The sequence below is a fragment of the Medicago truncatula genome, chromosome 7, assembly GCF_003473485.1.
Source record: "Medicago truncatula cultivar Jemalong A17 chromosome 7, MtrunA17r5.0-ANR, whole genome shotgun sequence".
Taxonomy (NCBI): Eukaryota; Viridiplantae; Streptophyta; class Magnoliopsida; order Fabales; family Fabaceae; genus Medicago; species Medicago truncatula.
Genome location: NC_053048.1, coordinates 26,964,248 through 27,026,254, shown reverse-complemented (window position 1 = coordinate 27,026,254; position 62,007 = coordinate 26,964,248). Strand labels below are relative to the sequence as shown.

General features: G+C 33.1%; 5 protein-coding genes across 14 annotated transcripts; 4 read left to right on the top strand and 1 right to left on the bottom strand.

Moving 5' to 3' along the window:
* The first annotated feature begins 3,433 nt into the window (after nucleotides 1-3,433).
* Nucleotides 3,434-4,915, top strand: LOC11434943 (scarecrow-like protein 8). Its single transcript, XM_003622865.3, has one exon. The coding sequence runs from the start codon at nucleotides 3,434-3,436 to the stop codon at nucleotides 4,913-4,915; it is 1,482 nt and encodes a 493-aa protein (XP_003622913.3).
* A 3,419-nt stretch (nucleotides 4,916-8,334) lies between these two features.
* Nucleotides 8,335-17,059, top strand: LOC25498396 (DEAD-box ATP-dependent RNA helicase 10). Its single transcript, XM_013593302.3, has 14 exons — nucleotides 8,335-8,507; nucleotides 10,139-10,288; nucleotides 10,664-10,793; nucleotides 10,906-10,975; nucleotides 11,138-11,200; nucleotides 12,296-12,370; nucleotides 13,133-13,252; nucleotides 13,702-13,743; nucleotides 14,781-14,855; nucleotides 15,635-15,781; nucleotides 15,919-16,056; nucleotides 16,264-16,375; nucleotides 16,479-16,567; nucleotides 16,735-17,059. The coding sequence occupies exons 2-14, from the start codon at nucleotides 10,153-10,155 to the stop codon at nucleotides 16,852-16,854; spliced, it is 1,317 nt and encodes a 438-aa protein (XP_013448756.1). The 5' UTR covers nucleotides 8,335-8,507; nucleotides 10,139-10,152; the 3' UTR covers nucleotides 16,855-17,059.
* Nucleotides 17,060-19,852: 2,793 nt separating this feature from the next.
* LOC11421104 (DEAD-box ATP-dependent RNA helicase 13) lies at nucleotides 19,853-29,760 on the top strand. The gene is made up of 15 exons (XM_003622867.4): nucleotides 19,853-20,133; nucleotides 21,386-21,631; nucleotides 22,524-22,702; nucleotides 22,800-22,997; nucleotides 23,571-23,747; nucleotides 24,354-24,742; nucleotides 25,116-25,296; nucleotides 26,357-26,479; nucleotides 26,566-26,682; nucleotides 26,925-27,029; nucleotides 27,524-27,664; nucleotides 27,787-27,852; nucleotides 28,440-28,598; nucleotides 29,174-29,255; nucleotides 29,354-29,760. Exons 1-15 carry the CDS (start codon nucleotides 19,956-19,958, stop codon nucleotides 29,407-29,409), a joined length of 2,397 nt encoding a protein of 798 aa, XP_003622915.1. The 5' UTR covers nucleotides 19,853-19,955; the 3' UTR covers nucleotides 29,410-29,760.
* Nucleotides 29,761-31,844: 2,084 nt separating this feature from the next.
* LOC11420562 (F-box/kelch-repeat protein At3g23880) lies at nucleotides 31,845-41,013 on the bottom strand. 10 transcript variants are annotated; one of them, XR_005643154.1, is made up of 6 exons: nucleotides 40,867-41,013; nucleotides 39,447-40,702; nucleotides 38,513-38,740; nucleotides 34,509-34,588; nucleotides 33,115-33,329; nucleotides 31,845-32,283 (listed from the first exon to the last, which is right to left on the bottom strand). XR_005643154.1 is itself a non-coding variant. In XM_039828130.1 (4 exons), exons 2-3 carry the CDS (start codon nucleotides 40,695-40,697, stop codon nucleotides 34,547-34,549), a joined length of 1,293 nt encoding a protein of 430 aa, XP_039684064.1. In that variant the 5' UTR covers nucleotides 40,698-40,702; nucleotides 40,867-41,013; the 3' UTR covers nucleotides 31,845-32,283; nucleotides 34,509-34,546. The 10 variants fall into 10 exon arrangements, 1 of the variants encoding a protein (XP_039684064.1); XR_005643155.1 differs by having other exon boundaries at nucleotides 38,647-38,740; XR_005643152.1 differs by lacking the exon at nucleotides 38,513-38,740 and having other exon boundaries at nucleotides 39,447-40,739.
* A 16,677-nt stretch (nucleotides 41,014-57,690) lies between these two features.
* Nucleotides 57,691-59,780, top strand: LOC25498393 (F-box/kelch-repeat protein At3g23880). Its single transcript, XM_013593299.1, has 2 exons — nucleotides 57,691-58,182; nucleotides 59,130-59,780. The coding sequence occupies exons 1-2, from the start codon at nucleotides 57,691-57,693 to the stop codon at nucleotides 59,778-59,780; spliced, it is 1,143 nt and encodes a 380-aa protein (XP_013448753.1).
* Nucleotides 59,781-62,007: the final 2,227 nt, after the last annotated feature.

Genomic DNA, 62,007 nt, shown 5'->3' with positions numbered 1-62,007 from the left:
AATGTCGATGTTGAGTCTAGGTCGGACACGATACATATTGACGTCGGGACACGTCTAATCTAAAATGTGTAAATGTTTCATAGGTCATGTCCAACTCGATAAACTAGTGAATATAGTTACATGAATTTGGAATCCAACAAGTATAAGAGATGATAAAGGCAATTGGATCCTATCATCCTCTCACCTTTTTCAATCTGTGTCAGTCTCTCTCTTGATGTTCTCTCTTTTGATCTTATTTTTTTATTCTCTCTCTCTTAATCTTCTCTCTAACATTTAAAAAGAAATAGATGCAACTTGGTGAAGGAGGAGAAGACAAGAATGAGAAGAAGGAGAGGATCCAAATACAAAGGTGGGACAAAGTTCCCTTGATCGGGGAATTTGATTGGTCCATGAAATGTACACGTAGTTTGCTTTCTCTTGTATCTTTTCCCTTCTAGAAGTTACTTCCTAGTTGTCCTTTACCTCAATTGATCACTCTATTTTTCAAATAATTTTTTTTTTGAATGCATGCAAAGCGCATCAAATCAATTAATTAAAAGATAAGAAGTACAAAATAGAAAAGGGAACCAAACCAAAACCTTTGGTAACTCTAAAGTTGGGCATTCCCAACCTGTTCCTAATGTACTCCTCCCTAACAAAGATAGGAATAGTATCAAACCAAAACAAATCTAAAGAAGATAGAGATAAACCAAAATTAGCCAAGCTATCTACACAAACATTACCCTCCCTGTAAATATGAGATGTACAAAACCTCATGCTATGTGTGATACTTAAACAGTTCTCCCACCGGTTTATAAGATGCCAAGAAACAACTGTGTTGGATTTGAAGGCAAGAATGACTAATTGAGAGTCGAATTCAAGCCAGACATTGTGGAAACCTTTTAATGCAACTAGTTTAATAGCATTCATAACCGCAATCAATTCAGTATATAAGGCATTAGCATTACCTAAAAATTGAGAGAAACCCCCTAAGCATGCTCCATTCGAATTCCTGAAAATACCACCAGCTGCTGCTCTAGTTGGATTTTTAACCGAGGTACCATCTGTGTTGACCTTAACCCAACAGTTCATAGGAGGAGCCCAAATGACTTCTTTGACTATAACAACCTTTGGAGGTTTTATGTTCACTTTACAAGCTTTCATGATAGTAAATTCGAAAATATTAGCAGCAGCAGTCTTTGAGGCAAGATTCCCTGATAGTGAGACTTGAGATATGATCATGTTGATCGCAGATCTCCAATTTACCACTTTATCCTGAAATCTGATAGTATTCCTTCTATACCAAATAACATTGATTAAATTGATGATGCAGGCTTTGATCACAACTTTGCATTGCGGCGTCCAGTTAGAATCTAATATTGACCATACCTCTCCCATAGAGTTGAACTAAAGCGGTTTGTTGAGCAAGGAAGCAATCCAAGACCACATCTTAATAGCAAATGGGCATTCCGAAAACAGATGAAAAGTAGTTTCAGCGCAAGCTTGACATGAGGAACACATTGACGACAAATTGCAACCTCTAATCATTAAGTTTTCATTCGTAGGCATTTTGTTATGCATTAACCTCCAAGATATTAACGACTTAGATGGCGGTATATCAGGACCCCAAATGACTTTGGCCCAAGATATGTTATGTCCTATACCGTATTTGTGAAGGAATGCATCTTTGAGAGATAATTCACCTGTTGAGCAACTCTTCCAAACCAGCTTGTCCTCCTTCGAATTCCTAGGGAGAGTAACTTTCATAGCAATCAGATTCAAATTGGGAAAAGAATGCAAAACTGATGATGGGAAGTGCCATTGAGAATTGACGATGAAATCAAAAACTCTAGCTGTTAAGTTGTTGTGCACATTATCAAGAGAGTTCAAGATAGAAACAATAGGTTTTTCATGCCAAGGATCGAGCCAAAAGTTGATATTTTCATTTTCATTCTCACCAAAGTACAACTTTTTCAACACACTCTATTTTTAGGGAACTTTTTCAATACATTTCTCACGTGCGCTTGTTCACCCAACATCACATTACTCATCGCCAGTTGTTTTTACTAACTATTCTTTATAATTAAAAAACCAGATTTGATTCAATGTTTCATTTTATGTTTTGAAATAATTTTTTATTATACATTTTAAAAGGAAAATCTTAATACATTTAATTTAGTTCCATTTTATAACTTTCTAGATAAAATGTATTTTTTTTACTAAAAATACATTATATTAATTTTAAATTAACGATCAAAAGATATCATATTGATATTCCCTATCTCTCAAAAAAAATATATTGATATTCCCTAAAAAAAAAAAAAATCATAAAATCATATTGATATAACCTTTTTCCTGAAATAGTGAAATAAATATAAATTTAATTCCACTTATATGACTTTTTTTTAAAAGTATAAATAGTATGAACAATTACATACTCAAAATGTTTTAATGAAAAATAGAAAATAAATATATTTCTATATAAAAATATTTATATAAGGTATTGATCGTCTCATTACCGTCCGATGAATGACAAAGATCCCCAAATCAAACACAATCTAACGGTGCCAAATTGAACAACATCAAAACTCATTCACGTTATCCATACCATTCAAAAAAATAAATAAGAAACACCTTTACTCACTTTCCTAATAAAAATTAAAACTTTGGCTTAAATTCACAACACTCGTTACTATCATACCAACCTCGTAACAATCTGCTCTCTCTCTCTCTCTCTCTTTCTCTCTCTCTCTCTCTCTCTCTCTCTCTCTCTCTCTCTCTCTCTCTCTCTCTCTCTCTCTCTCTCTCTCTCTCTCTCTCTCTCTCTCTCTCTCTCTCTCTCTCTCTCTCTCTCTCTCTCTCTCTCTCTCTCTCTCTCTCTCTCTCTCTCTCTCTCTCTCTCTCTCTCTCTCTCTCTCTCTCTCTCTCATTACCAAATCTTTTAGTTTTTTTTTTTTGAGTTATGTTTTCACCAGGATTCACTGCCGGTGGAGGATCCTCCGATTTCTATGACGGATCAACTAGTAATAGATCATCCATCACACTTCCATCCAGCATGAACAACAATAACATCTACAACTATAATTTCTCAACCGTAGCACAAAATCTTCACCACCCTTACTATCAAACCCAACAAGAACAACAAATTCCATCAATTTCCATCAACCCTTCTTCCCAAATCATACAAAGCCAAACATCAAACCTCATCGGAAAACGTACCTTTGATGAATTTCAATCCCAAAACCAAAACATCCTCTACAACAACAACAACCTTAACCTTCGCAATCACAATTACATCAACAACAACAACACAGTCCTTTCCAACCTATTAATTCGTTCCGTCAAACCTCGGAATTTCCAACATAGTTCTCCTATGTCACCACTTACTCCGAAGGATTTCACAAGTTCACCACTTGAATTCATAAGCCCTTCTTTTTCTTCACCCCACTTAGGTATGTCTCTTTGCTCAAACCCTAATATTCAAAACCCATTACCTATGAACAATTCAATCCTTCAAAATACGAATTTTTCCTATGAAAATTCTGATTTTGCTGAGATTCAAAGCACAGTAGTTCCAACAAGTCATGTCCCAGACAAGAAGATGATGTATGAGTTGGAGAAAAAGCTTCATGAAGACATTGATGATGAAGAAGAATGGTCACTAGTTGTTTCTGGGATTATGAACACCAACAACGAATGGTCAGAAACAATTCGTAATTTGAATAGTTTTGAGCACAATCCTATCCAAAAACCTATTTCATTCTCACCTCCTTTTTCCACCACGTCACTAAATTCATCTCCTTCATCTATTGTTTCACCAGCTTCTGAGTTTTCCAAACAATCATTAATGGAAGCTGCCACTGCAATTTCTGAAGGCAAAATGGATTATGCTAAGGAGATCCTCTCTAGTTTCTCACATACACAAAACCCAAAACTAAAATTTGACAGTTGGTTATTGGATTGCATTGCTTCAGCGCTGAAATCGCGTGTGAATAACATTGAAAATCCACCTCCAGTTGCAGAATTGTTCAGCAAAGAACACACTGATTCAACTCAGCTTCTGTTTGATAACTCTCTTTGTTTCAAGCTCTCTTTCATGGCTGCCAATATTGCAATCCTGGAAGCTGCATTCAAAGATACAACAAAGAGCGTGAAGAATCTTTGTGTTGTGGATTTTGATATCGGTAATGGAAAACAATATATCAATCTTCTCCAAGAGCTCCATGCACGTCTCAACGGATCACCAGCAATGTTGAAGATCACGACTGTGACAGTGAACATTGACAACGAGAACCTGAAAACCATCGGAGAACTTTTGGTTCGAGAAGCTAAGAGTTTAGGAATCGGGTTTGAATTCAAACCGGTGAACCTAAAACTCACAGAATTAACTCGGGAGTCATTGAACTGCAACTCAGAGGATATTCTTGCTGTGAATTTTGCGTTCAACCTATGCAAAATACCAGACGAGAGCGTGTCAACGGAGAATCCACGTGACACACTTCTTCGTCAAGTGAAATCACTCTCTCCAAGCATTGTAACTATTTTGGAGCAAGAACTGAATACAAACACAGCACTGTTTGTTTCACGTGTGGCTGAAACTCTTTCTTACTACAACACATTGCTAGAATCTATTGAATTCGCGATGGATCGTGGGAGTTATAAGCGATTAAAGCTTGAAAAAGGATTGAGCAGGAAGATGAGAAATGTAGTTGCTTGTGAAGGGAGGGATCGTGTTGAAAGGTGTGAAGTTTTTGGGAAGTGGCGTGCACGCATGAGCATGGCTGGGTTTAGGTTAAACCCGATGAGTCGGAAAGTTACTGAGTCAATAACTTCAAGACTCATTCAAGGTAGTAGAATTACTGTGCATGAAGAGAATGGTGGAGTTTGCTTTGGTTGGAAGGGAAAAGCTCTCACTGTTGCATCTTCTTGGTGTTAACTTCACTCACTCATTGAGTTTCTGTTTTTATTATAATATGTATCAAATTGTTACTGTAATATTTTAGAGCATTGTTGAAGCATTATTGATAAAATGATATTGTTGTAGCATTATTGATAAAATGATATCACCATTAATAAAATGTGTATGGTTTTCAAGAAAATTTATGTGACATTGTTGTAGCATTATTGATATCACCATTAATTTATGTGTTTTTCTCATATCATCATAACTTCGTCGTAGGGAAGAAATTGGTCTCTGTTTGGTAGAGATCATAGTAAAAATCCTTTCGGTTAAAATAGGATAGTACTTTAATCTTAATATATAACCTTTTTTTTACATACCACATTTTTTAAATTTCCCATTATATATATTTTTTAAACAAACAACGATGCAATGATTATCACATGACTGTTCCACCTATCATTTCCATATTATTTATACATATCACAATTTTAAAAAATATATTTTGATGGAATTATTTATTTTTTATAACATCATTATTTACTAAACGACAATTTTCAACAAAAGTAACAAGTAAATGTTAAAATATGGGGAATTTTATTTACATAAAAGTAATAGAGGGAGCCTTTTATTTTATTTTATTTTTGTCAAGTAGCCCAACGACTAGAGAAATTCACCTTAAAGGTGAATAAGTGGGGTGTCCGGGGCTTGAACCCCGATCCCTGCATACAAATGCATTATCCCTTACCAAATGAGTTAAAAGCTTATAGGAACGAGAGAGAGCATTTTATTCACATGAAGAAAATAAGTAAAAGTTTGTACCAAAAAAAAACAAAGAAAATAAGTAAAAGTGAATTGAGGGAGCATTTTATTCTCATCAAGAACACTTTTGAAAATTATATATTTTTAAGATAAAAAATATTAATCACACTTGATTAAATTACTTTCTTTGAAATGACACTTGATTGAACTTCTTAATAAAAACTTTTACTCAATTTCTTTTTTACATGAATTTTTTGACTCAATTATCAATAAATATAAAGTTATTACTTTTGGTTAAAATCATATCTAGAAGGTGTGTTTACAATTTTTAAGATAAAAAATATTGATTAGACTTGATTAAATTTCTTTCTTTGAAATGACACTTGATTGAACTTCTTAATAAATATTTTTACTCAATTTCTTTTTGACAGGAATTTTTTGACTCAATTTATTAATAAATATAAAGTTATTACTTTTGGTTAAAATCATATCTAGGATTGTTTATAATTTTTAAGATAAAAAATATTAGTCACACTTGATTAAATTTCTTTCTTTGAAATGACACTTGATTGAACTTCTTAATAAATTTTTTGACTCAATTTCTCTTTGACAGGAATTTTTTGACTCAATTTATGATTAAATGTAAAGTTATTACTTTTGGTTAAAATCATATCTTGAAGGAGTCTTTATAATTTTTAAGATCAAAAATATTAATCGCACTTGATTAAATTTCTTTCTTTAAAATGACACTTGATTGAACTTCTAAATATATTTTTTTACTCGATTTTCTTCTTGACATGAATTTTTTTACTCGTTAGTAGTCTTAGTTAGTTCAAACAGCCCTATCCAATCCAAGCCTCCATGTTATAGATGATGTACCTTCATGTATTTAGAATATTTTAACTAATGAAATACAACGACTTTCTTTCTTAAAAAGAAAAATATCTAGAAGGAATGTTAATATATATATAGTGCCATTTAAGTGTTTTGGCACTTTATTAAAACAAAGGTTTTTTTCCTTCATATTGATTGAAAAACAAAAGATTGAAAAATGTAATATCTTTACGAAAATAATTAACTATCTAGTATTAGGCATATCAACACTCAAGTAAAAAATTATTATCATAAACGATAATAGAAGGAAAAAAAGTAGTTACAAAATTGATGGATACTTTTTACTAACATTATTTGTTGGCTCCCCCTACTATAGTCCCCAAAAAAAGTTGCATCGGTCGGTGATCCTTGTGTTCCATTCAAGAAATATTGATTTGAATAGTGGGAAGATCGATTAACTCCATTATTGTTATATTGGTTTAGTTTGGTTGTAGTTAGTTAGAGAATGATTACTTGTGTAATAAGTAATCATTAGATAATTAAGAGTTAGTGATCTCATGTTGGTTACACGTGATAAGCTAACATAAAGATGCTTTTATGTATATTTATGTATATATACAACTTGTACTAGCTCAATTCATTAATGAGAAATCTATTTTCATTCACTTTTTTCTATTGATAACAATACATACTTTTGATTGAAATGCTTGGAAAGACATATTTGTTATCATGTTCACCAAATCTGATTCAATTAAACAAATATCTTTTTCTCTTGTATAAAAAAAAAAAACAAATATCCTTTTCAGTAATTTTCATTTGAACTTAATCTTGTTTTTTTTCTTTTTTGAGAAATTCATAATTATGAACAAAAATTCATAATTAATTCGTCATTGTTTATAAACTTGAAAATTTTATGGAGTTTTTAAGATGTTCTAAACATGCGTGCAAAGTTGAGGAAAATCAAAATTCACATGATTAAGTTGTCTTTAGAATGTTAAAAATTTGCAAATCGTCTAACAAATGCCACGTCATGGCAACAATCATATGACAATATTCCCTTTCACGTTAGTCTCTCATGTGTGACTAAACTACTAGAGGACCATAATAGATAGAATTTCTAATTACAGGGGTAAAATTTATGTTTTTTTTTTAGGTAGGCTATTTCTAAACTTCGGGTATATTATATGTCCTATTTAAATAGTTAACCCAAAATATAATTAAGAACGAAAATTCATCCTCTAAAAAAAAGATTTATTTTGATCATTCATACTATTTGTGCGGACCTATTTAATCTTTGACAAAAATAAAATTTAAAGTAGTTTATGACATTTTTATAAAATTAGTCCGTCTATTATACTGCGTGAGAGATTAATTTGTCACACAAGGAAAATGTTATTTGTCACACTAGGAAAATGTTAGTATTTTAGATTTTATTTTTTCATAGACTAAATTGGTCATGTAAAAAAAATGGTCATATAAAAATTATGAATGACCACAATACGTCCTCATTCAATAATAAATAAATGTATACTAAGTCCCTGTGAGTATAGCTCAGTTGGCAGGGACAATGCATTGTTATATGCAGGGGCCGGAGTTCGAACCCCGAACACCTCACTTATTCACTTTAATGAATTCTAGCCACTAAACTACCTGACAAAAAAAATAATAATAAACGTATACTAATTTGTAAAGCTCCGTGAAGCATCATTCAATCTACAATGACAAAATTGTTAAAGTTGACACCTTTATCGAGTTTGAACCAAAACATTGTAATATGCGTGAGTTTTAGTTATGTTTACCACTTTGTCTCGAGACAACTAGAAAATAAAGGTTAAAATAGTCTTTTTCATGTTTATATTCTCTCTTCCTTTGGAACCAAGTCACGAACTACACACAAGAACAGAGACCATCAGTGTGAACCCTATATAACCAACCCACCACCTCCCGCGGCGGCGCGAAGCTCAAACTGCAAGTTAACCACTCCTCTCCGGCAACCAATCTCAATCTTCCGCTACAGTTAACGCTCTAACAGGTTTCTTCATATTCTATTCACATTTCGTAAAAGCTACAAGCTGTTTTCATAAGCTATAGTGTAGAACTTATGAAAATAAGCTGAAAAGATCTTATAAACAATCTCATAAGCTGTTTTCATCAGTTCTCTCAAACAGTCTCACAAAATTTATGTAACCTCTCCATTCACAATAACACATTTGTTTAATATATGTCTCCATTGTTTTTGATTCTCCGTTCATAATTAGAATCTTGAGTTTAGTTATTTAGGTTTGCAAACACGGTTTGAATTTAGTTGAAATGGGTTTAACAAAAAATTGGTTCAGGCTTTCGTTGTTTTGGACCCTATTTGGATAAACACATTATTTGCACCTTATAGCACAAATGCTTATAATGATTAGCTCTTATGTATAAGGTATTTTATATCAAAATCAAAAGATAAAATTAAGTTGAGGGTTTGTTTGGATTGACTTATTTGAGTTTATCTATTGGTAGAAATTTTGTGAGACTGTTTGAGAGAACTTATGAAAACAGTTTATCACATTTTTCGTAAGCTGTTTTTAGCTTATTTTCATTAGTTCTCCAAAATAGCTTATGAAAACAGCTTATAGCATGTACAAACATAATTTAACTTTATTTTATCTTTTGCTATATAAGTAGCATAGGTAAGTTTATACATAAGTGCTTATAACTATAAGACTGCAAATAAACTATTTATCCAAATAGGGCCTAAATTCTTTTCGAATAAGCTATCTTGGAGAATTTTTGAAACTGTTTTCATAAGTTCTCTCAAACAATCTCACAAAATGCATGCCAATGGATAAACTCAAACAAGCCAATACAAACAGTCCCTTAACTTTATTTTATTTTTAGTATAGAAATAACCCTTAAGCAATAAGCTGCAAATAAGGTGTTTATCTTAAAACAATGAAGGTATGAACCATCATGTTTGTCAAACTCGAGAGTCTTAGTAAGGGTCAAATAAGCGAATCCAAACAGGCCCTCAGTGGCACTGCTTATGTTTAATGAGGATTTATTTATATAACAATGTGATTTCTATTGTGAGTAAATTTTCTAATTTAAAATGGGTACTTTTTATTTAAAGTCTTAAGGGCTTTCATTTTGGTCTAAGAATATAAAGGTGATTTATTCTGTTTGCTTTGCACAACAATTCTGTCTGCTGTTTGTATCTTGTCGCGCATTAAGGTGATTTTTTTTTGTGGGATTTTTTAAGGCATGGTATGAGTTTTTTGTAGTATTTTCTCAAGCATGAAATGTACATGTTATCATGTGAATTTTGTGACACTTTTTTATAAGACAAGGTCATATGGTTCAACTTGTGGTCCACTAGTTCGATTGTTGATCCATTGACCAAGTGCCATGACCGAGTCGACGTCAATCTGAGTTTAATAACATTGATGTAGTAGATACATGAAAGTTCAAGCAAATTTTTGAAACTTGTTGTAATATCAGAAAATTATTAGAAATGATTGTCGTACCATCTGACAAAGACATTTCCTATTTTTATTGTTAAGATTGTAGGTTGATTTGTATGTATTAGTCATATGTTTTATTACTTTTGATGGTTTTAACTTTTAAATTTTCCCACATATAAGTAATTTTAAATTTGATATTGAAATTTATTTATTACAGGTTAGAAACTGAGAATGGAGGAAGAGAACAAAGAAATGAAATCATTTAAGGATCTCGGCTTACCCGAGTCATTGGTGGAAGCTTGTGAAAAAGTGGGTTGGAAGACTCCACTGGAGATTCAAATAGAAGCAATTCCTCCTGCACTAGAAGGTTTGATATGATCTATGCTTCAAATATAACATTTTTCTTTTTCTCGTAAAATAGAGATAGACAGGAAGAATGATTGCAAAAATGATAATCCTTGTTATATAATACCAACGAAATCCGATTTTGAACATGAATTTCTACATGTCAATAATTTGATCCATGTAGCCGACCCCACTTAGCGGGATAAGGCTCGGTTGTTGTTGTTGTATTATAGTTTTTATATTTTCGTAGTTATTGCATTATTGTTTTCAAAAGTATTCTATTTCAATTTCAACCACACAATTTTCCCCCATATTTACTGCTTCAGTTCTTGACAGTGGCATAGTTAATGATGGTTGAAGTTAAACTGTATTAAATTGCTTTTTTTTTAATTCACAGGAAAAGATTTGATTGGACTTGCCAAAACGGGTTCTGGTAAAACTGGAGCTTTTGCTCTACCGATATTGCATGCACTCTTAGAAGCACCACGCCCAAACCATTTTTTTGCATGTGTGATGTCTCCCACAAGGTTAGATACTTTGATAACTGATCATGGATTTAATATTCATATAATTCAGATTCTCAATCTCACTGATATTTAACTAATAATTTCTTCTGTTCTAACCTTTTTCTTGATCTAGGGAGCTTGCAATTCAAATTTCTGAACAGTTTGAAGCTCTAGGTTCTGAAATCGGTGTCAAGTGCGCTGTGGTGAGTTATAATATATTTTTCTGACGTGATTCATTGTGCTTGAATTTTATGTCTTTATGTTCACTATATAGCTTAAGTTTCTTTCCTCTTATCATATGGTGGTTACTTACATGCATACTAAACAATTTATTTGATTGTTGTTATCTTTTCCTTTTTCTGTAGCTTGTTGGAGGGATTGACATGGTACAACAATCCGTAAAGATAGCAAAGCTACCTCACATTATTGTAAGTGTTACTACTGCTGTAGGCATGCTTTGATTTCATATGCTTATTCTTGTACGTCAAGAGCATTAGGGTAATAGGTGAGGGATGCCCAAAATCTAGTCTTGCTTGTATGGATAAAAAATTAACTCATGTTTCACTGATTAAATGTTCTCTGTTTTTGTAGTAATTGATGTGTTAAATTCTTGATTGTTTATCAGCCTTTGTAACTCTTTACTGATCTGAATTCAGAAATTATAATCAACTTTCTGTTGAATACTTGATTTATCTTGCACAGTGGTGGGATTTGCCTATGATAATATATTAAAAATCAAAGTCCTATTCTGGATACTCATATTCCTTCATATTGTTGTTAGCATGATATCTTTTTTTTTTTTTTTTTTTTTTTTTTGTGGAAGGAAGTTAGCGTGTTGTATTTTTCCTGGGAGAGAGGTTTAGGCGTGGTTTTTTGTTGATTTGGCATTCAGTTGTGTGGTCCATCTGGTCTCTGCTAGGACATTAGATGTTGAGCAGTTGGTTGATAAAATCCTGTTTACCTCTTGGCATTGATTTTTTGGGAGACACTATGGTCATCTTGCTCCCATTATGAGTGGGTGGTGGAACCAACTATCTGTTGGGACCGGTAGTCGGCTGAGGAGGGATTGTGTTCGGGTGCCTTTGAGCGGGGTCCTGAGTTTGCTTCTTGGTCTCTGTGTCTCTGATCTTGGGATAGGAGGCTTGGTTCATCTCCCTTTGGGGCTAGCTCTTCCGAATGGGGGTTTCTAGGCAGGATGTGGTGCAGGTGTGGGGTGTTCCCTTCCAACTTCTCTGCGGGTGGGGTGTGGGTGTTATATTGGTGTCTGGTTTTCTTTTTTGGGTGCCCTCTTGGGAGTTTTGTTTTGCTGAGCGGTTGCTCGGTACTTCCGGTACTCTAGTATATTTGCTGTTAAAATAATGTTTAATAAAGATAATATGAGACAACTGAATTTATGCAGGTTTTGCATGTACAAGATTGACTGTTGTGATTGTATATTGATTTAGTAATATTATTAGTCTGCTAACTTCATCAGTCTTATATTTTGTTTATCATTTATTTATGCCGATTTCTTTCTCTTGAAGGTTGGGACTCCTGGACGTGTCTTGGATCACCTAAAAAACACCAAAGGATTTTCTCTTGCTAGATTAAAATACTTGGTATGATTTCATCATAATTTTGATTTAATCAAGAATTTCTATTTTTACATCCAGTAATTAAGTGTTGAATGCATGTGTAGTATGAACCAAATTTTAAGTTTTCCTGTTTAATTGACTACGGCAAAGCAGACAGGCACAAGTGAAAAATTGTTCTGTGGGATCTGAATTAGTGGAATACAAGCACTTTTTAAAAATGTTATCATTAGTTTTACACTATAGTCCCCTCTCTCTTCCAAAAAGCCCATCATAACTTAAGATCAATTTCTGCATAAACGGCCTACCCAATTTTCTTCTTGCCTCAATAAGTTCATCACCTACCTTTATTGTTTCAACGAATAAGTCTTTATTACTACAATATACTATTTAGAACTCTGAAGGAGAAATTGGCATTCATGTAGCTGAACTGATGAGCTGATTTGACAACTTGAACTTGTTTTTTTAATTGATACCAGTTGAATTCTTTTTGTTCTAGTTTTGCATGTCTCGTACTTGGTTTATAGCATTATACTATATTTGCCTTTTGAAAAAAAAAGTATCATACCAGTTGAATTATTGTTGAAAATGAGACATGCATGTTTCAGCGTTGATATAGTTATATATCTTACAAGGTCGTGCAGTTGTGTTTAAATAAGATTAGCAGCTGAATTTCAACATGTCATAGAGATAAATGTGTTTTGCTTTTACAGATGCTTGCCGACTTAAAAAAATGAAATGTTTCTTATCTGTGGTTGGATTTGTTTGATTTCTCTTCCTTCTGAGCAGGTCTTAGACGAGGCAGACAGGCTGTTGAATGAGGATTTTGAGGAATCACTTAATGAGATTTTAGGAATGATCCCTCGCGAGCGGAGGACATTCCTTTTTTCTGCTACGATGACAAATAAGGTAAATTTGTCAGTTTATTTTCTGTAAACTTAATATATTATTTATTTTTATCCCTTTTCTCCCTTGGCATTAGCTAGGCATCTTATTTTAATATTCAAATGAAGCTCTTTTCTTTACATTTTCTGAGATCATTAGATTTTGGCCGTTAGAGAAAGCTGTTTTGCATCTAACATTGTTAAATTAACAGCTTTTGTATAGCCGTATTGTAGTTTATTTGTATGCTTAATTCTAGTTGAACATAAATTAACATTATTCAAACTCTACAAAATTTTGAATAGATTTTAAAGAGTAATTGATCATATTATTCTTGGTCAAATCTCTTATATTTTGTTATAATCACACACAATTTCTCCATTAAGGATCTTGTGGTACAAGATGCTTGATTGTGTAATCTATTAAATTTTGAAGTTTCTGTTGTAATAGAAGAAGTTGCACTCTTGCTATTTCAGGTCGAGAAGCTCCAAAGGGTTTGTTTAAGGAATCCTGTGAAGGTACAACCATAATACTTACAAATATGCTTATGCATATGGAAATTTATACTTCTTTCCCTTGAAAGATTAATATTCATTGCAGTTTAGTCAATTTTTATTGCCTTCTTAGGGCATCTTTAATGCAAGTTTCTCATTTGATTGCTTAAGGCTAAAGCACACATCTTATTTCATGTATACCACTGGAGTACGCCAGCATGGCATTGCTCATTGCTTAAGACTAAGCAACGTTGCCTAAATAAGCAACAGCAGGAGTGGATTGCTTGTTTATAAAAAACTATTTGTATGCCTCGATAGCAGCGCACAAATGAACATGTCTATGCTTGTAAAAGCATTGGAGAGAGAAAGTGTCAAAGAAAAATTGTTTGTTTTTTGGGTTGAAAATAAGAGACCAGCGTTGAAGTGAAATCTCAATAGATTTCTTAAAAATGATTTGGCACAAATGGCCCTACCAAAATTGGGTCAAGCAACCCAATTTCATCTTAGCGTTGGAGATGCCCTTAGGGACATTACTTCTCCCATATTTTATTGTAAATGGCAGTTAGCTCTTTGAACCGCAATTATGGACTTTAGGGACATAGATTGATAGAGAATAAAATGAAGGTTTTGGGTGAAATTCCAAAGCTCTGATAATAAGAGTTTTAAAATTCGTTTCATCTGTCTTAAAATCAAAAACAGTGTGTTCAAAGTGAGCTGTTTATGTCCCCGTGAGCTTAGCTCAGTTGGTAAGGACAATCCATAATGTATGCAAGGTCCGGCGTTTGAACCCCGGACACAACAAAAGAAAAAGTGAGCTGTTTATGACATTCAAAATCACAAAGAAAAATGTCCTTTGGTGGTTTGTTCACCAGTACCACGACCACCATTTATGGGTTCATTTGCATTAAAAGGGGGGACTATAGTGAAACATAATTCATCTCTTAGGGAAGGGAAATGTTATTATTATATTTTGACATTTGCAATTTAAGATAAGAATCTTCCTTGAAAAAGAGCTGTGGTTTACCTATATACACTTTTTCACAATTTTATACTCAATTTAGATTGAAACATCATCCAAGTATTCTACGGTCGACACGCTAAAGCAACAATATCGCTTCTTGCCAGCAAAACATAAGGTATCTGTTCTCCCTTGTCCAAAAATTATTGTATTTCAATTATTTTCGTATCAATTTTTCATTTAACTTCTTAATATTAGGTTGTTTGAGGGAAAAATTGTTTGAAATATTAGGTTGTTTAAGCTATTCAACTTCTTAATATTAGGCCCGTTTGTTATAGGTTAAAATAAAAGTGATTTTAATATAAATATCTGGAGATATTCTTTGGAGAGTTTTTAAGAAAAGCATAAATTGTGATTGAAAAAGTATTCTAAGTTGTAAAACTATGATTTTCATTAATATGGTTGAAAAACACAGATACCATAAATTATGTTTTTTTTTCTTTCAATCTCTTCTATTAAGAATATTTGGCTTCAAAAGCTAATCAAAATAGCTATTTCATTTTCATCATAAAAATCTTTTTTTTAAAAATGATTTTTCGAAGAAGCTTACACACAAACATAACTACAACATAAAAAATGATATTATTATTTTTTTAAAATCTAAAACAAACGGGCCTAGAATTAGCAAAATAAAAGTGTTTTATTTATTCTAGCACCATTTAAGATTGGTTTATGGTGTTAGATGCAGAGGAAAGACGACTGCTCTGGCTACAAAGCAAATGTTTTCTTTTTTTGGTAAATAGTATAAAGGAAATGTTTGTATTGAACACTTTTTACAAATTGCCTATGTGGAGTGAAACTAACAAAATTTCATTCATTTTGGGTTTCATTAAATCACAGCCATTATCTTTTTTACCTTTGATGATTGTGTTTGTCAATTGCTTGCTTCTTTCCTAGGATTGCTACCTTGTATACATTCTCTCTGAAATGGCTGGAAGTACATCAATGGTGTTCACTCGGACATGTGATTCAACCCGGCTTCTTGCTTTGATTCTCAGGAATCTCGGTTTAAAAGCCATCCCAATTAATGGTCATATGAGTCAGGTATTTGTGCTGGATATCATGCATTATAATTGTAATTTGTTTGGAAGTCATGCTTCTCCCCCCATTATTTGTGTTTGTAGGTGTTCCAATGACAACAAAATATCTCTAATTTATATTTAATATCTTTCTTTTGACAGCCAAAGCGACTTGGAGCCTTGAATAAGTTCAAGTCCGGGGATTGCAATATTCTCCTTTGTACTGACGTAGCTAGCAGGGGACTGGATATCCCAGCAGTAGATATGGTGATTAACTATGACATTCCCACAAACTCCAAAGTAAGTTGTGTTACGTAATACTTTTTTGACATGTTTTATTACAGTAATAATTGGTCAAAGTTCACTGTTGGCTTAATGTAATGGTAGGAATTTGTTAGTAATTTCATGGCTATTTTAGGAAAGATACATCTAAATTAACAGAAAACCATAAATCATATAAAGAGAGTTTTTGTATTCACCGGATTCCTAACCTTGTGTGACCTGCAGGATTATATACATCGTGTTGGAAGGACTGCTCGTGCAGGGCGCTCTGGGGTTGCCATTTCCCTTGTTAACCAATATGAGCTGGAGTGGTACGTTCAGATAGAGAAGCTTATAGGTAAGGAGCTTATTTTGTGTATTTGCAGTGACATTTTAAGGAGCAAGAAATTCTTATTCTTAGTTTTAATTCTTTATAAATAACAAATGCAAGTGTTTTTCAGGCAAGAAGCTACCAGAGTATCCTGCAAATGAAGAGGAAGTTTTGCTTTTGGAAGAGCGTGTCGGTGAAGCCAAAAGATTAGCAGCAACGGTAAATTTTTGCATTGAGCTTAGTTATATTTTTGGCTACTTCTAGACATATATCACTTTCCAGCTTAGGATTACCAACATGGAGATATGAAAATATGAATTCTTATGTGCGTTAATTTAATTACTTTCTTAATATTTTAACTATTTGTATTTTTTTTGTTCGTGTAGAAAATGAAGGAATCCGGAGGGAAGAAACGGAGGGGCGAAGGAGATATAGGAGAGGAGGATGATGTTGACAAATACTTTGGTCTGAAAGACAGAAAATCGTCTAAGAAGTTTAGAAGATAAATATATGTTATTTGTTTCCGTCAAAAAATATGTATGTTCATTTTTGCTCCAAGTTTTTTTGTTCTCAATTTCCTTTCTCATAGATTTTCAAAACAAGAATGGAGAAAGTCAAATTATTATTTGGTTATAGGAACAGTTTTTCAGATTAGGATTTGAGTACGTTGTCTTAAGTTAATACAAAGACATTCTTCTCTCTATTGCCTTATTTGTTTGATTACACGATTTAAAATTTTATAATTATTTAAAAAATATAGTTTTTTTCTCTCCTGATTTTAATATATGTGTAGGTATTGTAGAAAATAGTATATGACATGATGTCAATGTAACAAACAGTTTTATTTTATCTCTTGAATTATTTCACATTATATTTTGGCATTAGCCTTGGGCTTTGTGAGTTTTTTATTTTATTTTTTAAATTGAGTAATAAAATGAGACAAGTTTAATCAATACTAATTTGGATGATTAATAAATTGGAAATACATAATTAATTACTTTTAGTGGATATCACAAGGTATTAATTACCTATTAAATATAATTCAAAATATTCAATTAACTTAATCTTTGAAGGAATGAAATCTTGGCTCCTAGGCTATTTTGATATAAAATAAAATTAGCCAACAATTTCACTATTTCGATTTTTTTTAAAGAATTTAACTATTTTGATTATTGTCGAAATTTATTAAGTTTGTGTCAAAAAATTTTAAAGTATGAGAAGTGGAGTATCAATAACTTCTGCTTCTCCGCTCGGATACAATTGAAAATCTCTTTGTTCAACATCTTGAACTTTCATATGCAACAACTTGACACTTCACTCTACCTTCAAACAAATTTAATGCTAACAACACACATTTTAAAATATATATTTTAATTCATTCTATTTGATTGGTTAAAATTCACATTAGTCCAATCAAAATTATACTCATTTTAAAACATATATTTTAACTCACTTTCTTTGATTGGTTAAAATTCATGAGTATAATCAGAATTATATATAACCCACAAGATTTGGTGGGATCCATGTGAACTGTAACCTATCGAAAAGAGTTTATTGAAACGTGTGTCCCTCGCCAAGCTTAATATGAATATGAATTGGAATCCCACATCAATCAAACTGTCACTCTTAGATACAGTTTGAAAGAACATATCCATATATTTGTGCTAGTGCATCGATGACCCACCACTCCTCTCATGCATAGGGATGGTACTATTGAAATCGCCAACAATCATCCACTCACTTTCATTAACATCTTAATGCAAGAGACCGTAGACAGCCGTAAGAAACCACAATGTTTTTCCTTTCTATTGCACCTTCATGTGAATCAATCATTAACGAATGAACTGAGATCAACATTCCAATAACTTTTATCCCATAAAGTCCACAATTCTCTAGAATGTCCCACTACATCTTGAATAAAGTGGCCACCAAGTCGAAAATTGGACAAATCATCTGATTTGAGTTAAAGGATAAAGAGCTAAAGAAATGTAATAATAATGACAACTAATATATATATATGGGATTTGCTAGAACACACCCACTAATTTTTATGTGGGAGTGTTTTAGCAAATTATAACTAAAAAGTTAATAAATACACCTTAAGGTGTATGTTGCTATAACACACCTTCTAAAAAAAACAAGTGGGTGTGTTCTAGCAAATCCTATAGGCATTTGCTAGAATACACCCACTTATTTTTTAGAAGGAGTATTTTAGCAAATGAATAACTAAAAAGTGGTTAAATACACCTTAAGGTGTAGCTTTGCTAAAACACTCCCACATAAAAATTAGTGGGTGTGTTCTAACAAACCCCTATATATATATATATATATATATATATATATATATATATATATATATTCGCATCTATATATGGACAAACTTTTTGGAAGGTGAAGAAATGTGGTGCAGTTAATTGAAATTAACAACACTGCAGTGTTCCCTAATCTCACCTTGAGAACCACCATTTTCCTAGTTAAGCCCTATTAACTTTATTAAACATAGTATTAAGCAACGTTTGATCTGAAGTTAATAAACCATGGTTGTTCTTTCTTCAACCTCTTATAGTACATGTTGTCCAAATCAATAGGCGTGGAACCATCCAATACCATTGTTGGGTCTATGATGCTTTGTATCTGTAGATGTGACTTTGGTGGCAAACACTTGGATTTCAACAACATGGCAAACCTAGGGCTTTGTTCTTTTACCCAATTTTGGTCTAACACATTAAAAAAAGGTTATTTTTTCAAATTTAAGATTTTAAAAGTTGTTGGATTTTTGTACCCAAAATATAATTTACTAGGTCTAGAGTTGGTTTCAGTTTCCCCTAGGTAGCACATGGTTTTACCAACTTTACATTTTTTTTGGTAGAAACCAAGTATCATCAATATTAAAAAAAAGAGTTATGATAACTCACAAACAAAATTAGGACACACCGTAGTTTAGATTTGACTTGAATGCCTTTGAGTTTTGATGACTTTATTTGTATCTCTCTCCTAATAAGTTATTATCTCTCATCAAAATAATTTTTTCTACCGTATATTAATATAGTATGTGTTGGTTGTTTTGTGTTGATTTATCATATTTGTTAAAAAAAAAACGAGCCCTTAAAAAAAACATTCCAAAGTAGCCCCATTACCTTTTTTTTTATTGCTGATATAAAGTTTAGATGAGTTGGATTATGGGGTCTCGTTAGGTACATGACATACCTCAAGATTCAGCGAGCACTTACATATCTATCACCAACCAAAGAAGTTTTCACATCAACTGTAAGAGTTGAACCCACAATCTCAAGAGTGTGTCAACTCTTTACCAACTGAGTCAATCTTCATAGAAAATCTAGTTACTAGTAATAATAAAGCAAAATGGTTCCAGATAAAGCAAGAGGATTGTTAGAAAAGAAATAAAACTTCAATCCATGTCTTAAGAACGAACCGAGGAACAGAGGGGGTGTATAAAGTAAACCCACAACGGCGTAATATATAATGGGCTTTATGCTAAGCCCAATTTGAGTTCCCGCAGAAACCATTACAAGAGTTTCTTCATCGTCTTCTTCATCTTCTTCTTTCGGCGCTGTTACTGTGAGCGAGTTTCTACTACTATTCATCCATGGCAGAAGCTTCGATAAAAAAATCTAAGAGGAAGAACCGAACCGTAAAACCTCACGACGCTGAACTCGACCGATTCGATTCACTTCCATGGAACTCTTCAATTCCTCAACCCGATGAAAACGACGATAACGACGCCTCTTTTTCTCTCTTCACTGGCTCTAATGAACTTGAAGGAGGTAAACTTCACTTCACTATTCTTTTTCAATAGAAAGCTCTCATTTTGTTGTTTATTTTGTTGTTATGCATTCCAAGTGTTTGTTGAATTGCCTCAGTCAACTGTGTAAGTAATTGGTTATGGTTATTGTACGGCTGGCTTAGCTCAACCGCCGATGCCGGTATTGCTAAACTGGACACCTTCAATTGGTTTGAATCCGGAACCTCGCGGTTGTGTGTAAAAACATGTTTTGAGTTTGTCCAACCTTTTCCAAAATGCATATGTAGTTTAAGTAAGTAACAATTTAAGAAACTGGGCTGATAAATATGTTTTTGACCCCTTTTAATATACCAATGTGAACGACTTAAATTGATAACAGAAAATTTAAAGGGACCAAAGTTCTAAAGAATTTTCTGTAGGGACTAAAAATGATAGTTGGTATATTTAGAGGGACTAAAGATATATTGAACCCTATATAAAATGTATATTTTGATAAGAAATATTGGTTTTTGATTGATTTTGCCACGACAGTACTCGTTTTATAAGCTGGCAATACCCGAAAAAGAAGTTATTTTACATGTAAAAGCAATTAAGTGCATGTTTGGTACAATGGTGGGGTTTTTAGAATCACAGTGAGCAACCTTGATTTTCAGAAGCTACACTTTGTAGCTTTTGCAAAATTACAGTGGCTCGCTGTGATTATGAAAAACTTGCTGTGCTACCAAACATGAATTTTTCACACATTACAACATCCAGTTTGCCATTCGAATCACTTCTCTAAACTTCACTGTTGTACCTTATCTCAATTTGAATGTTTCAAAACTCTTTCTAGATTGACTATTACTAAGTCTTGGCTAAGATTTTGTTTGCATGAGAAACGTTACATGTGAAATCCAATTTCCCGTAGTTACTGACCCATGGAACCTTTGTCCATATCGGTTAGTTTTCCTTATCATAAAAAATTGAATGCAAACATTTTATCAAACAATTTTAGTGAAAAAGGGAATTACCAGGAGACTGTGAAGTAACTATTTAAGGAGTTATTTAATATTCACTGTGGTATAGCTGTTCCGGGTTTTGATGGAAACACAAGGTGGTGTATCAATTTTAGAAATAAAATAATTATTGTTTTTTTTTTTGTTTCTCTTTGACAGTAGGTTGATAGATTGTAACAAGGGAGGTTACTTATGTTTGGGAAATTTGAGGGGGTGTCATTTGCATTCACTTATAATTTTCCCTTTTATTTTATGTCATTTATTATATTTCGCTTGCAGGTTTTCTTTCACTGGAGGAGATTGATGAAGCTGAGTATGGATTAAATATTCCCGATCCTGAAAATCATGACAGGAAGCACAACTCTAAACCGGACAAGAAGTCAAATAAGCAGAAGCAAGACGGTGCTTGTAGTGGCGGAGAAACGATGAATGATGAGAGCATCAAGTCTGAAGTGAAGAAAAAGAAAAAGAAGAAGAAAAACAAGGATGCAAAAGAAAACCAGAAAGTTGAACTTTCAAATACTGGTATTTTTTGTTTAATCTTACTATACTTAAATGTAGGTTCCTCATATGTGGAATTTGAAAGGTTTGTTTGATTGGTTATTTTGACAATTTTATAATTACATGTATGTTTGACTAGGTAGTATAAGCACATACATATCAACCATATGTGTTGATAATATTGCGATGTTCACGAGTGTAATGAAAAACTGCTAATTCACAATTTAACATACGTGCACAATATAGTGCCATAGAGAAAATGGACAGACAAACAGGCCAGCGTTTGCCTTTTCACTAGTTATTTATAAAGGCAATGATGCTTTTTATGTTATCACGTCTTTTCCAGTTATACTTTTAGGCTTTGTTTGGGTGTTTGTAGGGGAAGGGAGGGGAGGGTTTTGGAGGGATGAGATTAGAAGGAAAAAATAGAGAAATCTTTCAAAAGTTTTGAGAGAATGGTTTTGTAGAGAATGATAAATAAATACTTATGATTAATGTATTTTTAACTTTGAAAGTATTATAACCATAGATTGAATTTGAAAAACTTAACCCAAGTCCCCCAAAACCCTCCAAACTCCTCCAATACAATTTTCTGGTTCCTCCAAATTAGGGGGATTTTGTATTATGAAGAAAACTAAACCCCCCAAAGCCCTCCACTCTCATATCTCTCCATTCTTTCCACTTCTTCCTTCCTTTTTTTTTCAAACCCTCCACTCCTCTCAAAACTCCCAAACAGAGCCTTAGAATATATAACTGCTTTGGAATATGCGGCTGTCCGTCAGAAGTAAATCTATTTTTTTGTCATTAGAATAAACTTGAGAGCCTGTTGTAATTTAATGAAAAATGGAAAGTCTTGTGAACAAGTTAAAGAAAATGTGGGCGGACTTGTTCCACTAATTGCTGTATGCACTTCTAGGTGTGAATGCTGATGTGAAGGACAGTGTTGATGAAGAGAACATTGATGAAACTGAATATTATGCATGGAACGAGTTGAGGCTTCATCCTCGTTTAATGAAAGCAATACACAAGTTGGGATTCAAGGAACCAACACCGATACAGAAAGCATGTGTTCCGGCTGCTGCTCATCAAGGGAAGGTTGGTTGATTTGAAGTTCTTCGTCAGGAAATTTTGATGGTTTGAAATACTTCATAAGATTAGCTTTGATGGGAATTCTTGTGTCCTTATTTGACAGGATGTTATTGGGGCTGCAGAGACAGGATCTGGTAAAACACTTGCGTTTGGTTTGCCCATTTTGCAACGTCTTTTGGAGGAGCGTGAAAAGGCTGAAAGTATAAGTGGGGTAAATGGTGAAGAAGCTGCTGAAAAATACGCTACTACGGGCCTTTTGAGGAGTCTTATTATTGCTCCAACAAGAGAACTTGCACTTCAGGTGATTGTCAAGGCTTTCTAATCATTTGATTCTCAGTTGCTTGATTGTTGCCAGTTAATCTGATTTTACGTTCTTGGTTTTTAATTAGTTTGGGAGCTTGTGTGTTTATGCATCTAGTTTTATAGTAGTTACAACTTACAAGTCTCTTCTGTTCAAATTTAGGTACAATTTTTGTCATCTTTCTTTTTTAAAGGGTGGGCTACTTTTGAGATTTTTTATTATAGTTTACACTTAATTTGTTTATCTTTCGTGTAAACTCTTCTGCTTCTGTATTTTAAGCAGACTCACAGTTCTATAACTATGTTGTGTTTAGTTTTTTTTAGAAGTTATGACTCACAAGTCTTATATATTTCTGAGTTTATTTGTAGCAACTAAGAGATTAACAAGACTGATAATTAATTTCAGAGTTTTATGAGACTAATAATGATTTTGTTGGACCTATTTTGGAATCACATTGACTAAAATATAATCTCATATGTTTTTTTACAGTTAATGTGATTTATAATATCCTCAAAAGTTGTTGATGATAGAAGCTGTTAATTTTATTATTTGGGGCTGCAATTGCTTTTTCAGGTAGCCAAGCATCTGAAAGCAGTAGCCAAGCATATTAATGTTAGGGTGACCGCTATAGTTGGAGGTATTTTACCAGAAAAGCAGGAAAGACTTTTAAAAGCAAGACCTGAGATTGTGGTCGCTACTCCAGGGAGGTTATGGGAACTTATGTCATCTGGAGAAAAACATTTAATTGAGGTGATTGCTAATGCTAATGCAAAATTTTATTAAGCTTGAGTACGACTAAATTTATATTTTGGAGAATTAAATATTTACATAGATAATTGCCAAGGGGAAAAGGGAAATATTGAGAAACTGGAGATGATTAGCACGCATACGGTGTTTTTAAATTGTAACTGCGGTTACGATGTGGTTGTGAAGGCTTCAAAATCCTTTTGTTGCAGCCGCAGTTGCGGTTGAGGACCACAAATTTATTAGCACGTGCAGAATCCTTAAATGAACAAATAAATAGAAAACAAAAAAGAAACTTAGTGGCAAAGAAGACAAAAAGAGCACCTAAATTGTGGGCTCTTATTAATTCTTGATCCTAATTGTGGGCTACTATCAATTATGACTATGCAGCATATTTCATTACAAGAATGATATATTGCTCATTCTTAGCTACTATATAGTGTCTGATACCATTTTGCCTATGGTTTTTGGTTTCTTATTTTCTAAAACATAACTGCTGTAGGATTAATTTACACAGGGTAATAAATAATTGTTTAGTTCAATGCATAGCATAAACTTGACATGTGGTTTTTCATCGGAAGTCTGTTTTAACCCTGACAATCTGGTTTGCAGTTACATTCATTGTCTTTCTTTGTGCTTGACGAGGCTGATCGAATGGTACAAAGTGGTCATTTTAAGGAGTTACAATCAATAATTGACATGCTTCCCATGTCCAATATCTCCAGTGAAGATAATTCTAAAGATGCACAAAATTGTGTTACAGTTTCTAGCATCCAAAAAAAGAAAAGGCAAACTCTTGTTTTTTCAGCAACTGTCGCACTGTCCGCTGATTTTCGCAAGAAGTTAAAGCGTGGTTCAATTCAGAAAAAGCAACTATCGACAGATGGTTTGGATTCTATTGAAACTCTTTCTGAGAGAGCAGGAATGAGACCCAATGCTGCAATTATTGATCTTACCAATCCATCAATATTAGCAGCTAAGATTGAAGAGTCCTTTATTGAGTATGTAAAATTATATCTATGCTCTAAAACTCAAGTTCTGAGAATAAATTATATTTTTTTTGATATATTCATTTTGATTGAAGTGGTTATTTGATTTTGGTGCTATATAATCTATTTACCCTTGCTATTTGGTTGGGGTCACATATACTACCCTGGGAGGCCACTCGTTATCCATTTCTTCATGCTAAAATAGAGTTGTAGTTTATGGTTGAGCATTCTTGCTATTTATCTGAAATGCTGCTTATGGCCCCTTCTATAACATTTACTCAAACTGATTATTACCCATGATAAAGTCATTAAGTAATGTTTGATATGGCATGAACTGTGATTTTTGTTAGATGATACAACATTAATGATTTGTTATTAAATGCAGATGCACCGAAGATGATAAAGATGCCCATTTGTATTATATTCTTACTGTCCATGGTCAAGGCCGCACAATAGTTTTTTGTACGTCAATTGCAGCTTTGCGTCATATTTCTTCCATATTGCGCATTCTTGGCGTTAATGTTTGGACTCTTCATGCTCAAATGCAGCAGCGAGCGCGTTTAAAGGTTTGTGTCCTTTCTTTGCCCCATTCCCTGGCTTGCTTTTTTCAAGTGTTGCTTTATTTGCTTGGCCCAAAGGTATATGTTATAATATAGACCTTGAAGCAAGCTTAGGTTCCAAATGTTGGGTGGAGAATACCCATTTTAATCACTATCTTTGTTCTGTTTTAAACCCTTGTCATGGTAATTTTCTATCTTGTTTTTAATATAGAAGAGTTTAACTTAAACATATGTTCGGGCCTTTAAACTAACTGTTGGAAGCTCTTCCAATTTAGGATACACCACCCAACCCCAACAAATTGTTCCATAAGAAATGTGTTGCCTTGCACATGTGTACAGTAGGTTTTGAAGTAAAACAGGACATAATGTGCACACCAAAAGAAAGAGCAGTGTGACTGAGGCCCACAGCTATTGTCCTGGGTGCTTTGTATTTCCATATCGATTCATAGGAATAAGGAAGAAAACTAGAAGAAGCCATTATGTCCCTTGTCATGGTAATTTTCTATCTTGTTTTTAATATAGAAGAGTTTAACTTAAAAAAACATATGTTCGGGCCTTTAAACTAACTGTTGGAAGCTCTTCCAATTTAGGATACACCACCCAACCCCAACAAATTGTTCCATAAGAAATGTGTTGCCTTGCACATGTGTACAGTAGGTTTTGAAGTAAAACAGGACATAATGTGCACACCAAAAGAAAGAGCAGTGTGACTGAGGCCCACAGCTATTGTCCTGGGTGCTTTGTATTTCCATATCGATTCATAGGAATAAGGAAGAAAACTAGAAGAAGCCATTGTCCAAACTCTTCTTCAGAAGACTTATGCTCAACTAATGTGCTCTTATACTAATTATTTCCTCCTAATATTTCTTTCTAAAAAAGGTGTATCATGATAAATACTGATGTGAACCGAATTACAAAAACTTAAGTATATGACCCATCCATGAGTATCATGTGGGTATAGTCTACTTTGTCTCTTATTAGGCATTGGTTTGGTTTCTTGAAATTTTGAATATTTTATTTTATTTACCCCCATCGTTTTATTGTTTCCTGCCTTGTTTAATGCCAGGCCATGGACCGCTTTCGTGAAAATGATAATGGCATACTTGTTGCTACAGATGTTGCTGCAAGGGGTCTTGATATTCCCGGTGTTAGAACTGTTGTCCACTACCAGCTTCCACATTCAGCAGAGGTAAGCCAGTTCTATACTTCTTTTATCCATATATTGATATTCATATGAATATTCATATATTTATACATCTTGTTTCTTATTTATAGGTTTATGTTCATAGAAGTGGAAGAACCGCTAGAGCTTCTGCCGAAGGCTGTAGCATTGCTTTAATCTCCCCAAAAGAAACATCAAAGTTTGCTTCATTGTGCAAGTCATTTTCAAAGGTGTTTTTCTGTGATGGTTCTCGTTTTTTATTTAACCACTTATAATAGAGATATTGAAGTTGTACATTGTAATTCATCATCCCGTCTTACCATTTATTAAGATTTCGTTAAGTGATACTTCTGAAGGAAATCTAATAAACTAAAAAATGGTTATCATTTAAATTAGTCAGCAACTTTTGTTGCTTATCTGAACCAAGATAGTCAATTGACATGTCTGTTTATTTTGTTCGTCATGTATATAGGACAACTTTCAGCGATTTCCTGTGGAGAATTCATACATGCCCGAGGTTCTGAAACGTTTGTCTCTTGCACGTCAAATAGACAAGATAACTAGGAAGGATTCCCAGGTAAACAGATTCACCTGAATTCATACCGTTATGTTTTTGGAATTTATTCATGCAAAGATGAAAGTGTGCTTGGGGATTGTCGCTATACATGGTTTGAAATGGTTTCCTGTTGTATGTCATTACTCTTTAGGTTAAACAGTTACCCTTTTGTTAATCTTTATTGCTTCCTTACAAGTAACAACAGTCAGTTTCTTAATTAACCTCCTCGGTTCCATACTAAGTATCACTTTAGCAAAAATAAAAGTGTCGTTTCATTTTTTCAATGAAACATTAATTAATTTATTCCAATTTTACCCTCAATACTGTGAACACGACTTTCAAGCCATTATATTCCATGATGCATATATGACATTTATTAATCGCCAATAATTAGGACAGTTCTGTAAAATTGTTATATTTACTCATTCATTTGTTGCTTTTCCTAATTCTTATCATGAATCCTTTGCTTAAACTAGTGTGCACTTATATTGTGCATTCAATTTTCCTTATTTTAGGAGAAGGCAGAAAAAAGCTGGTTTGATCGGAATGCTAGTTCAGTGGATTTAGTTACTGAAAATTATGACAGCGAGGAGGAACAAGTTAATAAATGTAGGCAAAAGAAAGCCAGCTCTAAGCAATTGAAGAAATTGCAGATGGTTTGTACTCACTTTTTTTTTTTTTTTTTGTAAAAATAAAACTAAAAATTACACTTGCCCATTGTTTTCTACTTTTCTTCCATTGTCTCATATTTTTTTGTCCCAAATTTTACATATTGCAGGAGCTCAGTATGCTGATTTCACGTCCTTTGCAATCAAAAACATTTTCACATCGATATTTAGCAGGGGTATGTACTATCCTTATTATGGTTTTGTTTCACTCTGGCACTTACTGTTTTCACCATTTATGTTGGTTTGTTGACGAACAAGAGTAGTAGTTATTGCATAGTGATTGCAGGGTAAAGCAGGAGGTAGAGCACAAGGATATTGATTTTAATATTGTTACAGATACATATTTTTGTGCATTTGTCTTTCCGTGTTTCAGACAAGGATGTTGGGGACTTGGGTTGGGCTGTGTCTTTGACTACTTATAGTACTTAGGTTCAAGTTTTGCCTTTTTGGATTTGAAATGCACTATATCTTTTTTTTTGAATCAGACACTAAATCCTTTTATGTGCTACAAACATTTCCCTGAACATGGACTATGTGCACGGCACTCCATTTTTAGCTATGTATATATAGCATGGTTTAGCTTAATATGTATTTGAACTCTTCGTTAAATAATACTTAAGATTGTCATGCTTACCGATAAATGTCTAGATGATGATATATTTTAAAATTCTTTAGATGAAAATTATATGGAGCATGCTTTTTTATTGTTTTTCTTTTTCCTCTCAACTTTTGAAGGACAAACTCTGATTTATACTATTTGCAGGCTGGTGTAACACCCCTCTTGCAAGAACAATTGCAACAATTAGCAAGGCAAAAAATAAGTGATCGCCAGGGTGCAGGGTTCGGCAAAAAGGGAAGATTGGTTGTGATTGGTCAAGATTGTGTGGATGCACTTCACGCACTTCGGAGTGCTGGTGAAGAGGTAAATTAATAGCACTTTTTTTTTTTCTTCATGTTATTGAAATTGTTATTTTTTGTGCTGTTTCATGGATGAGAGTGTAAGAGATAAACTTTCCCTAGTTGATGAGTAAATTGGGGACTATTGCTTTTATTCTAGTTCTGTTAAATCCTACTGTTGAAAATTAAAATATGCAGCGGCTTTTTCCTTCTATCGTTTTATATTTCTCCCTTCCTTTTTTATGTGACCTACTATTTCATAGCCTTTTATAAGAAATATGCTCTTGGCTGAATTGTTGATGTGAATTGTTTTGAACTATCATCTACATATTTAGTGTCACATGGCATCCGTAAACTAGCTGAATAAGAAAGATCTCAGATCTCGAGCGATCATACCCTTTTAATAATGTGGCTGCATATTGTTTGACAATTGTGTATAAGAACTCCATGTTTATATTGAAAATGAACTATCTAGATTTTAATTTCTTGTACCAAGGAAATATTTGAAATTTCTGTTTAGTCGAAGAATGATATTCAGCTTACTTCAGTTGAGCTTATGTTGTTTTGTTTTATTCTTCCTTTACCCCTATTTCCTCACAGGTGCGCATGGATACCAAGGATTCAACACGAGGACAAAGAAATATGGTGAATGCAAAGAGAAAAAGAAAAGAGGAAAAGACACGTAAGTTTGTTGTCATAGCATATATTTTTCTTCCCAGTTGTTTATTTTTTAGAGCATCACTTGTGCTTTGGTTGGTAATTTCTGGCATGTTTTTTCAGGTTTGCGTGATCAGCGTAAAAAGAAGAAGAAAAATCAAAACGAGGATGATGAATAGATTTTTAAGCATATAACTTAAACAGCAAGTGAAATTTTGCAACAAAATCGTCGCAATTATTTTTTGATCGCAGCATGTGTTGTTAAATCCTGCCTAGTTTTAGAACTTGAAATTATTTATGAAATATGTCAGCACACAGAACCCACATTGAGCAGCGGATACGAGTTAGTTTACATCATAGAAATCCAATTGTCATTTTTGTTAGTTATCACCTAAGTGTGTGTTTGATATTGCGGTAAACTATGCTGATACACCGTTGATTCAAAGGCTTCTTATGTAAAGTTGACTCACAACCAAATCTTGCATGATGTCCGGTTTGGACTTAAATCTTTAATAGCTTTTCTATAAAAATAATTTTATGTTTATTCAACTTATGAATACATCTTAAGAAGTTTATAGGTATTTTATGCATAAGTTGCCTAGAGTATTTTAAAGAATTGAGGTGTAACATTTCTTGCTAAAGTAAGAATTGTGGAGAAGTCTATATGCTGACTGCAAAATAGTCGTGCTTGCTAATAAGAAAATGAAAATCTTGTATTTTTTTGAAAACCTATTCAATGCACATATTTTTACGAAAACCTATTCGGTTTGTGAGTTTCAGTATTCACCACTTCGTCTATTCCACCAAAACCACAAATGGTTTTTTATTTGGCTATTTCATCTACATCTTATATTATTTTGTCAAAATCAAATTCAACATGCATGCATTCTAATTTTTTTTACTTATATTACCATCTTGGTACCAATCAAATTAAGGAATGAAGGTAAATACAATATACTCAACAATGAACTTAGTTTTTTTGGCTTAATAGCAGTTTTCACCCCCTAGCTTTTATGAAGTTGCGATTTTGGCCCCCTAAAAAAAAACTACAAAACCGCCCCCTAAGTTGTGCAACTATTTAGGGTGCCACGTCAGCGTAGACCGAGTCAAAATTGACCTTGGAGTCTAAAACCGTCGCAGATGCAAAACTTAGGGGGCCAAAGTCGCAACTTTGAGAAAGTTAGGGGGCTAAAACTGCTATTAAACCTAATTTTTTTCATCTGATATAAAGACTCTTCATGACTGCGAACTACAATTTGATTTGCTGTCATAGTGCGGTGACACCTTCAACTTTAAGAAACATCTTCCTTTCAAGAAAGACCTCCTAACACAATTGATAGGGGTCTGTTATTGCAAGAACCCAAGGAATTCCAAGACATTTAGCTTCATCTAAGAAAAGTGAAATAACTGGCTTCTGTTGAGTACCATTTGAATCATTGGGGAAAGGGGGTATCTCATAGTATAGTTGCAGAAGTTTCATAGCAGATTTTTGACATCCCATCAAAGGCATTTTGGAAATAAATTAATGTTTTTCTATAGGAAACATTGGAACTAACCTGCTCTCAAGAAAACCGAAAACAAAGAAACCATCACCATGTGTAATGTAAATACCATGGTTGCATATGCATACAGACTATAAATAATTTTTCTTGTTTAAATCCGATCAAAGTTAAAACAAATCACAACAATGTACAAGCAAGATGCATGCTGAAGCATTTAGGTATGTTATGGGAACAGGTTTACTCTTCATCAAATGTCTGGCTAGCAATTAGAAGTTTATACACGTAGTCAGAAGACTTAAACGAACAAAGGAAACAGTAAACTATAAGTACCTCAAACTTATCACATTAACACATTCCTCATTTTGGGTGCAAGAAATCAATTTTACCCCCTACAGAGGTTTTGTAATACTTCAAATAACAAAAAGTAGTACATACATAATAAGGACCAAAGAAAGGGACAAAAATTTGTCTCATAATTATCGCATTTGGGTTGTGTGCAAGTTTTAAGAAAATGATTAAGTTGATTTTGATGATAAGTTTATATCATATACTCTACAATTTTATGAAAGTGGAGCAATTAAGTTGAATGAACTTCAACAAATAAGATTAAATTAATTAATATAAAAAATAATAAATATCATATTGATATTTTAAAATGATAATATTTTGAGATAAAAAATGTAAATGTGACAAAATGTTGACAGTGAGTATAATGTTTAGATAAAAATCTGGTTTATGCTTGTTGACCAATAGTCGGAAAGCAAGTCGTCTATGTATGTACACGCATCACAATTGTCCACATAATAACCATTATTATCCCTATAAAGAAAACCATTATCATGTTTGTTTATACATAATTTTCAAGAATAGTTATACCAAACAAAATATAATTAACAGTTAAACGTCTTTGGAGGATTTCTTTAATGTTTAAGCTAATGAAGATAAGCCAAGAGAGCAATGCTCTGGACTTTTGATTCATTGCAGAGGCAATATGAATACAATAAAGTATCCACAGTGCTGACAAATCACAGACTAGTTTTGAAGTTTGGGAAGCATTGAAAATCTGGAGCTTGCATCATATTATGTTGGAATTTCTGATGACTGAGTAACCATTGAATGTATAAGAAACCGTGAAAATATGCACTCATGATCAAATATTTAAACAATTTTGACAGTGTTCGATACTTTTGTCATCTTACAGTTTCAAAAATAGTTTCAAAAATCATCTTACAGATGAGAATATAGCTCCTACTGTCATTAGAAGGACTTGGGTTGCAATTTACTAATTGTCAACACGTTTTCACTTCCAAAAGAAAAAAAAGATAATAAGAGGTCTTTCTAGTTTTCTTCCCAGTTATTCACTGATCTGACAATAGTGTTGATGATGGCAACGACAACAGAACATTGATAGCACGGAAGAAAAGACAACTCCAGATAGATCCTCCAAACTCTGAATAGACTATTTCCTGTGAGAAACTCCAAGTTCCAACAAAGCTATTCCATGATTGCAAATGTCGATCTTTACATTAACCTTAAGGGAGTATCTATGTTCTGCCAAATAGGAAAGCACAGTAATGGTTAGAAATCTAAACACTGTAAAGATAAGAGGGGGAAAAAAACATATCTTGACAAACATCAATACGGACAGTCTGTCTTCCATCATAAAATCATCTGATCGAAAGTTATGCTCACTAAGCTATTTAACTAACCTACATCTACATGATCTTAGTATTTTGAAAACCATAAAAGGCATTAACCTGTAAATCAAAATGGCCCAAATATGCATGAAGAAAATCAGATCTCAAAATCTGTGAATTTAACCCAAAAATATAATAGTTATTAATCAACAATTTTATCTAAAATAATTTAAAGGGAATCAAATAAAATTTGGGTTTCCCCCGAAAAAATTGCTATTTATGTTTCCTGACACCACCAATTTCCTTGACTGATACATAATCAACAGTGTTATCAATCACAGATAGTGGAAAATACTGGTTTGTTCAAATTCCGCTACGCAACGTTGCTATATAGCTGCTATTCGTACTAAATATTGTATTGCAGAACAGCAGCGGTTTGTTCAAATACTGCTATGCTATATAGTGCCACTACAGCTGCTATTTAACAACACTGAATCAGCATATAAAAGATCATCTATAAGATCATCTATGCGTGGTTTGCAGAGTTTCAGCAATTGCAGGAAAAAAAAAGTTAGAAAGTGAGATGTGTCTCTATGAAGCTAATAAGCAAAGCAATATCAGAGATTGTCAAACTGTGAACAGCAGCCAATCATTCAACAATGCAATCAACCAAAACCATCATAAAAAGATGACCACACAATTTGTTAAACAACGTATACATGAATAAAAAGATGGAGGAACTTACTTTCAGAAAGAAGAAACCATGCTTTGAACATAACCTTTGGAAAAGAAACAACATATTTTACAAGTAACTATAGTTTTCTCTATTATAGTTACTTTCCAATCATAGAGACTTGCTTGGTCTTCTATATCATCTGCCAATATCAATGCATCTCCATTCTCACAAGGGTGTATTGACAACCATCGAGTCTAAGACATCTCAACTCCAAATTCAATCCTCTGCCACATGACAAAGTTGGCTCTAATTAAATAATGAGAAAAATACAGTCCATCAAAAGAGAAATATTTGGCTCAACAAGTGGCACTTCGCCACAGCTTCAAAGGGCCAGCAACTTCCTATATTGCTGTTAGGAACCCAAAAATTTTAATCTTCAAGATTAGAGGAATGTGTAAAACACACCCAAATGAATAAAAAATGATTGCAACCATCTGAAGAATTTCTTATTTTTGTAGTAAGATTGAAAGAGAAGACACAAAAGGTTTACAATGAAGAAGATAACCTTACACACAAGGCTATCCAAAAGAGCACTCTCCTTTCACACCAGATAACTCTCTAGCCACAAAAATTAATTATTCAAAGATATTTTTCCCTCTCTACCAACTCTTAACAACCACTTCACAAACTTATCAACTTACTAACTTTTACTAACTCTCAACCATGGTAGTCAAGATCGCGATATAAACGTAGAATCGTGTGTTTCTACGATTTTGACACCCATCCGTGTGCTTAGGGAAGCCCGAGAATTTGAAATTGGCGGGACCCGCAGGAGCATCCAGGATCGCCACGAAAACACATGCAAACGGAAGAATCCAGCGTTTCTTCAGATTCTGAGTGTCTTCCTCACAGATACAGGTTGGGTCTGTGACCTGGTTAATTATTATTTCTTAAAAAGACACGTTTTTACTTTGGTGTAGCTCGCAACGGTTAACTCCTCAATCATTATTCTAATTAATTGTTGAAAACCTTCCAAATACACCCACTAATCCCATTAATTCGTGGAAACCTTCCCAATACACCCACTAAGCCTGTTCAATACAATCAGATTCATTGCACATTTGAACTCCCTTTCAATCGTATTCACTTTAAATACTCAGTTTTTCAATTCGTACGACTAAACAACCTTGAGCCTTTCCCTTTGTTCTCTGCACAGACTTTGAGTTTTACTAAATTATGTTGTTTTATATGCAATATATATGAATTTATGAATTCGGTAAGATCTTGCGATTCGTGTTACAATCTCCAAATACACGATCTTGTGACCCCTCCTCGATCCTGCTTAGGATCGCGACTCTGACTACCTTGCTCTCAACTACTCTAATTATCCAAAATACTATATCAAGACCCAAACCAGAAAAATAATCATATATTGCTGTACAGTAATAACATTCAAATCATACCTGAAGTTATCGTGAATGGCCAACCAGTTAAGAGTTCATCAAATCCACTCCACCAGTAGCTCTGGACAAATATAGCGCAACTGAAGAGAAACAAGAGAAAACTGAATATTCATCAAAGCATTGTCAGCCAAACCAAAAGCTCTCACTTCAGTTCTCACTTGAGCTTCAATGTGACCAATGAAGTATGCTACTCGGAATTTTTTAAACATAATAAATAATAATTTATACCGTATATATAAACGCTGAAAAGTTAAAACAATAATCAATTCATGAAAAATTCGTAAATAAGAAATAGCAATTAAATTCACAGGTCTTGTGCAAACATAAATGTAAATAACAAAAAAAAGTTTAAGCATCGAAAGTTTAAAGAGTAACTACCAAAGGTGTATTGTGTAGGAGATCCAGGGTTCGATCCCTACTACTAATAAATTTCCCCTGCCCCTGAAAAATTAACCACCAACATGGCTATAAAAAAATATTAACTTGAAAAAATTGCTAATAAAACAATAGTGGCCTCTACAGCCGCCAGTGGTGGAGTTTTGTTGGGAGAGGGGATGGCCATTACATCCCCAAAGTTTTGTATATACACTATACTATGCTTTTATATGATACAATAAATGCTTTGGCGTGGCGGTTGAGAACACTTTTCAACCATAATGACACGGGATCGAACCCCGGTAATCTTGGTTTTGCATCTTATTTTATTTTCCTTTTGCAAGAATAACAAAATAATCCATCAAAATGGAAATCCTTAGGTTCGAACCCCGTTACTTGAAGAGAAAACAAAGGGCGATAACCACTATGTCAATATGAGATTCTAATCATAATTGCCACAAGTGATGTAATTATATCAAGATTTTGCCCTCCTCCTAAAATTAGACGAATTTCCGCCACTAACAGCCGCTATAGCAAACCGCTCCATTCCCAACTTCCAATAGTGGCCACCGGCTGCTGCTTTAGCACAATATTGAGTACATGGATCTTTAAAACTCACAAATAATCCATTGCTTATTGGAAAAGTGAACTACGAAATTTTATTATTTAAAAGATATTTTAAGAAGCCTTGAATTGACTTAAGTTAAAAGTGAACTTCCATTATAGTCGTCTACAACAACAACCAAGCTTTATCCCACTAAGTGAACTTCCATTTGAGGCCCTCTGCCATTTTAACCACCCATCTTGAATTCAATGGTTTACACACCTATTTCTCCATCGTTATGTACTTTGGATCCTAGATATTTAAAATGTGTAACTGGTGGTATGATATGATCTCATGTTTTTTCGTCTAAGCTAGAAACGCTTCGCCTTTTGCTAAAATTACACTCCATATACTCTGGTTTTCTTCTGCTCAGGCAGAAGCCATGCATTTCTAAGACTCGTCTCCAACCTCCCATTTAATTTCTCCATCGACTCCAAACATGACTATATCATAAGCAAAAAGCATCTCGGTGCTAGCTCTTGGATGTGTTCCGCAAGTACATCCAAAAGTAAAGTAAAAAGATAAGGGCTTATGGTTCAACCTTGGTGCAATCCTATTGTTATGGAAAAAACGCCGATGTCTCCATCATGTGTCCTCACACTAGTTGAGACTCCCTTATAGATATCCTTCATAGCTTGAATATAGGCATCCTAACCCCTTTTTTCTCTAGGGATTTCCACGAAATCTCTCTAGGCACTCTATCACACGCCTTCTCCGATAAATGAAAACTAAGTGCAAGTTGTTTTGATCCATCCGAAACCGCTCCAGCAACGTCGTAGTAGTAAATAGATTGCGTACATGGTCAACCGACCACGCATAAAACCAAATTGGTTATCAATAACTTGCGCTTATTTTCTTAGTCTCCATTCAATCACTCTTTCCTATAACTACATAGTAGGTCCTATAAGTTTAATCACCCTATAATTTGCACAATTTTGTATATCCCACTTGTTTCTTATGGATCAGAATTAATCATCGGACATTTGCTTTCTATGTTTTTGCCCATAACAAGACTTCTAGCAATTTTACAAGCAAATCAACAGAATCTGAGTAAATTAAGAGCTATATCTTATCCTCTGCCTATATACCTTTTCCATTTAAAAATGAATCTCAGCTTTCTATGTTTTGACACATATCTTATCCTAGCTTGTAAATTATGACCCTATAAATGCTGCACTAAATAAGTAAAAAGGAAAAAATAAAAAGAAATTAATATTTCCAAAATCTAAGAGAGATTTGATGAGTAAGTATCCAACTGGAAAAATAAATTGAAGAACAAAACATGAAGCTTTGTTCATCACAACTCATTGTTTGATAGACAAAAATAAAGCAATATATAAAATAATGAGCACCACGGGAAGAAGTATGAATCTCTCAAACGCTTGCTCGCTCTCATCACTCAGGGCTTTGACACCTCCCTATGCATGTACACTGTATGGAAGCAAGTTGTTGTTTCTTTTCCTTGTACCACCTGGCGTTTTCAGTGTTTTAAGCTGAGTTAAATAAATCTAAAGATTGAGTTTTTTTGGCTACTTTTTGTCTAAGTTGGTAATTATAAGATAATGGTGCATAGCACCAAACCCCAAAAAGCTATAGCAGTATAGCCGCTATTGCGAAGACTAAAAAACTGTGCGAAATAAACATAAATTCGAACATGATACATAAATACTCATAAATAGATAAATGCACAAAATTAAAGCGACAATCATACTTAATAATTGCAATTAACTTTGTCATTTTTCATCAAAACCAAGTTATAAATGTAATTAAATTAGAATTAGCACAAGAAATAAAAAATTAAAGGTACCGAAGACTTGGACATAATTAAATTAAATTTAGATTTAAAAAACAAGAGTTTGGGTCGTGAGGCCAATAATGATTGGAAAATACAGGGAGAGGAATTGGGCCTGCTTGGCCCAGTTAGACAAACCCTAATTCTACACTAAGTCGGGTTTCATAGCTGAGACGGATAAAAACCATAATTTTAACCTGATTACGCAATAGAGAACATAGTTTGTATGTCGGCGTCACATGTTCAAAGAGATCAGTTAATACAGAGATCTCACATGGCAGACGTTCGAACAATGGGGAGGGGGAGGCGTCAGTCTCATAGGTGGAGGAATGGGAACTGTGCTTAAGATAGGAAGGATGTTTCCCCAAAACCCGATCCGGGTTTGAAGATAAACTGACACAGAAAAGAAAGCGGGATTGCATCGTGATTTGGACACGATTTGCAACCACAAACGCCGCTACTTCTGAACACAGCTCAAAGGAGGAAAACGTCGCAGAGTACCCTTCTCTGCTATGGTATTTTGCTATCGTGCCGTTATCGACAACATAACTTTTCTTTAGTCATAAAACCTTTTGTGACCAACAGTTTCCACTAAAAGGAACTTTTGTGAAAATGACATTTTGGGATCACATGGGAGTTGGCACTTGAACTTTAAATGGGTAAAAAGAGACACAATGTGACAAATAAACCAAATAACTAGATCTTGAGCACCTACAACAATATTACTAATATACTCAAGTGATCTGAAAAACAGTGCACTTAAATTATTAAATAGATTTGGAGACATTCACCTGCTTCTAAACAAGCACGGGTAGAATAGTAAAGCAGAGCAATTATTAAGCAGTGAGTTGCTTCAAATGTTTCCGAAGAAACATAAACTATTTCATTCACTAAATTAAAAACAAAACTCAAATACCACAAAATACTCAAATTCCATTCTTTCAAATCCAATAACAAAATCAAAAGTCAAGAGTGCACTTAAATTATTAAAAAGATTTGGACACAGTCACCTGCTTCTAAACAAACAGGAGTAGAGTTGTAAAACAGAACAATTATAAAGCAATGAGTTGCTTCAAATGTTTTCGAAGAATCATAAACGGTTTCATTCACAAAATTAAAATCAAAACTCAAATACCACAAAACACCCAAATTCCATTTTTTCAAATCCAATAACAAAATCAAAAGTAAGTCAAGAGTGCACTTAAATTATTAAAAAGATTTGGAGACAGTCACCTGCTTCTAAACAAACAGGAGTAGAGTTGTAAAACAGAACAGTTATAAAGCAGTGAGTTGCTTCAAATGTTTATGAAGAAACATAAACGAAAGACATCAAGAGTGCCATAAATGTCATGAAACAAAATGAGTACTGTAACTGAGGCAGCTGTAGCTCCAACAAGCTCCTTTCTTTCTTTTCTCCAACCATCCCACAATGTACGATCAATTAGGGTTTTGTACCTGAAGCTGGAGTGGTAGATCCATAGTTTAAAAATGACTCTGTTAGACATGAAAGTGAAATTGCAAAATACAATAATAGAAATAAAAACATAGGAGAAAAAAACAAATGCATAATTTGCTAAAGTGCTGCCATGTCCCTCTCAAGAAATAAAGAAATTAGCTTGACCATGATGCCATAACTGCAAGCTTATATCATCAGTGACACAAGGGTTGTGTAATAAAAAAATTGATTATATAGCACTATCATTATAAGGAATAGAGATAAAATAATTTACAACTCTAAATCAGCGTGAAGTGCTTGATCTGGCGTGAAAAAATCCGTACCAAGAAGTATAACAACATACATTAATTTACAAAACGACCTCATTTATGGCTAAAAGTTAAAACATAGAAACAATCAAATTCAAAACAAGGCAATAAATCAGTGAGTTCAATATATTATAGGTAACAAAGTTTTGAAGTAAATGAAATTAATACAAATACTGAATTTCCTTATGGAAGGAACACCCTCAAGCTAAAAATCTTCAAAATGTCATCTTCTAGCTTCTAATAAATAAAAAACAAAAACAAAAACAACTTTATTTGATTCAAAGATTGTCAAACTTTAACAATATCAACCAAAACCATCACATAGAAAAGATTGTTGCCGTCTATTAGAAAAGTACATGAATTGACACAAATTCAAAAAGTAAATTGTCTAGGAGGCACTTACTTTCAAAATGTCAGAAACCAAGCTTTCAACATGAACCTTGGCGGAGAACCACTCTACTTTATCGCTAATTCTAGTTCGCACTGCACTGTTGTCTCTCAAGTTATATAGAATTGCTTGCCGTTCTTGCTTGTTAGCCAATATCAGTGTATCATCACGATCAGAAAGGTGCAATGGCAGCCATTGAGAATATTGCAAGTCGACAAAGTCAAGATGCGCACTCTGAAGATTCTGGTAACTAATCCTAAGCAGTTCAGTCCAAGACTCTTCAACTCCAAATTCTTCCATCTTCCATACGACTAAATCAGTTCTCTTATCGTCATGGGAAAAGCAAAGATAGTCCCTCAATATACATATGGATGGCTCAACAGGTGACTTTCCATCAAAACCACTAGGAGGCATAAACCGTCTATATGTCTCTGTTCCTAAATCTAGTGAAACGATCACAAATTCTTCGGCATCAACACGCTTCCAACCATAAACACCATTAGAATGAAAGCTATCACGAAGAGCCAACCAATTCAGACTACCATTCAAATACACACCATCATTCACACCAGGATCAGAATAGCGGAAAGGAAGAGGAACCGCAGGAAACCTTTGAATAGCTCTCCAAAGATTATTGCCCAAACTCATAACCAGTACATTACTCCTATTTCTAGCCTCATCCAAAATCAACAGCACAACTTTATAAGTATCCGAAGAAACATCATAACCAAAAGCGAACTTGAAATGGGTATACAGCCCCAAAACATTATCACATATATACCCTAACTTCTGAGTCATTTTACCCATAGCAGGATTCCAGAAACGGAACCAGATATGCCTATAAGCACCGATCGAAGAAAAACCAAGCAAACAAAGCCATCCATTGCAAGAACCAATAACATATTGACACTCCTTATCCCTTAATCGATAATAAGGATCACTCGGAAGAGTAATCAACCCGTTCTCAATTAAACCACGCACAGGGTACGGCACCACATTGTTATCCCCATCAATACCGGATTTACACAAAGACAATGTCAAATGAGCGTTTCGAGCAGATTGTTTCATGTGAAGTTTGACAAACCTTGGATCAGAAATCATCGAATTCCAATACTTGGATACACATTTCATCCGCATAAGAGATTTCACATCACCACGGGAAAGAACTTCAGTGATAAGTTCATCAGGGAGCACTGACGGAGGCTCAGCCTCAGCCTCTGCCTCAGCCTCCGGCTGAACACGTGATTTAGCTGGAGGGTCACTCATCAGAGCTGTAATAATGTCTCAAAATCAGCACCAATTAAAACCCTAAAACTGAATATTGAAATTAAACCCTAAAATGAAAATTGAAACCCTAAAATTGAAAGTGAAACCCTAAACGTGTAACTAGCAAGAAATACGATGAAATTGAAATAGCAGAGAAAAAAGGATTTACCGGTGCTGACGGTGGCGCTCCGATGAAGGTGGGTGAATGATTAGATCGTGAAGCGGCGGCGGCGATAGTGGCGGCGGCGTATGAGTGACCAAGGAGAGAGAGAGTGATTTTGTGTTTTCTGAAATGAAAATTTGTTTAATGTTTTCTAAATGAGATTAATTTTTTAGTTTAATGAGTAATTTAGTTTTAACTTTTTTTTTGGGTGCAAATTAAAGTTTTTAATATATTTAAAGTTCGAGATCCAAACATCGATCACCACAACAAAAAAATAAGAATCTCATTCAAGTATAAGAAAATTGAAAAAATTAAGAGGAAAAAAATGGAAATGCATTGGGGTTTTTTTTACTGAAATAATGCCTTGGTTATTTTTTATTTTTTTTAAGGCTTAAATGTGTTTTTGGTCCCTTAATTATTTAATTGGTATCGTTTTGGTCCCTTAACTAAAAAAAAGATTGTTTGAGGATTTTAAGTTTTTTTTTAATCTCGTTTTGGTCCCTTCTGTTAGATTTCTGTTAAGGTTTAAAAAAAGGTTAATTCCTGGACACGTGTTACCTTGTCATTGGCTCTGAGTTTTTTTTTTTTTTTTAACAAGAAAATTATTATTATTTTTTTAAAAAAATCCCAGAGCCAATGACAACGTGACACGTGTCCCAGAGTTAACACGTGTCACCTTGTCATTGGTTCTGGGAATTTTTTACAAAAAAATAAAATATATATATATATTTAAAAAAAAATCTCAGAGCCAATGTCAAGGTAACACGTGTCCACACTTAACGTTTTTTATTAAAACTAACGGAAACCTAACAGAAGGGACCAAAACGAGACTAAAAAAAAACTTAAAATCCTCAGACAATCTCTTTTTTAGTTAAGGGACCAAAGCGATACCAATTAAATAGTTAAGGGACCAAAAGAGCATTTAAGCCTTTTTTTAAAGAAGAAAAAATACCTTAGTTATTATTAACCTAATAAAATTGATGTCTACCACTAAGAGTTTTTCTATTCACACCCTATATATTTTTTGTTACACCCAGTTTTTTTTAAAAAGTTTTTGATAATACCAAAATTGTCCTTTTATATAAATTTTCTTAAAATCTTAATTTCATTCATTGTCACTCTAAAATTTCACTCTCTTTCACCCACCAACGATCAAACAATCCTGATGTTCAATTAATCTCTATGGAAGATTAAAGAGTGAATCAAAACATCTTTCATTCATACTCGATTGCATATAAATAAGTGAATTTTTTCTTCTTTTTCAATAGCGCTGGTTTCAATTTTCTTCTTCTTGTTCAACTGCACTATACGACAGTTTCAGTTTTACATTGTTGAGGTTAACTTAAATTCAATTTAAGTAGGTTCATGTAAACATAGTTTACATAATCTACTTAAACTTAGTTTACATAACCTACTTAAACTGAGTTTAAGTATGTACACTTAAACTCAGTTTACATGACCTACTTAAACTAAGTTTACATGTACATACTTAAACTGATATTACGTATAATCATTGAACAAGATTGAACTTTTAGATGTATACTTAAACTCAGTTTAAGTAGGTCATGTAAACTCAGTTTAAGTAGGTCATGTAAACTAAGCTTAAGTAGATTACGTGTTTTTATGACCTACTTAAACTGATTTTAATTATGTACACTTAAACTTAGTTTACATGACCTACTTAAAATAAGTTTACATGTACATACTTAAACTGAGATTACGTAGAATCATTGAACAAGGTTGAACTTTTAAATGTACACTTAAACTCGGTTTACATGACCTACTTAAACTGAGTTTAAGTATGTACACTTAAACTCAGTTTACATGACCTACTGAAACTAAGTTTACATGACCTACTGAAACTGAAGAGGGATTTTAGGGTGTAACCAAGAAAAAAGGAAGATGCTTTTGAAAATTAAATTTTATGGAAGGGTAATTTTGTCATTTTGGGGTGCAACCAGGATTAATCAGGGTGTAATTATAAAAACTCTTTTACTAATATGTTTTCAGGTAATCTCTTTTTTTAGGGAAGAAATTTATTGCATTTCATTAGTTAAAATGTGTCAAATACGTGAAGGTATATCATCAACTATAATATGGGGGTTAGAATTGGATAGGGCTGCCTGAGCTAATTCGTGAGCGACCCTATTCGCTTGCCTCCTATTAAACTCGAGATGAGAGTTCTAAAATCTATTAACTAATAACCGTTTACAAACAGATATAATACAACCAAGCTCGCTATCATCATCTACATGTGAATTTATAAAATCAACAACTCTTTTGGAATCGAGAGCAAAATCCATATTATCAAACTGGAGATCTAGTACCCATTCCAAAGCTGTATGTAACCCGACAGCCTCCCCCGCATTTGTGTCACACAAGGGAGTAAACGATCCTTTTGGAAAGAACAAAATCACTTGCATCATCTCTAAGACACATTCCCAAACCTACCCTATTAAGAGAGGTAGAAAAAAAATGCGTCAATATTACATTTATACCTCCCTGATGCCGGTTTCTTTCATCTTTCGTCGTCTTGCCTTATGGGATGCGCCTGGACCGTGTTGGACTGAGAATGACTGTGAGACCTGATTATTTGGGCTGCTCTCCACTCATCCAGTAAATGTGTTGCACACTGAACTACCTGCGAGTTGGATTCATTCTGTTAATGCCAAAGTTTCAAATTTCAACTCTTCGAAAGACCCCATATTATCGTAACCATAAGCTCACACAAATATGAAGAAAATTGTTGTAAAAGAGTGAAAATAAGTGCATGTATATTATAATCTTGACGAAGCACCCTAATAATTTTCTCCCATAAATTTACATCATGTCACACTTGAACAACTTTAGGGCACTCAATGAGGATATGAATGCTATCTTCATAATTGATATTACAATGAACACAATCAAGTGGGCAAGGTACACCTCTACTACTAAGGCGAGCACATGTTGGGAAGCAACCACGACACACACGCCATAAAAAATTCTTGACTTTGGGAGGCACCTTTTGTTGGAACAAAATGTGTTTCACAATGAACCTTAATAAGTTTTGATGATAACAAGGTATAAAAAATTGTCAATTGGTTATTGCTAATAATTGTTCAAGTGTACAGGACCAAAGGCTACTCAAGTTATTTCAATAGGTCTTGGAAGAACAATGGAAAGAAAAAGAAATTCTAAGCATCTGAAGAAAACTGCGTCTGAAGCTGAAGTGCATCTGAAGTGATGACGTCATCAGAAGCAGAAGGTAATCAGAAGCAAGGTTTTCATCAGAAGCGAAGTCATCACCAGAAGCTACATTTAATCCATATATTCAAACTGAAGATCCAAAGTAGCTGTTTCTCATTTCAATCTCATCTAAGAAGAACGAAGAATTGAAAGGAAGGTATCAACGGTCATTTGGACAACGCTGAGCATTTGTCCTTCGTTAACAGAGTTGACAAAGTACAAGTGTACAATCACTACCTCCACTACTCTGTTTTGTCCACGCTACAAGACAAGACAACAGCTATGCCTGCAAAATTTGTGCCTTCAAGATGAGAATGAATTTGAAGCTAATTCTTCAAAGGACTACACCCAAATCAGGCAAAGGATTACTGGTGAATGATCAAAGGATTTCAAACGACTCTTTAGACGTGCTAATTATCTCAACGTCTCTTTCACGCCTCTATATAAAGGAGTGAAGACTTGAAGATTGTGCAGTGAGACATACAAGTTAAAAAGCGCCAAAACTCTGTCAATTTGATTCTACAAAGCACACTGAATTTCTGCACTGATTTGATACATCTTAGAAATTCAAAAGTCTAGAGTCTTAATTGTATTGTATTGTGAACCCCACTGATTGTATATCAAGTGTTCGAGTCAAACTTAATTCATTGTATTTTTGTTTGATCAGAAGCCTCTTGCCTGCGTGCTTGAGCATTAGAAGACTCTTGCTTAGTGCTTGAGCATTGGAAGACTCTTGCGTGTGTGCTTGAGCATTTTTGAGAAGTCTCATACTTAGAGAGTATTGAGCATTTGTAATCTTTGTGATTATAGTGAAATCTCCTTGGAAGTGCAAGGGGGACTGGACTACTTCCGTTTTGTGGAAGGAACCAGGATAACTGCTTGTGTCTTTGTCTTTCTTTTCTCTGCTCTGTTCTTTTCCGCTGCAATCTGATTCTGATTATTTCATCAGAAGCACTCACAAACTGCTTCTGAAGTTTCTTCAGAAGAAGTATTTTTAGAGAGAAAAAGAAAACACAATTCAACCCCCCCTTCTTGTGTTTTTCACACCTTCACCTTTAACTTCCATATTAATTTCCATCAGCCAGGGACATGCAAATGAGAATTATCTGCAATTTCAAACACGCATATACGGTATGCACTTCGAACAAAATACTTTCCACTCTTATCCCCTTTCCAAATTAATTTATCTTCCGTAACAAGATGTTGTAGCGGTGTGTTAAGGATACGTTGTGCACTGGCGCATCAAATAAATTATAAATTAGGGGATCTTTCTAAACCTTCAAATCCAGGTCAATAAAATCACACAATTTCACCTACAACAAAGGCTCAAATATTGAATTAGTCGTGGACAAGGACAATCCGTCTTTAAGCCAGGGAGCACCCAAAAAAGGTATATTAGCTCCTGAGCCTACAGGCCATAGCGCATCATGTTTTACCATAATTTTAGCACTAAAAATACTCCTGTAAACATAACTTGGATTATGTCCAATACTAGACTGAATAAAACTAGAGTTAGAAAAATATCGTGCCTTAAACAAACGAGAAACAAGGCTAGTGGGGTCAGTTTGAAATCTCCAACCTTGTTTACCTAACATAGCCATAATAAAAGATGTCAAGTCCTTAAACCTCATACCTCCAAAACAATTATGAACAGACAACTTTTCCAAAGACATCCGGTGTAACCCACGTCGCGTGTTACCACCATGACCCCACCAAAAAGCATTGATATTTTTTCAATAACATCAACTAGTTTAGAAGGGAGCAAAAATACACTCATAATATAAGATGAAATAGATTGGAGTATCGATTTGATCATTACCTCTCTACCAACCTTGGATACTCACATGCTACTCCAACTATTAATTTTGTGGCAAATACACTCCTTAATGAAACCAAATGTTGCCTCTTTGCTTCAATCCACCATAGATAGAAGACCAAGATATTTGCCTGTTTCCATTACCGCTCTGACTCCAAGGATGTTGGTGATGGTATCCTTCATAGGAGATGGAACAACAATGTTAAAGAAAACTTCAGACTTTGGAAGGCTAATGGCTTGATCGGACGCTAATTCATATGTATGAAGAATGTTTCATAACTTGTGCTTCCTTCTGTAACGCCCTCTTTAATTATTTGATTATTTTAATAAGTTTAGAATATACTTATATGATTATGTGATTTATTAAGTGGCTTATTCTATTATTTAATGGAATAGGATTTGAAAATAAAATAAGATTAAAGTTGAGGGGGCTGTTTTGGAAATTAGATGGGTGATATTTTGTTAAGTTATATGTTATTCGTTGTAGAAATATATATGATTTGTTGTAGAAATATATATATATATATATATATATATATATATATATATATATATATATATGATTTGTTGTAAAAATATATATTATTTTGTGTAGAAATATATGTTATTTGGTGAAGAAATATTATGTTATTTGTTGTAGAAATATATATGATTTGTTGTAGAAATATGTATGATTTGTTGTAGAAATATATATATGTTATTTGTTGTAGAAATATATGTTATCTGGTGTAGAAATATATTTCTTATTTGGTGTAGAAATATATATATGTTATAGAAATATATTTGTTATAGAGATATAATTGTTATTTGTTATATAAATATTTTATATATATATATATTAGAATAGAATATTGAGATTTTGGTAGGCTATCTAATATATTTCTGTACTGAATAATATATTTTTGTACTTAATATAATATATTTTGGTACTCAATTGATATATTTAATTACTAGATCTAATAGGTGCATTACTTGTTTCCAAAGTTTCTCACTTATTAGTTGTAAACTATCTCTATAAATAGAGAACTCACACAGTGCATTCTACACACCGAAATTCACAGTTGATGCTTCGTGTGCTTTTCTTCTCTTCTCCCTCTTTTGACTTGTGTTGACGAGTCTTTCTTCTTTTTCTACTCCTTTCTGTCCCTTCGGAATTAAAAGTGTTCTTAAGACCATAATCCCTCTTCGGTTTAATATCCTTTTAGAGAAGAGAAAGCGGTAGAGTCCTTCGTCGATCAATCCAAGGTAAGGGTGAGACTAACATTCAATAATCTTAAGTCATTGATTCTGAAAATTGGATTTAATATGTTGTAAGTTTTAGTTTTGAGAATTTGGAAATTAGGATTAAAGTTGATTATTTGATGATTTTCTAAAATAATATTTTGGGTCATGTTTTATATGATTTTGAGTCTCTTTTGATGTATATAAATGTTTAGATAAACTTTGGGATCAAATTTGGGCATAGGGAAGTTAAAATTGGGATTTTGGGGTGAAAAATGGTTTTTTCCCGAGTTGCTATCTGACAGCATGTCTTGTTTCATGTTCTTGCGTCTTTTTCACACGTTTCTCTTTTGAATTAGCCTTTGGTGTAAACATGAAAGTTGTAGATAATTGTGTTAGCTTTCCAGTGGCGCCGGTTTGACTTTAAAATGATTTTCATAACTGTTTCTAAGTTAATCCAAAACTTATGGAATAATTCCAAACCTCAAAACTAGGAGTACTAGGTGTTTAATTAAGGGGTTTAACAGTATTTAACATGTGTTGTGATGGATCTAATTTGCTCGGACGTGAATATCTTTGTTGAATAATTTGAGATACATATATTATGTGAATATTGTAAGATATAGACATAATGTTGTTCATGATTGATGATTTATTATATGAATGTATATGTTGATGAATATGATTTGATGTTGATGGTAATGTAATATATTTGTATATGCATTATGTGAATTATATAAGATGTTTAAGTTGTTGTTGATTATCATTTGATGTTGTTATGTCTTGAGATATTTATGTGCTGCCTATGTTGCTGTTGTTGGTTATGTGAAATATTTATATGGCTTATGTGGAAAATGTACGATGTTTAAGTTGTTGTTGATTACAATTTGAGCTTTGTCCTCACCACGAATTGAACTTTGTCCTCACCACGATACGAATTGAGCTTTGTCCTCACCACGATTTGAACTTTGTCCTCACCACGATGCCTTAAAAGTATATTAATACTATGATGTTGGGGGCTCATGCCCTGAATTGATACCATATGCATATAAGAGGTCTAAGTTGCATAGTCGAGTTGGAGTTGAATTTGTCGAGTCAAAGTCGTTGTTGATGAATTATCATCCATGAGTTGTTAAGTTGTTGATGAATTATCATCTATGAGTTGTTGAGTTGTCTTCTACCCATGTGTTGTTAAAGAAGTACCTATGAAGATTATATGATGTGAATTATATGATGTTGACTAAGATGTTGCTATGTTATCTATGATATTGATTATGATATTGTTATTTTGTTATGATGTTGTTTATGATACTGATTATTATGTGATGTTATTATTAAGATAATGTTTATGTTGTATTGTATATAATTATTATTATTAAGTGATGATTATGTTGTATTAGATATGATTATTATTATTAAGTGAATATTACGTTATGTTGTTGTTATATTTTTATAAGATGATGAATATGTTGTTGTATATTTTTATAAGATGATGAATATGTTGTTATTATAAGATGATGAATAGTTGTTGATATATTATTATAAGATGATGATTATATTGTGTTGTTTAAGTTATTAGTGATGATGATTACATGATGTTATCTATGAGTTGTTAAATGTACTTGATGATGGTTATGTTAAGTTGATAAGTTGTCTTTTATTCATGAATTGATAATTAGAAGTTGGTTGAGTTATTAAGAATTATTACATGAAGGATTATTATTATTAATAGAGGAAATTATTTATGTTGTTAAATATAATTAATGAATTATATGCTTGATATTATTGTTTTGTGAAATCTCACCCCTTCTGCTTGAAAATGTTCGTATGAGTAACTTGCAAGTAACCAAGAATAGTCGATGTCGTGTGAAGTTACTCTCTCGTGTGTCTTAGGTGCTCTGATACGTAACGGGATGGGAACTTTGTTATTGCTTTTCTCTTCCTTACGTAATGCTTTTGAAGATTTATGACTATATTTTTAGCTTGGATTTTTATGAGACATTTATGAAGAGGCCTTCGTGCCAAAGACTGTTTTGTTATTGAATTTTAAAGGATAAATAGTTATTCATTCAGTTTATGATTTTAAGAAAAGAATGTGACATTCTGTTTATGTGAATACTCTGATTATTTTTATGAAATTTTTATGTTGGGAAAACCGGATGTTACAATTGGTATCAGAGCAAGTCGGTCCGTCCGACCAAGTAGTTGAGTCGAGTTGTGTCAAGTAATAGTTGTATTACTGTCTTTATGTTGTTTGATTGGTTGTTGTTGTGTTTCTGATTAATAGTTATGTTTATTATGTGATCATGTTTGATTGACTAACTTTGATGTAGTTTGCGTGTTTTGTTGAAAGGTTCTATTTAACTATATATGGTTTATTATGGTTATGCAATAATTGAATTTATTCTTGTGTGCTTTGAATTTCGAGGACGAAATTCTTTTAAGGGGGGAGAGTTGTAACGCCCTCTTTAATTATTTGATTATTTTAATAAGTTTAGAATATATTTATATGATTATGTGATTTATTAAGTGGCTTATTCTATTATTTAATGGAATATGATTTGAAAATAAAATAAGATTAAAGTTGAGGGGGCTGTTTTGGAAATTAGATGGGTGATATTTTGTTAAGTTATATGTTATTCGTAGTAGAAATATATATGATTTTTTGTAGAAATATATATATGATTTGTTGTAAAAATATATGTTATTTTGTGTAGAAATATATGTTATTTGGTGAAGAAATATTATGTTATTTGTTGTAGAAATATATATGATTTGTTGTAGAAATATGTATGATTTGTTGTAGAAATATATATATGTTATTTGTTGTAGAAATATATGTTATTTTGTGCAGAAATATATGTTATATGGTGTAGAAATATATTTCTTATTTGGTGTAGAAATATATATATGTTATAGAAATATATTTGTTATAGAGATATAATTGTTATTTGTTATATAAATATTTTATATATATATTAGAATAGAATATTGAGATTTTGGTAGGCAATCTAATATATTTCTGTACTGAATAATATATTTTTGTACTTAATATAATATATTTTGGTACTCAATTGATATATTTAATTACTAGATCTAATAGGTGCATTAGTTGTTTCAAAAGTTTCTCACTTATTAGTTGTAAACTATCTCTATAAATAGAGAACTCACACAGTGCATTCTACACACCGAAATTCACAGTTGATGCTTCGTGTGCTTTTCTTCTCTTCTCCCTCTTTTGACTTGTGTTGACGAGTCTTTTTTCTTTTTCTACTCCTTTCTGTCCCTTCGGAATTAAATGTGTTCTTAAGACCATAATCCCTCTTCGGTTTAATATCCTTTTAAAGAAGAGAAAGCGGTAGAGTCCTTCGTCGATCAATCCAAGATAAAGGTGGGACTAACATTCAATAATCTTAAGTCATTGATTCTGAAAATTGAATTTAATATGTTGTAAGTTTTAGTTTTGAGAATTTGGGATTTAGGGTTAAAATTGATTATTTGATGATTTTTTAAAATAATGTTTTGGGTCAAGTTTTATATGATTTTGAGTCTCTTTTGATGTATATAAATGTTTAGACAAACTTTGGGATCAAATTTGGGCATAGGGAAGTTAAAATTAGAATTTTGGGGTGAAAAATGGGTTTTTCCCGAGTTGCTATCTGATAGCATAGTGTACTTGTCTCCATTGAACCTAAGACGTGATGCTACTCAAGTATGGGTTGAGATTCCACCATTGATGATCAATTTAATTTAAAAACATCTTTTAAAATTTTCCCAAGTACTTGTCTATCGTAAGCCTTGCTAATATCTAACTTAAGTGCAACATTCTTATTTCTTATTCTCTTGCTTACCTTCATGTGATGTACTAATTCAATGGCAATCATGGCATTATCAAGTATGGAGCACCCTGGTACAAAACATGATTGATTTTCAGAGATACACTTATGTAAAATATAAGTCTATTAGCAAGTACCTTTGTCACTAATTTATACAAGACATTACACAAAGCTATAGGTCTCCAATCCCTCATAGAATTCTGCTTATTACCTTTGGGAATCAACGCAATATTTGTGGAATTCAGGGACGATGGAAATTGATTATTATTAAGCAACACACAACATTCCTGAAAAATGTCAGAATTACACATCGACCAAAAATGCTGAAAAAAGACCGGATTAAAGCCATCCAGACTAGGACATTTATTTGGATGCATTGAAAACATAGCGTCCTTAAGTTCATGTGCCTAAAAAGGGAAGGTTAGTAAAACATTATCATCATCAAAGACACATTTTTCTATAATTTCAACCACTGGTGCACGGATGCTATTATTCTCCAAAAATAAATTCGCAAAATAATCTTTCGCTACCTGACACATTCCATGTTCATCAGAAATACAAATCCCCACATCATTTTCCAGGGAGGTGATACGGTTTACCTTTTTTCTAAACGTGGCAGAAGCATGAAAAAATTTGGTGAGCATTCTAAACGTGATAAGCCTTGAATGTATTATTAATTTGAAGTGTGAGCATTTTACACCTTTGGATTGACCAATCCAAAGTTGTAAAAAATCCTGAAAATTTTGAAGTATACATTTGACACATCATGATTGGAAAATCTGGAGAGGATCAAAATTAGCAAACAAAAGGGAGAAATAGCGACGAAGTTGGTTTCGCTTGATAATTCTTTTTCGTGTGATTTTGTACATTCTTTAGTTTAGCTAAATGATTTTGACCTGCTCATAACAAAAGAAGTAACGATTAGTAATCTCAATTCTTAGAATCATTTTGAATTCTCGCTTGTTTCATACAAAGTATTCTAATTTGCAGTTATTCTTAAAATAGATACTTTTTATGACATTTTCCTCAGAATATATATTCTAAACTCAGTATGCCTGCTACTTCGATTTTAATGCAAGTGTAACTTTTCCAGTATAAAATTAGTTGCTGGATTACATCTGAAGTTCTTTGCCATTATTGCCATGGCATATCCTATAATGTTTATTTGATTCTGATATCAATCGAAGACAATCTGACAAAAATGTAGATTGTTACTTTTTTTCCTCGCAATCCATGAACAATCGTTATGGTGATAGATTAGGTATAACGACTTCCGAGAACAATTGTTATGTCTCAACTCTCAAGGTAGTTATTCAAACTGCGCAATGGCAATCAGCTTAAAATTTGTGATGCAAACCATTTTTTTTAAGATTCAGTCAATTATTTGCTTTTAAAGAACATAACTAAAATGTCATTGTTATGATTAGATTTCTTGGATTTATCAGAAACTTTGCTATCAGCCTATTATTAAAACAAACATTAACCATTTGTAAGAGAATTATGACAATTTGGCTTAATTGTTTAACTGGGAGGAAGACTAAATAAATTAAGGTTGAGAAGAGAACAAATATGTCTTGGTAAAAAAAGAGAAGAAACATGCCATTCTATAAAATTTTCCATTGAATTCCTATGAGTACTAGGTTGAGTGATATAAGTTTAATTAGTGTTTCTCTTATATTGCGGTTTGATTCGGTTGGGTTGCTAAAATAAAAACCACAAACCAAACCAAAACATATGTTTGAGTTAAAAAATGATATAAATACATCTGAACCAAACGAAGTTTTTGCGGTTTTCGATTTGGATTGGTCTAGTTTGCGGTTTTTCTTTTGGGTTGATTCAGTTTTGAACACCCATAGTTTCATCATATGGATTTGAGGAGTTTTATTTGAACAGCCAATTTGGTTGACAACCATAATTTACAAGGAAAAAATAGGTATTTGTACATAAACCAAAACAATAGAGAGATAAAGTAAAAAATAAAGTGAGTATGAGAGAAAAAATCGTCACAAAAGTTGTCACCAAATATCATTTCTCTATTGATTTTTTTTCAAGATTTCTCTATGGATTTTAAATTGAGACAAAAAAAAACTAACCACATTAGGGTACCGTTTGGTAAGACTTTTTTTTTTTCGATCAAAAAGCTACTTTAAAACAAAGTTAAAATAAAGGCATTTAAGGAAAAAGCTAAAGCTATTTGGTTTCTTTATTATTATTTTTTTAGTTTTAAAGTTTTTTTTAATTTAAAAGTTGTTTGGCAAAATATTGTACAAAACTTTGAATTTATTATTTTTTTGGTGGTATCCAGGGTTCGAACCCGGACCTTGCACATATTTATGCACTGTCTATATCAACTGAACTAAGCTCACGGGGACAAAATTTTGAATTTATTATGAATTAACATAATAAATAAAAAATGTTTAAAATATAAAAGATATATTTTTTTTTACAAATACTGTATTTACTCAATGACGTTTATTTCCAGTCGAATGAATTAAGGAGGCTCAAATAATGAACATACAAATATAAAAGATATTTGTATCATTATATAAAGGACTTGTTAAATATTTGAATAGGAGAAATAATTTAAGGAGGCTCAAATAATAACATAAATATTATCAAAATAGTTTGGAAAATTAAAAACATAAATCATCTTGTGAAAAAAAAAGCATAAATCATCTTGTGAAAAAAAAACATAAATCATCACAAAATCAAACATTTTTACTCTCCATCAACGCAACTCCTATTTGATTTCTAACTCTATTCATGTAGCCTCCATCTTGTACTATTCATGGATTATATGAACCGATTTCTTCATTATATTGCTTTCTTTGTCACGCTAAATCATATGATTATTTTATTATGTTTGTTTGTATAATTTTGACTAATTTTTTTTAAATATTAATGAAAATTATTGATATATTGATTTATAAACAAAATACTGTCAACGCATATAACAAAATTATTTTTGAACTCAACATATTCTAATTTGCCTGCGTATAAAATTAAAATAAAATAATGATAATTTATTGTTTATTTTAATAGTAATTAGTAACATCATAACATAAATGTATAAATGACATGTTATGTATAAGAAACATTGCTATGATTACGATAAAAGAATATATTTAAAAACTACATTTTTCATAAAGACTTCATCTTCTCCTTCTATTTTCCGTTCTTTAACGAGAACTTTTGTTGAATTTTGAGAAACTCATCTTGATAAAGCTACATATAATTGACCATGGCTGAAAACATGTTGTGGAAGTAGATTTTGACATTGGTAATAGCAAAACTTAGTATAACGGGAAACTGTTTTCTACTAAGCACAAAGGGAAGTCATGAATTCATATTTGTTTTTAATTTAATTATGGGCAAACATGCTCTTTTTCCAGCATAGCTTTCTGTTAGGATTTCCACATCCAACATATTCTTAAAGAAACCACGACATAACAATCGTGTTTCATTACACAGGTCATATCTAGGGTCTATGTTTCGCAACAAAATCAGAGATACACCTTTTTTTACCTTTAAAATATGTGGTGGAATACTTCTTTGAGTAGTTGAGTTTAGAAATTCTTGTTGATATAAGTTATGAGTATCCCCTTCAACCTTGTCAAATGATAACAAATTATGTTCTTCTCCTGAAAGTTGATTGATAAATAATATTTAATATAGTGCTAACAATTTTTTTCTAAAATATTTTGAGTCATAATATTTTTTTAGAGGATTTAAAGTCCAACCTTTAACATTATTTTTTGCTCACGTTTGTTACTAGTTTATTTTGAGTCCTAATATATTTTAAAGAGGATTTAAAGTCCAACCTCTAATATTATTTTTTACCCACGTTTGTTACTAATATATTTTTTAGAGTATTTAAAGTCCAATCTTTAACATTATTTTTTGCCTACGTTTGTTACTAATCTTTTTGTTTAAAGTCCAATCTTTAACATTATTATTAGTCCAATCTTTAACATTATTATTTTTTGCTCACATTTGTTACTAATCTTTTTTAGAGGATTTAAAGTTAAATCTTTAACATTATTTTTTGCTCACGTTTGTTACTAATATTATTTTTAGAGGATTTAAAGTCCAATCTTTAACAATATTTTTTGTTCACATTTGTTACTAATATTTTCTTAGAGGATTTAAAGTCTATTATTTAATATTATTTTTTGCTGACGTTTGTTACTAATCTTTATTTAGAGGATTTAAAGTCTAATCTTTACCATTATTTTTTGTCACTAATCCATGCCACTAATCTCCTTCACTTCTTCACAACTTTTAATTTATTTTTAAAGCTCTTTCTTTTAACTTGAGTTTTAAAGTAGCTTTTAGACCATAGAAAAGTCAGGCCAAACGCACCCTAAGAAGAAGTGAAGGAGAAAATAAGTGTGGCCAACGGGCTCTAAATTTATTATTATTTATTTGTTACATGTGTTATTTGTATTTAAAATTAAAATTAAATATTAAGGGTATTTCTGAAAAGAAAAGTCCAACCGAAAAGTGTGTTGAATAAATTAAATTTATTTTTATCTATTTGTTACATGTGTTATTTGTATTTAAAAATAAAATTAAATATTAAGGGTATTTTTGGAAAGTAAAGTCCAACCGAAAACTGTGTTGAAATGTGTAGTTTTCTTTATATATAATATTTTTTTGGTGGTGGCGGGTTCAAACCCCCGACCTTGCATATATTATCAACTGAGCTAAGCTCACGAGGACTCTTTTTATTTAGTATAGATAGATATATATGGATTTTAAATGACTAATACCTCAAAATAGTCCTTGAATTTTGAAAAATCGGCCAATTTCGTCCCTGAATTTTTCGAAATATCAAATTAGTCCCTGAATTTACAAAATGTCAATCAAATTAGTCCCTCCGTTAATTTGGTCCGTTAACGGAGGTGACGTGTCACGTTAACCTCTGACAAAGCTTACCACGTCAGATGACACGCAAGCAGGGACCAAACTGATTGATTTACACAAAATTTTGAAGGACGAAATTGATGGATTTACACAAAATTCCAAGGACCAAATTGATGGATTTTCAGAAAATTGGCAACGGCTCTTTTCCTTCTTTGTGAGTAACGGCTCTTTCTTCACTTCCTCATTAAGGACTATTTCTTCCCCAAATATATAAATTTGGAACCCTAATGTTATAATTCCTTACATAGAGTTCAAAATCTCCAAAATTTCTTCCATAAATTGATGTAAAATTTCTTCCCCAAAAACATATCGGTAGATTCAGTGTTTGGAATCATTTCATAACATAATGTATTGGTTCGAAATTTCTTCCCCACTTGTAGATTCAGTGTTTAGAATTGATGGGCGGTGCGCGGATGGGCAAAAACAACTACAACAACCGGTATTCATCTTCAAGCTCTATGTACAATGATGATGTGAGAGAGCTTCAATGTTGGTGTCCTAGAATTTGTGTTGTAAGAAGAGCAAACACTGTCAATAATCCAGGAAGGCCTTTCTATGCTTGCCCTCTGCATAAGTTTTGTTTAACAATGGTTATTTGATGTCAAAAAAAAATCAATCACATTGGTCCTTGAATTATAATCATATCCATCATTTCGATCCTCAAATTAATGAAAATACCATCAAATTGGTCCTTGAATTATCATAACAGAGATCAATGTGATCCTCTGCAACGTTTCACCATCTTCTCAATGTCCCACAAGCATAACTGATCAACATCCATTTTCTCCCAAACACAAAACTCACTATCGACGTATTGCAGCCTCCGGTACTCATCTCGCTCTAAACAACCACCGTGATGCAAAATTACCGTAATAGAGTCTTCCATCCTGCGAATTATGCTAACATCGTCAAAATCAAAAGCAAAACAACATAAAAAATGCAAATCAGACTTCAATACGAACCTCAACAAACCCTTTTTATAATTTGTTTAAATCAGGACGTGATTTCGTTCAAAAACGCAATCAAACACACAACAATCACAAACAAACAACAACGAAACATGATATGAAGTTAAAAGTTGAAAAATAATGCCTAAAATTAAAACCAAAAATCACAAAAAAAACAGACACAAAACAGGGACAAACGAACAAGAGTGAATGGAAAACAAAGTTTAATGGCTATACCTTGACAAACCACAAAATCTGACTTCAAAACCGAATCTTTTCCAAGGATGATCGCCGGTGATGATGATGATTTTGGTGAAGTGAAGAGGGTGACAGTTTAGGCGGGAAGGTGAAAGGTTAGGGACTTGTTTGATGCTTCTGAGTGAAAATGTGAGGATGAAAGTGAATGGTAATAGAGGGGTATAATTGGAAACACAGGAAAAAAGAGACTGAAATGTTAAATATCGAATTTTGACAATTTCCATCAGTTTAGTCCTTGTACACGTGGCTGACACATCATCACTATTAACGGACATTTTGGACGGAGGGACTGATTTGATGGACGTCTGCAAAATTCAGGGACTAATTTGATATTTCGAAAAATTCAGGTACGAAATTGGCCGATTTTTCAAAATTCAAGGACTATTTTGAGGTATTAGTCGATTTTAAATTGAGAAGAAAAAAATAAAACTACATTAAATACAACGAGATGGTTGGGCCGGATGAGGCAATACCATATTTTTTTAACCTATGATGAGTGGAACATTAGGGCTTAAGGCTTGCGGAAGTTAACTGACGGGTGATAATATATATAGCTTGTAGTATTCACGTGGTTTTCAATTACCTTAGGGTTTACAGGATGACTTCTCTGCCGATTCTTCCTTCTGATCTCTTAATCGAAATCCTTTCATGGCTTCCGGCGAAATCTCTTGTGAGATTCAGGCGCGTTTCCAAATACTGGAAATCACTCATCTCTAACACAACTTTCGCAAAACTTCACCTTCAAAGATCACCCAAACATACACACACCCTACTTACATCAAGCAAAAAGGTCTACTTAAACGGTTATAAAGACTATTATAGGGTCCTAACACCATACAAGGTGCGTCCATTACTTGAACACCCTTCCTCCATCCTCATCAAAGATGAATGCCGCCGTTTCAACACGCGTTCTGATCCAATTGGCTCTGCCAACGGCCTGGTTTGTATGATTAGTGACAAATATCGAGAATTTTGGGTTTTATTCTGGAACCCTACTTTACGATTGACGTCCAAAAATTCACCAAGTTTGATCATCCCTGATGTTCCGCACCTTGGCTTCGGCTATGATGATTCAAATGACACATACAAGGTTAGTCAAATTTCAACTTCGAGCTCTGTCATCTCGCATATTTCAGTTTTATAATATTACCTACAATCCAAAATATAAGATATAAGCAAAAATTGGGTAACAACAAAAATTAATGTATTTGGTTCACAATTTATATCATATATAGAATCGGAGGGAGTATCTATGTTTTGGGTTTAGGGTTGGTTTTCTAGATTTCAGTTTCAATATTGATGATATATGTTTTTAAATTAAAATTGATAGCATCTATGTTTAGAGTTTAGGGTTCAATATCAATGAACTGAAGAACTGGTTTAGTTCCGTTTGAGAAAACTAGAATTCGGTTAGGTTTGGTTTTCTTATCTGAACCAACACCCCTAGGTTGTACCCTCTTGGAGGTATAAGACACTTGTACTATACACAACCATAGTGCTTAAGCTCTAGCTTCTGTTTTTCAATCAATTGTTGGAGTTGTAAAAAATAAGCGGGTTACAAATAGAGCAGAACATGTAAATAAACAAACAATCATTGAAAATTTTGGGTTTTAGAGGATACAGTTCGCTAGTTTAAGCACATAGTTTATACCTTGTTTGGATAATTAACTTAATTAAATTCTTATAACATAAACTCTTATTATACAAGCGTTTATGTATAAGCAATTTGTTTCACAAAAGATAAAATGAACTCAAATTGCTTTCATCGAAGATATAATTGTTGTTTTGTTATACAAGTGTGTATGCATAAGTTATTTCTATTGCAAAAGATAAAATAAATTCAAATTTCTTTCATCTAAGATATAAGCTGTTTCGATAAGCTATCTTGGAGAGATGTGGAAATAAGTTGAAAACACTTTCTGAATATGTCACAAGCTGTTTCCATATGCTCATATTCAAGGAGATAATCACAAATAAGTCAATCCAAACATGCTCATAGTATTGTTTGAATAATTTGCTATTTACTCTTAATACAAGGTAGTGGCAGTGTTTTGGGATTCTACCACACAGGAAATGCAAGGGCGGGTTCATTGCATGGGTGATAATTGTTGGAGGAAGATTATAGTTTGCCCCACTTTTCCAATTCTACTGGATTACAATCAGATTGGATCATTTGTGAGTGGTAATGTTAACTGGTTAGCATTGCACAACTCAAAATTTCATGAATATGAATGGGAAAATGTTACCATCAATCAGTTAGCTATTTTTTCACTTGATCTACAAAAGGAGACATGCAAGTATACGTTGTTGCCTGATGGTTTTAGTGAACTTCCCGAAGATGAACCAAGGCTTACTGTTTTGAGGGGCTGCCTATGCTTTTATTATGATTATATGAGAACCCATTTTGTTTTGTGGGAAATGAGAGAGTTTGGGGTTCAAGAGTCTTGGACTCGGTTGGTGAATGTTAGCTATGCGCATCTTCAAATTAAGGAGCCTAATGGATTGTTGGTACCGGTGTGTCTGTCCGAAAATGGTGATGTCCTGATGCTGGCTAATAACAATCAAAATGATGTTATTAAGTATAATCAGAGAGATAATAGAATTGAATATGTTGAACTTCCTAACACAATTTTTGATGCTCATGAGCATATGCAGAGCTTGGTTTTGCCTCGTCCTTGTCCAAATTAAGCTGCAATGCAACAACTATTTATTTTTCTGAATTTATTTTAGATTATGTAAGTGGCATGTTTACGATTGATGGTTACTTAATTGTGTTTTCCTTGGCTAGTTTTACAATTTTGTTGGATGATTCCGTTGGCAGTTTTTTGCTAGTTGTTGGATCAAAATCTTTAGATTGGATTATGATGTTTTAATTTTATGTCAATTAGTTTTGAACTTATTGCAGATAAAATAAACTGAGTTAATTTTTGTTTCTCCATTTGCTATTTATTTCATTTGCTCCAAACTTTTTGTATCGATAAGAATTACAAGATATTGGTGGTTTTCTTCTGCATTATTTCATTAGACCTGTTGCTAATATGAAAACTTGAAACCATATCCGCATGCCCAACTTAAACACACGTTACAGTCAATCATTATATCGATTGGAAGAAAACCAATTAATTATACATAGAGATAAACTTCATGTATTTCTAAAATTGTTTCGATCATAAAGATATTTCCCCACCAAAATCAAAACTGGATCATTATTCATTCTTCTGAGTTACACGGCATATACCGTATATAAACGCAGTTAAACTTTTTTCAATTCTACACATGACAGTCGGATGACTAGAGAAGTTTCTTAATGGGAATGGAGAATCAGATGTATTCGTAGGACATTACTCCCTATGCTTACTTGATCAATTTCATCTAATGAAATTGATTAAAAAACAATATACTTTTAAGATTTCATATAATATTGTTGAACAGAAACCATAATCTCAAGTTGTGGTCTGCACTTATAATTATGACAGCGATAAAATGATTTGGATGGCTTTACAACCCGATAGAGAAGATCGGCCACATTTTGCACAAGCTTTTGCAATATATATTCTCAATAAGAAATCTATGAAATTTTAAAATCTTGCTAATATGTCATTTTAATATAAAACTTAGCCTTATCAATTGCCTGCAACTGGGATAATTTTCCCCCCAAAGCTGAAAACTTATATATTCTCAATAACAAATCTATGAATCCATGAATAATACAAAATCAATAAAAAAAAACTTAGTACGTGAATAAAAAATCAATAATAATAAGTGAATAAAAAATGACCATAGTGTGAGTGTCTCTATAAATAGCATGAGACAAGAATCTTACAGCGCAAGTAAGCTCTTCCCTTGGTTTATCAATACAAGTAAGATGGTATTGTTCATAGATAAATAAAAAGATCCTATTTACTCTTTTAAAAAATTAAACCAAGATAATTTAGTCATTGAATCAGTTTCTATCATTGAACATATGATATGGTACTATTAGTTTACCTGTAAAGTGTTAATAGTGGCAATTAAGTGTCAATGTGAAATTAGAATAATTTTTAAGGGAACAAATGAGTGTCATTAAAAAAAGAAGCAAAATAAAATAAAATAAAAGAATTGAACGGTGACCGAAAATAGAGGGAACGAATAGTTAACGCAGAGAGAATTTAACAGAGAAAGAGTTGGCAAATGAATACCATAATTGTTTCTCTACTCCAAACAGATAGAGTATATATCGCATTAAGAGTTTCTATTACTTGAGAAGATACTTTGTCCTTGAATCGTGCTACTATTTTATAAGAAGTACGTATGTGGTATGTTATCATGGACCATGAGAAAAAAATCTGAGATTCAATAACACTTGAGAAGATACTTTGTCATATACTCATATCCAACCACCACCGCTGTTCTGAGCCCACTGCCGTCCTAAACCCATCGCCGCTTCTCTAACCCACCACCGTCCTCTTTAACTCACTCTTCTGTCTCGTAACCCACTCAGTCAATTCTTTCTCCATTTTCAACCCACAACTGTCAACCTCGCCAACCACCACCGTCGTCTCTCTTATTCAACTTGCACCGTCAGAACTCACACACCGTTGAACGCACTGAATCAATCATCAGTCGTTCTCACTCATCAATTTATGTTGGATGCCGTTGAACTAGGACTTGAACTTGCGACCTTTTAGTTTAGTGACAACAACTTTACTATTGCGCCAAACCTCCCCTTGATTCACTGAACATTATAAAAGAATTTGTCTATATATGTTACGAGGTGTGGTCAAATTTTGTTTTAGGCTGTTCCTAGCTAGGAAGTGTTTCAATGATTTTGTTACAAAGAATGTTGTGTTAGTTACTTAGTTTTGGATATGCAACTATGGGAATGACTTCTTTTATGGATTGACATGCAGCTGGGTCTGGTTTAGGTGCAGTTGGT

Excerpts from the sequence above, each read along its gene's own strand:
- LOC11434943 (XM_003622865.3), top strand. The coding sequence starts at position 3,434 with ATGTCTCTTTGCTCAAACCCTAATATTCAAAACCCATTACCTATGAAC.
- LOC25498396 (XM_013593302.3), top strand. The coding sequence starts at position 10,153 with ATGGAGGAAGAGAACAAAGAAATGAAATCATTTAAGGATCTCGGCTTA. Across the intron at positions 10,976-11,137 it reads TCGGTGTCAAGTGCGCTGTG|CTTGTTGGAGGGATTGACAT; the intron begins GTGAGTTATAAT and ends CTTTTTCTGTAG. Across the intron at positions 11,201-12,295 it reads CAAAGCTACCTCACATTATT|GTTGGGACTCCTGGACGTGT; the intron begins GTAAGTGTTACT and ends TTTCTCTTGAAG.
- LOC11421104 (XM_003622867.4), top strand. The coding sequence starts at position 19,956 with ATGGCAGAAGCTTCGATAAAAAAATCTAAGAGGAAGAACCGAACCGTA. Across the intron at positions 24,743-25,115 it reads ATTGAAGAGTCCTTTATTGA|ATGCACCGAAGATGATAAAG; the intron begins GTATGTAAAATT and ends TATTAAATGCAG. Across the intron at positions 26,480-26,565 it reads AGCTTCCACATTCAGCAGAG|GTTTATGTTCATAGAAGTGG; the intron begins GTAAGCCAGTTC and ends TCTTATTTATAG.
- LOC11420562 (XM_039828130.1), bottom strand. The coding sequence starts at position 40,697 with ATGAGTGACCCTCCAGCTAAATCACGTGTTCAGCCGGAGGCTGAGGCA. Across the intron at positions 34,589-39,446 it reads TGGTTTCTGACATTTTGAAA|TTGCGCTATATTTGTCCAGA; the intron begins GTAAGTGCCTCC and ends GTTTCTCTTCAG.
- LOC25498393 (XM_013593299.1), top strand. The coding sequence starts at position 57,691 with ATGACTTCTCTGCCGATTCTTCCTTCTGATCTCTTAATCGAAATCCTT. Across the intron at positions 58,183-59,129 it reads ATTCAAATGACACATACAAG|GTAGTGGCAGTGTTTTGGGA; the intron begins GTTAGTCAAATT and ends TCTTAATACAAG.